Source organism: Centropristis striata, chromosome 12 (genome assembly GCF_030273125.1).
Source record: "Centropristis striata isolate RG_2023a ecotype Rhode Island chromosome 12, C.striata_1.0, whole genome shotgun sequence".
NCBI lineage: Eukaryota > Metazoa > Chordata > Actinopteri > Perciformes > Serranidae > Centropristis > Centropristis striata.
The window spans coordinates 34506106-34567502 of NC_081528.1; the positions used below are offsets into that span (position 1 = coordinate 34506106).

Consider the following 61397-nt stretch of genomic DNA (forward strand, 5'->3'; position numbering starts at 1 on the left):
TGGTAATGTATATCATTAACAGGAATACGGTGGAAAGTAACTAAACTATTCAGATCTTGTTTAAATGACACGCTGCTGGTAGGAACTACTTTTTCTTCCGCCTGGGTAAGTGCCTAATACGTAAGCGCAGTGGCACGCTGCTGCTCACTCGTCTCTCTATCAGTGTGTGTGTGTGTGTGTAATTCAATGGCGGAGCGGAAAAGAAGCTATATTGTGAATGAGGCTGCTACCTCAGTATACTTCTGAGTTTAAAATAAATAGCTAAGTAAGTGACTCTGATATCTTGTATTCTTAAGCCATTTGAAATACACTCCTTTTTTTTTAGATTTACCAGGCACATTAGGTGTATTTGCACAAAGTATCAGTTCGGTATCGCCGATACCAATCTGAATTTTACTCAGTATCGAATCGGAAAGGAAATCGGTGGTATCGAACATCACTAGAAACCAGAGTGTATGAAAGGCAAAGGGAGATCAAGACCTAACCTGTTCTTTATTGTGAGCTGTAGAAGTGCTGTAGAGCTTTGATCCAGAAAAAAATCAGGCCTGATCCTACATGAAGCTGTAGTTTCTGTTTAAACCCGACCAGAGTGCAAACAATGTGCCAGCTGCCAGCAGTTTTGGCCTAAGCCCAATTAAACACTTTTAATTTCCACAGTTAAAATAAAGAAAGATGATAAATAGATAGTGGTCCTGGTGGTTCACAGCCCAAAAGGTGCTGGCAGTTGGATTACCTTTGGACAGAGCCAGGCTAGCTGTTTCCCATTGTTTCCAGTGTTTATGCTAAGCTAAGCTAAGCTAACTAACTGCTGCCTGAGTGCCTGTAGCTTCATGTTTACCTCCAGCCAGAGTGGTATCTTCTCATCTAACTCTCAGAAAGAAACACAGCCATATTTCTCATAATGTCACTCGACCCTTACTGAGATAGCTCAAGACAAAGACTCTTGTAAATTTGAAACTTAGACAAGCAGTGTTCCCTTTCATGACCTGATTGGCTGGTAACATTGTGCAAATGCCTGGCACTGAGAGGTTTCCATGTCCCACTTCCTCATGTCTCCACAGAGCTCACAGCCTCTGCAGTCTGAAGTCACTAACCCACTCCACTGCTTCAGCAAGCACATGCATTAATAATGACAGGCCCTCGTAGGTTGGGTCGACCACTGACTTAGATGAGATCTGATTAGACAGGAAGAGGTCGGCATGTTTAGGCTGTTTCAAACTACCACAGTTCATGATGAAATATAAAACGAGAAGTCCCTTTTCTGTTTAAAGTTAAAGGGGAAGCGGCAGCAAAGTTACATTACAAGGTTCATTTAAGGTAACAGGTCATGTTGACATCGACTCAGATAACATGGAGAACCAACAAACCCACTTTTCTAATAATATCTATCTAAATATATCAAAATAAAAGCACTAAAATTAAAAATTTGGTTGACTTCAAAGTCATTCAAAATCATTTAAAGAGCAAAAAAATCAATAATTACCTAATAGGATCCTAAAGTTGCTTCAGATGAGCGATGGTCAACATGATCTGAGAAGATATTTGTATGTTCAAGATACAAATAGTGATGACTAATGCAAAATATCACTTTATCACGAAATGGTCATTTCATATCTTGATAACGATATATATCACAATATAGCATGTTTTCCTTTTAATATAAAAATAAACAGTCTACATTAAAAAATCTCATGGTAAATCCAGTAAAACAGTGCCTCTATGGTGTACTGCAGCTTCTTTTATATATATGTATACATATATATATATACATATATATATATATATATATATATATACATATATATACATATATATATATACACACACACACATATATATATATATATATATATATATATATATATATATATATATACATATATATGTCTGTACATATGTATGTCTGTACATATGTGCATACACATAGAGACATATAATATTATCACATTGCCCAGCAATAAAGGGGTTAATTTATGAAACTTATGGAATTAAGTAAAGGAACTGAAGACATATAGAACATTTAACGAGTTTAAACAAATGTTTAAAAACAACTTATTAAATGAATATGTCAAGGATATGTTGGTTGTATTTATTTGGGTTGTTTTGTTGTTGTTTTGTTTCAAACAGCTCGTTTTTTGTTTGATATAAATGATTTGCTCGAAGTGGGTTTGGTGAACTTTGGGGTGGACAGTTAGTGTGCTTAGTTTACCATTAAGGTTATTGATAAAATGTTAAGAAAGGGGGTAAGGCTTGATAAGTATTCACTTCTTCCTAACCCTAACCCTTGTTTTTTTTTTGTTCATTTTAAATCCTGGTACAACTAAAGGTTCATTTGTTTGGACAAATATAATGATAACAACAAAAATAGCTCATAAGAGTTTAAATTAAGAGCTGATATCTAGCCATTTTCCATGGTATTTTTGATAATGATTTTGGTTATTATCACGGAAACCATGGTTACATGTTTAAAATAGCAATCTAATCTAAAACTGAGCATAGTTTTGCAATGCAACCCTGGCTATTCTGCTGCAGATTGTGTCCTTCTCATGCACTTTACAAACAGATAATTCTTGTTTACACAGTTGGACAAATATCAAACTTGTTTTTTTCTGGGTCACAAAATGCTTTTATGAATAGTGAACTAATGAGGTAATGTCCGGCTGAAAAGTGAATGAGAAGATTGAGTGACATTTTAATAGTTGATTCAGTGTGTGGGTGTGTTTGTTGGCAGCACCTGTCTGTGTGGCTGCTCCACTCTCAGGTCAGGAGACAAGGCCAAGTCCTCCCTGCTGCTGCTGGAAACTAAAAATGGAAGCGCAGAGAAACTGATCTTGCTGCCCTCCAGTGCTTCCATTTGGACGGGACAAATAGTGGATGTAATAAAACTACAGCGCACGTTCTCACTGTATCAGTGACGGTAAGTTTGGCAAAGGTTGTCCAGAATGAGTGACATGTAAAAATAAATTATAGTATGCACTGCTGCCATTTTGAAGAGGTTGTGATGAACTTTTTATCATTCATAAATACAATAAATGTATGTATTTAATTTGCCCTGTATATATATATATATATATATATATATATATATATATATATATATATATATATATAAACAATAAGAAAATATACTATATACTATAAACTATACAGGGCAAATTAAATACACAATATGTTGTGTGTGTGTGTGTGTGTGTGTGTGTGTGTGTGTGTGTGTGTGTGTGTGTGTGTATATATAGTCCAGAATGACTTACATGTAAAAATTAAATTATAAAATTATAGTATGCACTTCTGCCATTTTGAAGAGGTTGTGATTAACTTTTTATCATTCATAAATACAATAAATGTATGTATTTAATTTGCCCTGTATATATATATATATATATATATATATATATATATGTATAGTTTAATTATGTGCTGTTTTTTTTGTTTTGCATGAATTCCTTGTGCCACTTTTTTTAGTGGTGTCGTTTGTGTTAAGTTTAATGATCAATTTCAAAGCAGCAGAAAGGCAGGAATTATCTATCACAGCTAATATCGTTATCGCGATATTTACATGACAGCATATCATATTTTCTGAAAAAAAAAGGTCTATTTGCGGTCTTGCAGGCCACACAACACAAGACACGCCCCCTGATGTAATTACCGGTATAAAGTACTGTTTAAAATCCGAAGTACTTCCGGTGCCCAAACCTAACCAAAGTGCAACCCTATACATGGCGGCGTACCATGTGGTAGGCATATTGTGCACCCGAAGACAGACATACTTCACTTTACTGATATCACACAGCCCTAGCTTGGCACCGAAAGGTTTTTCTTGATGAATACATTTTCTCTCATATCGTGTCCGTGCGCTCTTATTTTGAAGGTAGACGCTAGCGTTTCCGGTTTAGCCCTATGTGTTTCCTGCTGACTTGATGCAGCTGTTGCATTGACAGCGCCTCTAAAAGACTGGAAACACGAGCTGCCAGCTACTCCACATTAAGTCTACCGACACGGAGACACCTCGACCTGCTCCAGCCGGCGGGCCGGTGCTCCAGCCGGCGGTAATAGACAATAACAGACCTCACGGTACCGGTGAGCTCCGGTGTTTGGACGGTGAGTTTTGGCTGTGAACGACGCATGACCAGGCTGAAGTTTCCCGATCCTCCTGCACACTGACGCTGCAACAACAGCGTTGATATCACAGCGGGCAGCGAGGTGGTTTCCTCTGGATCCAAACAGGGAGGCAACGCCACGTACGATCACATACGATAACAAAAGGTTTTTGTGGGCGTGCAGCGGAGCGGCGGAGTCCAACACAATGTGAGAGCAGCGATGATCAACTTGGTGGAAAGTTGGGAGAGACGGCGCATCAAATAGAAAAAGTGATGTTTTTATAGAGCGGAGCGGCAGGTTCACTTTGACTTCATCGCCCGGAGCCTCCCTCGCATACTAATCTGACTGTTTCCTGTGCGGAGTGGCCATGGAGGAGCAAGAGAGGGAGATCTCGGACCTGGACCCGCAGGAGTGCTCCACGCTGCCGGAGAACGGCGTCATGCTGGTGGTCAATCACAGCCGGGTCCGCGCGCCCCTCAGCGTGGTGCTGGCCACGGTGCTCTACCTGGCGGAGTTCATCACCGCCGCGGTGCTCTGCAGCATGTACCACAAGACCGAGGACTTCATCTGGATGGGCTTCACCATCGCCTTCATGCTGGTCCCCGCCGTGCTCATCCAGCTGACCCTCACCTTCATACACCGGGACCTGGGCCGGGACCGGCCCCTGGTCCTCTTCCTGCACCTGCTGCTGCTCGGCCCTGTCATCAGGTAGGTGGTGGCTGGGTGGGGGTCTGCTGGGGGTCTACACAGGGGCCTCCAGGGGCCACTGCCCCTGTGAAGAAGCCAATATCTCATTGTACACAAAAGCCAAGTCAATTTTATTTATATAGCCCAAAATCACAAATCACAGATTTGCCTCAAAGGGCTTTACAGACTGTACTTACTTTGAGTAAATTCAGCAATTCAGACTGTAATTGCTTTCCTTATCTTATTATCTTTTTTTCTGATGCTTGCTTTGGCAATATATACATTGTTGCGTCATGCCAATAAAGCCAATTGAATTGAATTGAATTGAATTGAACTGTACATGGTACAACATCCTCTGTCCTTAGACCCTCACATCGGCCAGGGAAAAACTGCTTTAAAAACCCTTTTAGCAGGGGAAAAAGAAGAAGAAACCTCAGAGGAGGGATCCATCTCCATAAAAGGAACCCATAATGTGTACATTGTATAATAGTTTAATTGTGCAATAAAAGCTAAATATAAAGATTATTCTCACTGTACTGCACTTCCAAAATTTAAAAAAAAGTAATTGTGCACAAAAATGAGAAATGTCATTGTCATACAAAAATAATTGATAATGTTGGTAAATCTCATTGCTTCAATCAATGTAGTTATTCCAAATATGAGACTTTTAGCTAAAATAAAGGTTTTGGATGCTTAAATATAATTGTTGACGATTTTCAATGTGCCCCTCTGATTAAACTCTGGCCCCTCCTTGGCCCCCACAGTAAAATTAGTCTAGAACCGCCACTGTGGGGGTTTGATGTATAAATGGACAAATCGTGATATTTTGTATTACTCCTGGACTTTTTTTTTAAGGGCACAGCGTTTTCATAAACTTGAAGGTGTTTTCAACCTTCTAGCTGGCATGTTGTAGATGTGATTTGTACTATATCACTGAAAACTTACACACACACACAAATTGTCTTTAAATGCAATCAGACTGTGATGAAACAGATATTGTGATACTTAATTTAGTTGTCTAAATTGATATCAAGCACATTCAAACTCTTTGCAATGAAGTTCTCAATAAATGAGAAAATACTAATAAAAACATTAAAAATAATTCACACAGGAGTGTACAAAATAGGATTTACTCTGTGGATATCTCATAGAGACTATTTATTTTTAATTAAATTACCAGCAAACATGAGATATATATATATATAGATACATATGAAATTAAATATGAAATTAACTTAATCTAATATTTTGTTCATCTCACCCAGCCCTTCAGAAAAATCATATTTTCCCAAACTGGCAATTTTATTGGAGGAAAGTTTGGACTTTTTCCCTCTAAATAGTCAATTAATATATTTTAGAGTCTATGGTCAATACTCATATCTCTACAGTAAGTGACTAAGGGATTTGTATTCACTGTATATAATAATTTGATAATCAAAACACAACATTTGAAAACAATATGAAGAACATTACCTAAATACAGCCAAAACTGGCAGATAAATTCTATTAAAAATAATTGTTCCTTGCAGTTAAGCATTTGATTGTTCTGTAAAGGTTTCCATCTTACTGGACATGTAACTTCCATTTTCCGCTTGCAGCGCAGTACAGTTAATGAGATACAAACTGACAATCTGTTGAGTGTATGGAAGCACTGCAGGAAACTATGAGAGCCAACATGATGCTGCAGTTATTAACTTACTTAATGTAGGGTGCTGACTTCCGCAAAAAAATGAATAACTGATAAGTAGAACAGCAGAAAACAAAATCTGCAACTACTTTGATAATCAAATAACATTCTTTTTGACTTTTCAAGCAGAAATAGTGAAGAAAATAACAAATATTATCAGATTCCAGCCTCTCAAAGTAGAAAAGGTGTGGCTTCTCTTCGTCATATGTCATCATGAATAGAATATTTGGGGGTTTCGGATATTTGTGCAAACAAAACAAGACACCACCTGTACCTCTGCAAAGTTGATGGGGAATTTTGTTTTTGTTTTCATGACAAAATAATCAATCAGTAAAGAAAATAAGTGTGCCCGTCCTCTCCGCTCTGCATCAGCCAAACAGCTGGCGACTCCCACCCTCCGTGGGTCAACTCGCCTCAAAACCTCTTCCAGACTTTTCTCTATCTTGGCTCCCAAATGGTGGAACGAGCTCCCCACCGACATCAGGACCTCAGACAGCCTGTACATCTTCCGCCGCAGGCTGAAGACCTATCTCTTCCACCAATACCTCGGTTAAGCCATGGTCACCTAACACATATATATATTTAAAAAAAAAAAAAAAATTTGCTCTTCTTCTTCTTCTTCTTCTTTTCTATTCTTTTCTTCTTTAACATATAGCACTCCTGTAGCAATGACAGTTAGCTCTTAAAGTTATGTACTTACTTGATTCCTATGGCCTATGTCTAGTACCATCAGGTTGAATGCACTTATTGTAAGTCGCTTTGGACAAAAGCGTCTGCTAAATGACATGTAAAGTAATGTAAATGTAAAGTGTTATTTGCAACACTAATTCTGACCAGAACAGCCAATAGTGACCTCTCTGAAAAGACCTGTGATGAGTCAAAGTCAAATGCTAAATTTTCTAGAGCCTAAGGCCCCGTTTACACGAGGACGCTTGCGGGTAAAAACGACAAAATATTTTATCGGAAGTGCCTTTCGTTTAGACGGTGACGGCGTTTTTGGGACTTAAAAATGCAAAAATCTGAAACCACCCTCCAAAGTGGAAAAGTTGAATCCGCTCCACCGTAGCGTGTCGTCTACACTGACAAGACACAAAACTCTGATCTGATCTGCTCACGTCACGTATGTGTTTACGTCACATACATGCTCCAGTACAGGAAAATAATCAAACATGTGGGATTATTTCCATGCGTCGGACCTTCAAGCTGCTCTGGCAGCTCTAATAAACTTACAGGAGTCTTTCCACCAAATGTACAGGATATGTACAGATAGTATTAGTGAACAGAGAAGGATCTGGAATTACCTCCATCACATTCTGGATGCACCGATTGGTCTGAGGCGAGCCAGACGGCTTTGGAGGAGACCTGGGAGATCTAGTGATGGTGGAGAACTTTGTGGAAGGAGAAGCTGATGAAAATACGTGGTGTGAAAACTTCCACATGCCCAAAGATGCTCTTATCGCTTTAAGTGATGCCGCCTGGCTGCATACAATCCAATTCCACACACTTTTGCGTCACCGTGTGCAGCAGATTTCCTCCCGAAAACGCTTGTCTAAACGCGGAATAAAAAGTGAAGACGTGACGCCACTTTTGCGTCTTCTGTTCAGACTGTCATCATGTAAACGTAGCCAAAAAAACGAGCCAAGAGGAGAAGCAGAAGTCTAGTTGTCTTTCAGGCCGCCTCAATTGTAATTAACTGAAAGGTTTTTAATGTTGCTGCAGCGTCATGATTTTTGCACTGAATGAGAATCACTCATTAACAGAATCACACTCCAGATGAAAAGTCTGAGAAGCCAGAGAAACATCTCAACATAACAACCTCCCACTGGTAAAACTGTTGAATAAAGATGGCTCCACCTGTCTTCAGCTTTTCCTCTCTGTGCTTCTTTTAATTCGAAGTTTTCCTCGATGTGTGTGGGCCACAGTTGAACCCCCTGAAGTCTAGACTCTAAAAGCAGTGGAATGACTCTGCAGAGCTGGCACCCGCCTTAGTTACACATCCTTCACATTTATAGGTTTGTACGCCACTCAGTTGTATGACCTCATCTCAGGGTAACGGCCTTGAATTTCTGCAGAACGGACAGACCTCTGATCAGGTCTGGCTGTAGACAAGGAGAGAGGAGTTGTACATGTTGCTGGAAAGTCTTCTTTAAAATGTAGCATGCTTCATTCTTGGAAATCAAAGCAGTGTAAATGTAACATTTTGAAAGAGTTTGCCTATTGTTGAGCGAGGTGTTTGCATACAGCCAGTTTGCACTTCAGCGTCAGTTGATCTCGGCTGAGAGACCTGTTTGGCGAACCGTGACTCATGCAGGAAGATGTAGGCGTGGACTTATGTTTTCTGAAATTCAAATCTACACTTGATGCTGATCTTTGATAAGTCAACAGTGAGCCCTGCGGTGCTTTGAATTCACACTACATTAAGAGTTAATTAAAGGGTGTGTTCTGTTTACAAGAAACTCAACCTGGGCTTCAACTTTAGGTATCACAGGAAGTGTACTTTGCAGGAGAAAGTGTCGCTGAAATTTGTGGCTCAAGAGTACCATGCAGATAATATAACGATTCAAATATGTTTCAACAAACTGTGAAGATACACTGCAAAAAAAGCCACTTTGTATTTTTTGCCTAAAACAGTGATTTAAGTTGGTAAAGCTGGGAAATATAAATTATTGACATTTAGGGCAATAATGTAAGTTAGCACAACAAAGGAAGCCAGTTGTCTGCTCAAAAACAAGTTTGTGAGTTGTTGTTGCTTATATCTTTAAGTTGGGGTTCAAAACAAGGGACAATAGTTCTGATAACTCTTATTTCTTTGTTGTGAAATGCGGGAAAGCTGTGAAATTCGGGCATTAGCGAAAGCTAGCAGCTAACTGATGCTAACGGCTAACTGATGCTAGAGGCTAACTGATGCTAGCGGCGCTGCTTGTTACAGCTACAAGAGTAGCCATTAGCGTATCAATGCTAACTCAAAATTGTGGTCGCAACATTAGCTGACATTTCAGGAGGATTAAAGGTTAAGGATTAAAAGTTATTACAATGTAAAATTATAATTTAAAAAATCTGAATTCAGAGTTGAGCAAACTCAAAAACAAAACTTAAAATATTTAGTTTAATTGTCCAACTTAAAATTTTATCGAAGTTTGCTGCCTTGAAATTTTGAGTTCACCCAACTTTTCTTTTTTTGCAGTGTATAAGACAATAGGTGGAAATAAAAAGATGCATGAATAAAGATCTGGGAGAGATGCAGCTCTTTGAAGACAGGAAATGCTCTTATCTTATATGCTGAGTTTACAGTTTTGATTTGAGCGCAGCAATAGTTAAATGAAGCACATCAAAACGGATAAAAGAATATAGCACAGAGTTCACATGCCTCCTGACATGACATGAGTGCCTCACAAATCAGGACAGTGTAATCAGAGTATTTACCAACAGGCTAGACTTTTTCTTTTAATGCAACTCTGCCCCATGCAGATTTACAGTTCCCACAAATAACTTGATCAAGGTCAAAGACAAGTCTATAATTATTAACACACTGGAGATAAAGCAACTCATGACAGACAGACCTGCAGCTCCAGAGTCTATTTCGATCTGGAGTTAGTGTGTTAGCAGCTTTCAGTCAGTCAGCAGTGCTGCGGCCTGCAGCTCAGACCTGTTGTTTGAAGAATGAATTAGTTGCTTCACATTCCAGCTCTGAGGAACTTGCAGAGCAACAGAGCTGCTGGATTTATTGATGACAGTCTGAATAAATGGACGATGTGTGACTTGACTTTCAAGGAGTTCAGGCAGAGAAGACTTTTATTTTGGAGGGTGGGAAGAGGCCTGGTGTTTGGCAAGTGACATACAAGGACTGCACGTTTGAAAATGGAAAAAATGATCTAGGGCTGGAGAAATCTACCAGACTGTATCCCGCTCCTCATTTCAGCTTGAGGCTGAGTTACATTATTGGTTATGTAGGTACAAGGTCATGACAAGAAAGAAAGAATAGGTAGAATAAAAAAAAAGATATCTTTCTTTAGGCTGCATCTATTTTCATCATTTCTTTCCATGTTTCCAAACAGTGACATTTGTTGGGGGGAAATATTTGATACGTTAAAAGGGATGAGTAAACTTTTGCTGAATACGTTCTGACGTAGCAAACATTTTACTCACATGACTTATAACTTATTTCTGCCGTCTGGATCTTCACAGATAATACAGTCAGACTGCATGAAAACAGCTGACATTCAAGAACAGCTAATTCTTGCCAATTCCTGAAGACCTCTCTCAATTTTCCCCTCACTGATGGGTTAGATGGCCCAAATGACTTGTTTTTTCACTGGTTTGCAACCTCTACTTCTTCTACTCTGTTTACTTGATTACAGCAGTGTGTGTTGAGTGTAGCCTATAACGGCAAGTTCAGACTAAACCACCCTTTGCATAGCCTGCTTAAGTCACTCTAAACCAGTTGATGGAAACATGGCTAATTTGCATTTCTTTTGAGCAACATTTCAAAAGTTCACAAAAAAATTGCTTCACAGTTGAATGGAAAGTAGATTAATGCTATCGGCAGCAATGCTAAACCAGCGGAGTTCTCTTTTAACAGCTTCAAAATCAATTTGATACACGGGAAAAAAACTCCAAAAAGAAAAAAAACTAAGAGTTTAGTGGCACAGAACATTTTGAACTAAATGCTAAGGTAAGCACACTAACATGCTATGATATTGTAGCTAAAATGCATGCAAAGGTATATGGGAAGGTCATTAGTTGGGGGGATCACCACACTGCAAAAAAACTAAAGTTGGGTGAACTCAAAATTTCAAGGCAACAAACTTTGATAAAATTTTAAGTTGGACAATTAAACAAAATATTTGTTTTTATTATTATTATTTGTATTTGTTTGCTCAACTCTGAATTCAGATTTTTGTCAACTCAACTGTATATTGTACTAACTTATAATTTTACATTGTAATAACTTTTAATCCTTACTTCTGCTAACTTCTGCAATGTGCTGAATTGGCACGATTGTAACGCTGCTATGAAACGCTGCTATGAAATGAAGCCGCTAGCATCAGTTAGCTGCTAGCACCAGTTAGCCGCTAGCTTTCGCTAATGACTGAATTTCACAACAAAGAAATAAGAGTTAGCAGAACTATTGTCCCTTGTTGTGAACCCCAACTTAAAGATATAAGTAACAACAACTCACCAACTTGTTTTTGAGCAGACAACTGGCTTCCTTTGTTGTGCTAACTTACATTATTGCCCTAAATGTCAATAATTTATATTTCCAAGTTTTACCAACTTAAATCACTGTTTCAGGCCAAAAAATACAAGTTGGCTTTTTTGCAGTGCTGCATAGTCTGCAAGAATTATCCTCTGAATGGCATCAATGTTTTTATGTAATTTTAATGACAATCCATCCAGTAGTTGTTCTGATATTTCAGTCTGATGGAGTTACCCACCAGACCAACGCTGCATCCACATCTGTGAGTATAGCTTCTGTAAAATTTTCCAGGATTGTCCGGCTGAAGAGAATAAGCTGCTAAAACATAAAGCAGCTGTTATCTGTCAGCTACTCCCTTATTTAAGACCCTGTGCACGTCTTCGATCCACCTGAGAATGCTCTGCTCATGCCAGTGATTTTCAAACCGCTGTGACCATGAAACCTCTTTCAGTATCAAAGTGAGCCTTCATCTCTAATGTGAGCTTTACAAACACTATTTCTCAGTTATCATTACACTGAACTGTGACGTCTCCGATGCTTCTAATGCTGCAGTGAAGCCAGAAAACAAACGCTGGGCTTGTTATTAGAGAACATTTCAGTAACACTTTACAATAACAACTAAGTAATGTTTATAGATGGTTTATAAACCAATTATTAACCATTTACAAAGTGCTATACATATTTAATCTTTAAATGTTTTCAACCAATTTCTTAAAGGTATATGAATCATTTCAAAATCATTAACATACTTAATATGGTGTTAAAAATGCAATAACGAGTGCAACTAAAACTATTAACTATAATTTAATTGTGTGTTAATGGTAAAGTAACTATAAACTTACATTAATATTCCATATTTTTGCCATTTATAAATGATTTAGTTAGTTAAACATAAATAAATTATGTATTTACCATTCTAAATGGCCTATATATGGTTTATAAATGATTTTTTTGTAGAATTTTATTTTATTAATTTCTGTGGGTCATCATATTAGGTACCAGGAAGGACATAAGAACAAAAATAAGTAAATAAAAACAAATATCAGTTTCATAATTTCATCAATATCAGTTTCATAGTATTTCATCAAAATCAAAGTTACTTCAGAATTTATCTGTCTTATAATGTTCAATGCTTCCCTCAGTACTAATGATTGGTTGTACCGACCCTCCTTTACCAACCCACCACCCCCTCCCCACACCCACCCGCACCGGATAGAGCTGACAACACCTAGACTTCTCTATCTCAGTGCTGCATACACTAAGCTACACATATAGATACACATACATACACATGCATACACATATAAAAAGGTATATACACATACATAAAATTTAAATTAAAAAAAAAAAAAAGGGGGGGGTTCTGAGGACATGGTTTATAAATTATGGTTTATAAATGATGATTAAACATTAATAAACTATATGTTTACCATTTATAAATGATGGTTATTGTAAAGTGTTACCAACATTTTTACATTACATTATTACATGTCATTTAGCAGACGCTTTTGTCCAAAGCGACTTACAATAAGCGACAACATTTCATTCTGTTCAGTATTCTGTTTCATTTCAAGCTCTTCTTGTTAAGCGCTTTGCTGCTGTAAACAAATCACCTCTGCACCGCCTTAGCTTAGATGGGAGGCTTCCTGTGTGACTCACTGATGGTGTCATTTGCTGATCTTGTGGCTGCTCAGTCAAACATACTGTCTGCTATCAAAAGAGGAATTTCAGGTCACAGTTTGTACACATTAACAGCGTATAAACTTTTTAAAGAGCCATGTTTTAATTGCTTTGGAGTTTGCCAGAAGATAATGATACTAGTAGTATCCACACAGTCAGTATGGCAAGTTTAAGCTGGGGGGTCGGGCTATTTACAACTTGTCTTGACTTGTATCCTTAAAGGTTCAGCCAGATATTCCAATCCAGTGCAATGCTGTTTCCCAAACTTTATTTTCTGTGGACCCACTTCTTAAAGACGACAAGATATCACCCAGTTCACGAAATGCCTTATCTATAAATTGTCAGAAATGCAAATTTGTCCATAAATGAACATTCCTGACCATTTTTCATGCTATAAAATAGGTAAAGCAGAGATAAACATTTGATAAATCACAACTTTGTTTTATGCAAGTTATTGAAAGTATACACACGTTTTAAGAACTTGAGAAATGAGACCAAATAGATACATTTAGGCAGAGTTAACTGGCTCTAGTTTTACTTCTGTGATCAGTAAAATAAACCCTTTCATATCACAATACTAACATTCAGTGCTATAAAGACATGTTTGTTGTTTGAAGTCATTTAAAAAGCTCATGTATTTCATCAGAACAAGTAGGCTTGTGTAAGTGCAGCTGTGGTTATCAAAACGCAATTAATTATTCAACCACATTTGGTCTATTGTATGTCAGATCACATTAGATCTCCTTCAGATAAAACACAAACCACAAAAGAACTTTGGCTGCTGTAATAAAGCCTTTATTGTTTCATGTCACACTTTCATTATTAGCCGTTTGAATGCAGAGTATCTTATTTCACATTACTCAAAATGTTAGGTGACTTAAATGGCAACCACATTTTCTGTTTCGGCAACCAAAAGCTGATATTACAAGCCTGCCAGCCACTTTTAACTCAAAGTTAGTGTCGAGTTCAAATACCAACAATGTTTCCAGTATATCGCTGACTCCACCCATTATTTATATGATCCTTCCTCTGAAGCAGCAAGAGAAACGACATAATTACTGTTGTCAGCTCGGACCAGTCTCAGCACGCAGCACTTCTTGTTTGTCTGTTTGTGTTTCACAATCTCCGCATTCTGATGAGGCCCTGTTAGTGTGAGCGTGATGAGCCTGATGAGGTAATCCCAAGCGACCAAAACAGGAGGATTTTGCTAAAGAGCTGTCGAAAGAATTTCCTGAATGCTCTGCCGCCCTTTAGTCAGAGAACATCTATATTTCAGTTGCCTCAGGATCCTGTTGAATTCCTTTTTAAAAGCCAGTTTCTCTCGGTTTGTGTGGTATTTGTAACACCATGCTGCTGTATTCACACGCTGAGGGAACAGATTGCATGTTTAGACTGCAAATACAGAGCGGCAGGCTGTGTGTTTCTTTTTATAAATCCATAAGTCTCTGCCTCGGAAGTCAGCATATTGATTCTCTTGGCTAATGCATTCATCAGTGCTGCTGTTTCTTTCCCCTAAGTGAAATTTAGTCTGCCGCTGAATCCTAAGTGCACGCTGGCTCCGGTTCAGTACCCTCTCACGCTGCGTCCTCAGCCCCATTGTGCTGTCAGATTCCCAGAGAAAAGATGTCAATAAATCATGTTTTTTTTTTGCTTCTCTGTTTCTGTATTATAGACCTTGAGCACTAGAGCTGAATTACACTCATCTGCCTGAAGCTATCAGTCTGGAAGTCAATATACTCAAAGTGTGTGTGCAGCTTTTGAGATAAGAGCTTCCAAATGACGGGCTGGTTTCCCCCCCAAGCTTCTCATTTGGGTCAAACACAGTTCAGGGACGAGTGCGGGAGCTAGCTGGCACTGTTTTCACTGGAAGTGAAGAGTAGTTTCCCAGCTAGCAGCAGCTGAAGCAACATGTCCGACTGCTGACTCGGGAGTGTCTGGACAGCACATAGTTGAACCATGAAGAAATAGATTCCTCAGGGGTTTCAAGCCTTATGGCCCAAGTTGGAGATTTTTTGAGAAAAAGATAACATTCCTGCACAGTGATGTGAGATTTAGTGCTGCAGTGGGAATCCTTCGGAGGGCGAGGTGAGGAGCAGATGTGTTTCACTGGGAGGATCATTTTACAAGTGTTATTCAGGGATTATAATGCTGACATTTTGTTGTTGACGGGTGGAAATCTTGCACTTCCAGTTAAGGTAGTTTTGTTGTCGCAACCTCAACATTTGAGTCAGAAATGTTTTGAAGAAGTTTTATATCTTCGGGCCTCCTGAAACCAGCCTGGCAGCATTAAAAAAATGTTTTAATGTACGGTAGAAACAATTATATTGCCCCGAAACCCAAATATTTGTCGAAGATTCAAATACTTTCTGGCACTCTGCACAGAAACCTCTCACAGTGAAAAACATGTTTCCCTCCCAGTGAATACTGTTGATTTCTCCTCTGTGGCTGAACACATAGAGCATTTACCTTCAAACATTAAGAGGACCACACCCAGAGGTTTTCAGTTGATCCATTCATACCTCAACACAGAAACAGTGTTTCCTTTCCTCTGCCTGCCCTCTGCTGGATCCTCACTGTGGTGCTCCTGTTTGCTTAGCTGTGATTTAGAAAGATATGTGCGTTTGTGATCAGTGAGGACTAGTCCTTGCCTTCGCAGCTGTTTGTTTGATTCTGACTGTCATGTCATCCTCTCTCTTTCAAATTCAAATTCTCTCTCTCTCTCTCCTCTTTCCTATCTATCTCCTGTCCTGTCCAATGAAAGCAAAATAAAATTAAATATATATCTACAGTACAGGCCAAAAGTTTGGACACACCTTCTCATTCAATGCGTTTCCTTTATTTTCATGACTATTTACATTGTAAATTCATCAAAACTATTAATGAACACATGTGGAATTATGTACTTAACAAAAAAGTGTGAAATAACTGAAAACATGTCTTATATTCTAGTAAGCAAAGGGTGGTTACTTTGAAGAATCTAAAATACAAGACATGTTTTCAGTTATTTCACACTTTTTTTGTTAAGTACATAATTCCATATGTGTTCATTCATAGTTTTGATGCCTTCAGTGAGAATCTACAATGTAAATAGTCATGAAAATAAAGAAAAACGCATTGAATGAGAAGGTGTGTGTCCAAACTTTTGGCCTGTACTGTAGTTTTAAGCTTCTAGACTGAAAACAAGCTGAAACAACAAATTCCAGACACATATACACACACACACACACACACACACACCCCATTGCAAACACATGCACACTCTTAAAAGGCCAAACAAGTGGAAGCACACACACCTTTATGGCATTTTTCTATCTTTGTTTTTCCGACTCAATTTAAAAAAAGAAAAAGAAAAACCACTCAGGGATTTCAACTAGAGGGTTGGGGGGAAAAGTGTGTGCATGCAATGTATAAAGGTACATGTGTTTCTGAATTTCGAATTGATGTCTTAACATATAATCACGGACAACAGATGAAATATCAAATTTTAGGCTCATTTAAATTGTTTTTCTGTTGATCAATGAAAAAATGTTACCCTAACCCTAACTACTAAGACATAAATACATATAATGTTAATAATAAAGACACAAAAAAAACAGGTGGAAACACATTTGACAAGTCAAGTTTATATAATAAAGACATTTCATACACAAAGAAATTAATTGTGCGTGTGTATGTGCGTATGTGTGTGTATATATACATATATAACTCAAATTGAAAATTTGCTTTGTTCTCCTGATAATTTTGCTTCACGGCTTTTCTTGTATGTTCACACTGATGATGATGAATATGATAAATGTATAAACGATACACTGTACGGTTAAAACACAAGACATAAAGTCATAAAGGCCTGTTGTTGTAGCTTATCTGTAACGTTGCACTGCCCTCTGTTGGTGTGAACATATCCCTCCACCCCCAATCACTCTCTGATTGTATCCTCAGGTGTCTGGAGGCTCTGGTGGTTTATTTCAAGGCTGGTAAGAAGGAGGAGTCGTACGTCACCATCTCCAGGAAGATCAGTCTGAAGAAGGGCCAGGGGACGCCCATGGAGTGGGAGATCGGCCGATCGGAGCGAACGCTGGCCGCTCACAGAAACGCCTTCAAACGCACAGCGGTCATCCAGGCTTTTCTGGGCTCTGCGCCTCAACTGACTCTCCAGCTTTATGCCACCATCCAGGAGAAATACTACATGTCTGCACGATGTGAGAGGGATTGAGGGCTCTGGGTTCATGCTACTGTTTCACTCCATGAGCATCTTAAAGAAAATAACTAGCTAAAAGTGTTACATCCTAATTTTTTATTCTAAGCAAGATTGAAATGCCTTTTGAAAATTACAACTTTACTATAAATAATACTGTGCACATAAAATGAAACGTCACTGCTGTTTTAGTTCATGTGAATGCAATTAAGTAAGTATAGAAGATTTTTAATAACCTCATATAACCTAGCAAGTCTTCTTTTCCTGCATTTATCTCTACAGTTATTTAGAAGCCAGTGTGTGAGGAGTTAAGGTTTTTTTTAGAAAATATATTGGATTTAAAAAAAAGATTGATAAAGGAATAAGAGAGCACAGATTTTCTATAGCCAGATTTTTTATTAAAACAGTCAATCATTAATTTATTTTTAAATCTGCATCTTGCCAAAAGTTTGCACCATCACACATGGGATGACACGTCACTTCTATTTCACGACCTCTTATGGTCTTGCATATACAAAACCTGGAAAAAGAAAATAAATACCAACAGCCTTTGATTTTTAGCTGTGACTTTGAAACAAGTATCACAGTTTTCTGTGAAGATATCAGGATGACGCTGAAATGATGGATGTGTGCCATTAGTTTTGCAGGTTGTGGGTGTAATTCAAAGTATTGGATGCATTCAAAATTTGACCTGATGATGGCACTAGTAGAAAAAATAAATATCTGTTATTCCAGTTCGATGGAAATAGATTCTAGATGTCTTCTTTCAGGCTGGTGGAATGAAAACATCCAAATTCACATCCAAGTGTAAATACACATCTATTTCTGTTTGTATGTGTCTCCTAAATTCACCAACAGTTGGCATCAGATAATGCCTTATTTGCATATTTAAACATAAACATTTCAAAATAAATCTTAAAAGAATCAACTGAGGGAATTTTTAACATACACTACTGGTCAAAAGTTTTAGAACACACCAACTTTTCCAGAATTTAATTGAAAATGATGCAGTTTAATGTCTCAGTGTACTCTGAAATTAATGCACATTTGCAACATTTAAAATTCTTTATTGAGCATGATAGTGTTTTGGAAGTTAAAAAAAAGATTCAAAATCACATTTTATGTTGAGTAAAGGACTAAAAAAAGACACAAAATGACCAAAAAAGACACAAAATGACTAAAAAAAAGACACAAAATGACTTCCAAAGACATGAAAAGAATTAAAAAATGTACAAAATAGCCCAAGACTCCATAGAGTGAAGTTGTTAACCCACTTCTTGTTCCCTGAAAAAGGCCTACTTGTATAATTCTGAAATGTACATTATCTTTCAGTTTTGGTTAAGCTTACCTTTTTTTATTTACCTCTGGCAGTTCACCACTTACCTTTGTACCCTTTCAAGCTGTTCATTGGACTTGAACTGCTTGAATTTCAATAAAAAAATGGGAAAATTGGGGTGTTCTAAAACTTTTGACCGGTAGTGTATATTAATTTGTTTTTTCACCCTGTTCACCTGTAGGGTCTCCCCATAAAGACAAGATGTTTGTGAATGGTGCAGCGATGTGATGTTGCTGATTAAAGTGTAACAGACGACTTGTGTTTGTTCCCACAGGGGCTCTGATGATCATCACCCTCATCTCCATCACATACGGGGCTCTGGTGTGCAGCGTGCTGGCCATCCAGATCAGATACGACGACTACAAGTTGCGCCTGCGCCCTATTGCCTACCTGTGCATGATCGTGTGGAGGATGTTGGAGATCGCCACCCGGATCACAGCTCTGGTCCTCTTCAGCACGGCGCTCACACACTGGGTGATCCTGGTCGGCGTGGGTAACCTGCTCTTCTTCTTCTTCCTCCCCTGGATCGAGTTCTGGGCCCGGAAAGGCTCGCTGACCGAGAACGTGGAGAAAAACTTCTCTAAGCTGGACACTGTGATCGTGCTGAGCATGTTCACGCTGCTCTACGCCTGCATCAACATCTTCTGCTGGTCGGCGGTGCAGCTGGATCTCTCACATCGAGACCTCATAGAGAAGAAGCAGCGCTGGGACCGCATCGCCATGTACTACTGCGGACGCTTTGTGGAGAACTTCCTCCTCATCACGCTCTGGTACTTCTTCAAGTCGGACTTCTACGAGTACGTGTGTGCTCCGCTGCTGGCCGTGCAGCTGCTGATCTGCTACAGCCTGGCCGTGCTCTTCATGCTGCTCTTCTACCAGTTCTGCCACCCCTGCAGGCGCCTCTTCAAGTACAACGTGCACGACTGCCTGCACTGCGTCTGCTGCAGCAGCAGAAGAAGAGAGGAGAGAAGTCGACGGAGGAAACCGCAGCACTCGTACTCTACCGCCGCCACCATGGTGCTGGTGCCGGAGGAGCCGCTGCAGCTGCTGGACCCCCAAAACTCCCAACCCCTAGACCTCACCAGTCAGCTGGGGGAGCGGGAGACAGCTATAGTTGAAGACATGATGGAAGCAGCTTAAGAATTTAACTGTGTAATGTTCATGCATCTGAGCTGGAGGTGCAGGTTGCAACACCTTGAGTACTTTAACACAAAAAACAGAATGATTGTTTTTGTACGGAAGCCCTGAACCGCAAGTGAAGAAAAAATTTTTTTTTGAGATGTTATCTTGTTATTTCGAGATCATATCTCGTTATTTCAAGATAATATCTCATTATTTCGAGATAATACACATATGTAAAAAAAATAATAATTTAAAAAAAAAAAGAAAAAAATTTTTTTTTACATAGGTGTGTTATCTCGAAATAACGAGATATTATCTCGAAATAACGAGATATTATCTTTACACCTATGTAAAAAAAAAAATAATAAAAAAAAAAATTAAAAAAAATTTTTTTTTACATAGGTGTGTTATCTCGAAATAACGAGATATTATCTCGTAATTACGAGATATTATCTCGAAATAATGAGATAATATCTGAAGAAAAAAAAAATTTTGGAAGATTTTTTTTTTATATATTCTTTTTTTTTTTTTTTTACATATGTGTATTATCTCGAAATAATGAGATATTATCTTGAAATAACGAGATATGATCTCGAAATAACAAGATAACATCTCAAAAAAAAATTTCTTCACTTGCGGTTCAGGGCTTCCGTATTTTTGAGTTAGCAGGGTGGTGTATTTTTTTTTCTTAAGTGCACAAATGTTACTTATTCATAGTTATGAGAGGGATTAAGGTTAACTCCTAATGTCTTTATAGAGGGTGATTTCACACACATGGGGCACAGCGAGGCCCCGGTACACCAAAGAATGTAGCATGTCCAGGTATGCACAAAGGCCGCCTCAGAGAGCAGCAGTGGGTCGTGTACAGGACTGAGCCAGGTGTGCAGGAAACGTGCCAAGAGTGTCCGAAAGACTGACCGGGACACCCCCCTCACCCTCACCCCCGTTTACTTGCTCTCAGGGTTTTCCCACCATGAGCGCCCCTTTTGCACATGTTTGCATCTGCACTAAACACTAAAAAAAGGGCAAGAAAGGTCAGAATTTATCTTATTCATCCCCAGCTATTAACCTACTGATATGAATGCCTTTTTTGTTGTTCACTATTCAGTCTGGTTGCCTTGGAAAACTGGTTGTAGTTTCACAAAAATACACAAATATTAAAAAAAAGTTGGTGAAAATATTCCGTTAGAAAAAGATGGGAGAATATCAGGTGTGTGTATTTCGAAGATAAGCTTCCAGTTGATGCATTAATTAGACTCGCACTGAATGAGTTTCTACTACTAACACTGAAAGTGCTTACACAGTCTGCTTACTTTTTATGTTTTGTCTTGTTCGTTAAGTGCCTTGACTACTATTGTTTTACTTGAAACCTAAATAAAATAATCTGATGTCAACACATTAATTCTGTCCTTTTTTTGTGACCTGTCCATGACTTCTAACTCATCCTTGTCACACACACAATAAAGCTTTTATTCTACCAATAATAGAAATTGCCTCACAGTTCTGCAGAAAAACAGATACTTCCTCATTCCTGCAGTCATCCATAACTTGTTTTTCCAACCTGAGTTTCCAGTGGGTAGGAATGTGGTCACTCGGCTCCAGAAAAGGAAACCTCTCCTCCAAACTTCCTCAATAACGCAATCTCAGTCGGTGCACGGTTTGTTTCCTTTGTGTCTCATCACCTTTGCACCTGCAGCCGAGGTGGGAGGAGTCAGGACAGCAGGGAAGATAAAAGAGCAGGTAAGGGTGAAGATGCAGGTAGGCTGCTGCTGCTGAGTCGAGATAAAGAGCTCAACATGGGAAACTGGATTATAAACAATGGACTTACATCCTTCATACTGGTGAGTTGATATTACTTACACAGAAGAACCTTCATTTTCCAAGTCGCAAAGATGACTTGGGGGTGATAAAAGGGAGAATTTACGCAAAGCTTTTGTGCGCAAAATGCAGATGTCGGTGTCAGAAATACCACGTTTTCAACAACAGTGCAAATATAAAAAATTAACTTTAATGAAGGACTGTGCTTATTCTGTGACGTACATGTGTCTGTGTCCGCAGGTGGTCTGGATGGGCATCAACATCTTCCTTTTCGTCTGGTATTACTTCTACTACGACTTGAGGGATGATTTTTTCTACACGCGTCATCTTTTAGGGGTGAGTAATTACTGACGTACAGCTAAAATTTAACAATTAAACAGTGGTTAAAGGAGTACGCAGTCATTTTACTGAAGTAAAAATAGAAATACTTGTTTCAATTGAAAGAACTGCATTCAAACTCTAAAGTAATATCGCCAAAGTAACACGTTAAAGTACTCATCATATAATTTATAACGTACATGTGCATTTCAGGTGCTTTATACTGCAAGGTAGCTTAAAATACAGGGATTCGCAACCAGGTGCTCTTTTCCCCGAGGGTCCGAGAGCAGCTCAGATCATTTGAAAAATAAATAAATTGGGTTTTGATTAAAATACTATAATAGGTCGTCACCCTGTTAAAATTATTTTGTCAAAATTGAGGTCCAGCCTCATGTCAAGTGTGTGACTTAAGCGGATTTATTATGCCGAAGTCAAAATAAAATGTGACTTAGGCAATTTTTTGAACATGCCTTTGTGACTTAAGCAAGATATGGCAACACTTTATTTTGAAGGTGTCTACATAAGAGTGACATGAGCTTGTCGTAAACATGACATGGCATGTGTCATGAACATGAATGACACTTTGAAGTAACATTAGTGCTCATGATACTTGTCATGCCATGTTTCTGACACCTTCAAAATAAAGTGTTAAGTCACAAAGTCATGTTCAAAAAATTGCCTAAGTCATTTATTTCTCTTAAGTTACATTATTTACACACAGTGTTATTACTATGCCAATAGCCATTCTTTGTTACATCCTTTGTGAGTGAAATGATCGATAAATGTCATATGTTACACTTTTGGTGAAGTTTTTTGTGTTTCCTGCAAAACTTGAAAAAATGAGTTAGGCGATTATTTTAACAGGGTGACGATATTTAGCTATAGTTAAAGGCAATGGGTCCAATACTGTAATTGACTATAGCTGAAAGTAACGGATAATAAACGATGTAAATTGTCAATTAAGAGCATTATTTAAAGGATACACGGTAGAAATAACGCTAGTCGGCTAAATAAGTGGATAAACGGTAGAAAACGTAATGGATACGCGGTTAAAAGTGTAAGGTTAAGCAGGTTCAGAAGTTAATATAATTTATATTTGAGTTAATTTATTAAAAGATGCTTTTACAATGTTATAATGTTCATCAGTTGGCTGTTTGTGTATTTATGTTGCACATTTATTATTTACATGTTGAATGTTTGCAGCTGCGTCTTTAAGACAGTTTAGGACTGGCTTCTGATTGGTTAATTCAGTCTGGGGGGATGTGAGAAACCAGGAAGTGAAGTTGTTATGAAGTTTGGTGACTGAAACAATTTGCTGAAAGTAAATGATAAACAATGGTAAGTGAAATGTGACTTAAGGATAAACGTTTAAAGTAATGTTAGGTAATATAGATCAGGGCCGATAACAACAAAAATAGCACATAATAGTTTAATTTAAGAGCTGATATCTAGCCATTTTCCTTGATAATAACCAAAATCATTATCAAGAAAACCATGGAAAATGGCTAGATATCAGCTCTTAAATTAAACACCTATGAGCTATTTTTGTTGCTATCATTTATATTTGTCCAAACAAATGTAGTTTTATTATATACTATATACTTTAGTTGTCCCATTAAAATGAACAAGAAATTGAAGAAAACAATGGTCTAATAATTTTCTCCATGACTGTAGATTGTGAATCAATGACATCTGACAGGGTTGTGATGATAAATTACCTCAGACCAAAAGGTGCTGGAACCACCGGCATAATCATAATATAATAATTATAAAACATAATCATTTATTAGTTGATTCTATTTTTTATTACTTATCTACATATACAAATTAACTAATCTAATAATGTAGTGCAGTGCAATATTGTCTTTCAAAATGTAGTGGTGTAAAAATATAAAATAGCACAAAATTGTAAATTATTTAAGTACAATTACTGCAAAATAAGTACAGTACTTGAGTAAATGTACTCTGGTGTTTTTCCATCATTGTTTTTTTAAATTACAGGCAGATTTATTTGGATATATTTGTGTTTTTATTTAAGTCTGCCTTGGCCTGGGCCAGAGCTCCTGCAGCTGTCCTCAACTTTAACTGCCTGCTGATCCTCCTTCCTGTGTGCAGGAACCTGCTGTCTCTGCTCCGAGGCTCCTTTGTGGTAAGGTCATGTTTAAATGTCAAAGCAGGGCGAGGTGCACTCACTCAACTAATACTTTTACCTTTTAGTGCCGGAGCATTTAATGCTCTCCTACAAACTAGTTTGACAGCTGTATGCATGTCAAGGAAACTTATCCCCGACGTTTCTTTTCAACTTAATTCCATATAATTCTATGGTATACAGTTGAAACCAGAAGTTTACATACACTATATAAAAAGACACATATGCTTTTTTCTCACTGTCTGACATGAAATCAGACAATCACCTTTCCTGTTTTAGGTCCGTTAGGATTACCAAAATTATTTCTATTTGCTAAATGCCAGAATAATGAGAGAAGGGTTTTTTTTAAGACAATTTTTTATTACTTTCTTCAAAGTCAGAAGTTTACATACACTAACATTATTATGCCTTGAAACTATTTGGGAAAGCTCAGATGATGCTGTCATGTCTTTGGAAGCTTCTGATAGGTTCATTGACAACATTAGAGTTAATTGGAGACACACCTGTGGATGTATTTTAAGGCTCACCTGAAACACACTGCTTCTTTGTGTAACATCCTGGGAAAGTAAAAAGAAATCAACCAAGATGTCAGGAAGAGAATTGTGGACTTGCACTAGTCTGGTTCATCCTTGGGTGATATTTCCAGATGCCTGAAGGTGCCACATTCATCTGTTCAAATAATTATACCCAAGTATAAACACCATGGGAATGTCCAGCCATCATAGCGCTCAGGAAGGAGACGGGCTCTGTGTCCCAGAGATGAACGTGCTTTGGTCCAAAATGTGCATATCAACCCAAGAACAAAAGCTAAAGACCTTGTGAAGATGCTGGCTGAAGCTGGTAAGAGTGTGTCACTATCCAGAGTGAAACGAGTCCTGAGACATGGGCTGAAAGGCCACTCTGCCAGGAAGAAGCCATTACTCCAAAAGAAATAAACCATATAAACCAATAAACTTCCAAAGACATGACAGCATCATTTGGGCTTTCCCAAATTGTTTCAAGGCATAATAATGTAACTGTATGTAAACTTCTGACTTTGAAGAAAGTAATAAAAAATTGTCTAAAAAAAACCCTTCTCTCATTATTCTGGCATTTAGCAAATAGAAATAATTTTGGTAATCCTAACGGACCTAAAACAGGAAAAGTGATTGTCTGATTTCATGTCAGACAGTGAGAAAAAAAGCATATGTGTCTTTTTATATAGTGTATGTAAACTTCTGGTTTCAACTGTATATACTTTTCAAAACATATTTTATTATTATTTTGTGAATAGTTTGAGCTTAATTTTATGTGTGCACTTATCTAAATGCATTTTAATAATATTGTGTGAAGGACTTTGGGCTGCATCTTGGTACAACAGCTGTTATCCAGATTGTTGTTCTTGTTTTATTATCAGTAATTTAACTCCAACTATAATGTTTCTCTGGGTGATATTGTGCTGTTCATGTTTCCTTTAACACCCGACATCTCCCCCCTTGAACAGACACATTTCTGGAAAGTTTCACTATCAGCTTTAGAAAGATGTCCTTTGTCTTATTTTTTGTCTGACTTTCCTCTTCTCTTCTTTTCTTTTTCTTTATCTTCTCAGTGTTGCGGCAGAACAATGAGGAAACAACTGGACCATAATCTGAGTTTCCACAAGCTTGTTGCGTACATGATCGCCCTGATGACAGGTAAACTTATGCAACTTGCAAGTTTTCTCTTTCATCTTTAAACAAAGGTTGTTGACAAAGGAAAGAAAAGACCGAAAGTCAGTAACTGGTTCATTTATAGCAATAGAAACAGTTTTCAAAATCTTATATGAACATTTAAGCTTGGATTAAAGTTAATGTGTATGCAGTTTATTCATTGTCGTGAACATAGATTGTGTAACTATTTTTAAAAAAGAATAAAACAAAGGGAACAATATAAATCTAACACATCTATGCAGATGATTAAGTTATGTATGTATCTATCTATCTAGAGATGTTTTTTAATGTTTGCTTTTTGCCCAGACCAAAGACAATATACTGTTTGTGCACAAACACTGGTGCATTTATTGTGTCCTATTTTGCAGATTGTGCAAACCTGTCTAGACTGAAACTTATCAGTGTTTATCAGATCGGTGACAGACAAAAATTAAGGAAAAAAAGTTTTTACTCCTTCCTGGTGGTAATGTGAAACTCTAATGGGTACAAGTTAAAGTTAACATTACTTTATGCGACTTTTTCTCCCACAATACTTCCTCCTTAACCACACAGTAAGACAGACAAATAGTTACAGAGGTCAAAAGTGTTAAAAGGGAGCATGGTTGAGTGGGAAGGGGAATAGGAGGCAAACAAAGTCGAGAATAAACATTGACTTAAGGTGTGTTTAAAAGAGTTTTGCCCATATTTCTGTCTTATTGAACCTGAGTGCAGCGACTCCAAACATTTTAAATAAAGCAAATTTAAAACATACTTAAAGTACCAGGGTGCTGGTTGTTTTAAATGTATTTATTAAATATTTTATCCTTCACTAAAACAGGTAGTTTTGTTGAACTTGTGATCACTTTTGTAAGACAAACTTGTGTACAAAACAATACATAAATACGATATACAAGTATAGAAAGATGCACAGATTATTCACAATCACACATAAAAAAATATTTACAAGTGTGATTGTAAATGCATAACTACAACCTTTTGGATTTTCCAGTTAACCCTTTATCAGACAAAGAACTATATTTGGTAACTTCAGGTAATATTTCGAGAAAAAAGTTGCAAATTTACTAGATTAAAGTGGCAAATCTACAAGAAAAAAAGTCGCAGATTTAAGAGATTTAAAGTGGCAAATCTGTGCGAAAAAAGTCACAGATTTATGAAAAAATAGTGGGGAAAAAAGCAACTTTTTTCTCGCAGATTCACCACTTTAAATCTCATAAATCTACGCATTTTTTTCTTGTGGATTTGCCACTTTAATCTCGTAAACTTTTCTCAAAATATATATTTTTTGTATGTTTTTTTTTTTTACACATTCTGGCTGTATGTAATATCCTCCAATATTCTCTAGGGTTAAAATTTGGAATTTGCAAGTATTTCAATGAGTGCCCTATTAAGGGTTAAAGTGGTGAATCTGGGAGAAAAAAGTTGCTTTTTTCTTAAATCTGGTACTTTTTTCGCACAGATTTGCCACTTTAATCTAGTAAATTTGCAACTTTTTTTTCAAAATATTACCTGAATTTACCAAATATAGTTCTTTGCCTGATAAAGGGTTAAATAAGAGAATGCAACTTCATATTTGGAGCTTGTTTTATATGTATACAGCAAAGTATCTGAATTGTATTTGCCTCGTCACAAAAAAATAAGCTTTTAGAAATTAACTACTTTTTTATAATTCTGTTTCCAATCACAGCCACATGTTGGAGAAGTGTCAAAGTCACATGACCACCACACCACACCTTAGGGATTTAATGAGTTAAGGTGAAGCATAAAGCTGAATGTGGGAGATTATAGAAGATTTGAAGTGTTTGTTACACAGGTGTCACCATGGTTTCTTATGGGTTAAAGTTCAAGACAGCAGAAGTGTATCTCAATCAGGAAGCAGATCGCCTCGTTAGTATGAATAATGAAAGTGCAGCAGCAGTAACGTGTCTCTCCTCTGTGTTCTGACAGCCGTTCACATGATCGCCCATCTGTTGAACGTGGAGTGGTACAACAACAGCAGACGAGGAGTTTATGATAAACTCAGCGATGCTCTGTCAAACCTGGAGGACACAGACAACACCACCTACCTGAACCCAATCCGCACAACACACATTGTAAGTTATCATAACTTATTATAATGAATTAAGACACAATTTCCTCCGGCAAGTTCTAGGGAATAGTGTTCCCTAGTAATCCCACAGTGCTTTTAAAAGTATCCCATCTTCTTTTAATTTATTTAAAATTTATTTTATTTATTTTTTCTTTTTTACCTTTGTCAATTCTGTATTTTATTGCACTTTTTGCACTTTTATGTGAAGCACTTAGGTGCGGCTCAGCCGTCTGTAAATGCGCTATATGAATACATTTGACTTTGACTTGACTTGACACACACACACACAGATACAAAACACCCTTCATGTTTTCAATGGTTTAATTTTTAGAGCAAAAATGGCAGAAAATGCTGTTTTCATCCTCTGAAATATGAAGATTTACATCTCATCTTCTGTTTTATATCATATTAAACTGACTATATTTTGGTTTTGGATGGACAAAACAAGATATTTAAAGAAATCAGCTTGAAATTTTAATAAATCGGATGGATTTTTTTCCATAATGTTCTGTCTTAAAAGTGTCATCAAGCTGAAACAATGCAGTATCTCATTTTATAGACTGAAATATTTGAGAAAAAAACAAAATAATCATTAGTTGCAGCCCTCGTTCTCATGTAAATTGAAAGATTATATGCTCATCTACAAACTGATTAAATTTGCCAAAACCTTTAGGACAATGTGTTTCTGTTTTTTGATAGCAATTGAACATTTTCACAGTTTAAAGAGGATATTTAACATGGCAACATTCATTTATTTATTATATATATATATATATATATATATATTTACACTTGCAAAAATAGCTGTCACCACAAACGAGAGGTTAGATCAGGGGTGTCAAACTCTGGCCCGCGGGCCAAATTTGGCCCGCAGTGTAATTTTATTTGGCCCGCGAGGCAATACCAAATTATTATATTATTATTGTACTATAAAAGCTGACCCGCCAGTATTATACGGCGCATTTACCGCTAATACTAGATTTATTATTGTTATTTTATTTTTAAATGTATTAACCTGTTGAAAAACTATATTTTGATATTTAAATCAGAAAGATGCAAATAGAAAAGAGGCATACGATTTTTATTTGATTTTTATTTAATACATTAATGACACTGATGTGTTTTTATTTGAAATTTGATTTTGCATGTCTGCACTATTTAGTTATATATTGTATGTTTATAAGCGTTGCTGGTTCCATATTTAATGTTAAAGCAAAACATGTTTGGTATATATTAAAGGGTTTATTTGTTCAATGTTGGCCCGCGATTTTATTCAAGTTTTAAATTTTGGCCCATTGTGTATTTGAGTTTGACACCCCTGGGTTAGATAAATGTTGTGGAATAATAAAAAGTATTTTTTCCCTCTAAAATAAAGTGTAGTGGAAGTAGAAAGTCTAAGTCCAATCGATCTTCACCACCATCCTGAAAGCTTGTGTGTCCATCGTGTCACTCTTCTTCTTCTTCTTCTTCTTCTTCTTCTTCTTCTTCTTCCGTCTCAGGATGCGCAGCAGACTCCGACCTACTTCGTCTTCACCACCATCGCTGGCCTCACAGGCGTCATCATCACTCTGGCGCTCATCCTCATCATCACTTCCTCCATGGAGGTCATCAGACGCAGCTACTTCGAGGTCTTCTGGTACACCCACCACCTCTTCATCATCTTCTTCGCCGGTCTTGTGTTTCATGGAGCCGGGTAAGGGAAAAGCCTCAGCTGTATGTTTGTAAGGCTTTGAAGCTTTGTTGTTGTTGTTGCAAGCTGGTTTCACTCATCTGTCCCGTCTGCAGGTTCATTGTGAGGAGGCAACAAACAACAACTCCACCTCACAACATCACCTTGTGTAAAGACCGCAGTGACGACTGGGGAAAGATTCCTGAGTGTCCCCTCCCTCAGTTTTCAGGAGGACCCGCAGCGGTTCGTTTTTTTTAATGTTTCGAAACACTAAGTTTTTACAGCTATTAACCCATTGAAGCCTGGAAAGGGGATACGTCGTTTTGTAGTATTTGTATAAGCTCTCAAATACTTTTTGAATTTCATTTCTATCTGCTACAGAGGCTGAAAAATCTATTATAATAATCTATTATTTAGTAGAAGTGTTGAATTTCCAGAAAAACTTAAGGTTTTCGGGGTTATTTTAAAATCACCCAGAGGTTTTACAGGCGTTTAGGCCTCAATGGGTTAATAATATTTACTAGTACAAATAAAATAATCGTTTCTGAATTGTAAACCATTGTATTTACTTTGCTTGTTTTAGACCTGGTGGTGGGTGATCGGTCCAATGATCCTCTACGTCTGTGAACGTCTGCTGCGTTTCATTCGCTACATGCAGTCAGTCGGCTACAGAAAGGTACGTTTCATTCTTGATTTGTTGTTTCCAGTGGCGGTTCTAGACCAGTTTTACTGTGGGGGCCAAGGAGGGGCCAGTGTTTAATCAGAGGGGCACATTAAAAAACGTCAAAATTATATTTAACCCTTTATCGGGCGAAGAACTATATTTGGTAACTTCGGGTAATATTTTGAGAAAAAAGTTGCAAATTTACTAGATTAAAGTGGCAAATCTGAGCGAAAAAAGTCGCAGATTTATGAGAAAAAAGTGGGGAAAAAGGCAATTTTTTTCTCACAGATTCACCACTTTAAATCTCATAAATCTGCACCTTTTTTTCTCGTAGATTTGCCACTTTAATCTCGTAAACTTTTTTCTCAAAATATTATTTCCGTATGTTTTTTTTTACACATTCTGGCTGTATGTAATATCCTCCAATGTTCTCTAGGGTTGAAATCTGGGATTTGCAAGTATTTCAATGAGTGCTCTATTAAGGGTTAAAGTGGTGAATCTGGGAGAAAAAAGTGGCTTTTTTCCCACTTTTTTCACGCAGATTTGCCACTTTAAATCTCTTAAATCTGCAACTTTTTTTCTTGTAGATTTGCCACTTTAATCTAGTAAATTTGCAACTTTTTTCTCGAAATATTACCTGAAGTTACCAAATATAGTTCTTTGCCTGATAAATGAGACTTTTAGCTAAAATAAAGGTTTTGAATGCTTAACCCTTTAAGTATATTTGGAAGAACTACATTAATTGAAGCAATGAGACTTACCAACATTAACAATTGTTGTTGTACGACAATGACATTTCTCATTTTTGTGCACAATTACTTTTTTATAATTTTGAAAGTGCAGTACAGTGAGAATAATCTTTATATTTAGCTTTTATTGCACAATTAAACTATGATACAATGTACACATTTTTGGTTCCTTTTGTGTACAATGAGATATTATTTGAACAAAAAATATGTAAGAATTGTTCCGTCGTTCATCTTTATAAATTGATAATTTTATTGTTAATTTGACACAGGGGCCACAGCAGGGGCCAAGGGCTTCTTCACGGGGGCAGTGGCCCCTGGAGGCCCCTGTGTAGAACCGCCACTGGTTGTTTCCTTCTGGTTTGTTTGCTAGATGATGTGATGGTGGCTTCACCTGTTTCTTCTTTTATTTTCAGATCGTGATGCATCCGTCCAAGGTGCTGGAGCTGCAGCTGGTGAAGGACGGTTTCAAAATGGAGGTGGGTCAGTACGTCTTTCTCAACTGCCCGGCCATCTCCCAGCTGGAGTGGCATCCGTTCACCATGACCTCCGCCCCCGAGGAGGACTTCTTCAGCGTCCACATCCGCTCGGCCGGGGACTGGACGGACAAACTGATCGACATCATGCAGTCGCTGCCGGAGGGAGCACAGGGACCCAAGTAAGAGCTTATCCACACCAGTTTTACCTTCTTTACACGGGCTCTCCGTTTCTGTTTTAGGGTTGATTTTCACATTTTACTCATACAGATTATATTTTTGACCTTTTAATCCCTTATGAGTTTGAGTCTGGGCTTTTGCAATCAGACCTCCTGGTACAGAGGTTGGTATTTTGTCCACCAATTGGTGCCTCTTCTGCATTAATTTATGGCAGAGAGCAAAGGACTTTTCTTGGGTTCATTGTGTGTTAACAAAAATATGTATATGCAGTAGTGTTCAAAATAATAGCAGTCCAATGTGGCTAACTAGATTAATCCAGGTTTTTAGTATATTTTTTATTGCTACATGGCTAACAAGTTACCAGTAGGTGCAGTAGATTCTCAGAAAACCAACAAGACCCAGCATTCATGATATGCAGCTCTTAAGGCTGTGCAACTGGGCAATTAGTTGAAAGGGGTGTGTTCAAAAAATAGCAGTGTCTGCCGTTGACTTTACAAACTCAAAACTATTTTGTACAAAGTTTTTTGTTTCTGGGATTTAGCAATCCTGTGATCACTAAACTAATATTTAGTACAGTTTTTTATAACTGCTTCACATCTGTGTGGATGGAGTCAACCAACTTGAGGCTCCTTTCAGCTTTTATTCCACTCCAAGATTCTCTAACAACATTCATCAATTCAAAAAAAAAAAACTGCACCTACTGGTACCTTGTTTGACATGTAACAATAAAAAATATACTAAAAACCTGGATTAATCTGGTTAGTCACATTGGACTGCTATTATTTTGAACACTACTGCATATATATATAGACTACCCATATTACTCTTTTTACTTTATCAATAAGTTCCATGTCCTCTCAAGGTTGAGAGTTATTTTGATCTTGATATTTTGTTGCTTGGCTGCATAAAGGCAACTACTTCTTATGAAAACCTGAATCAGTTTTCTCACACATTAAAGCCAACATTATGTCATATAAAACTCTTTTTAGATCTTTTGGCACCTTGTGTTTATTTAAGATGACACTTTTGTTATTGTTGTTCTCCAGAATGGGTGTGGACGGCCCCTTTGGCACAGCCAGTGAGGACGTATTCGACTATGAGGTCGCCATGCTGGTTGGCGCCGGCATCGGAGTCACTCCCTTCGCCTCCATCCTCAAATCCATCTGGTACAAGTTCAAGATCTCCAACCCTAAACTGCGCACCAGAAAGGTAATAACCGAAACAGCCAAAACGTTTACCAATCCACCTGAAACCTGTAAATCCTGTTATTGTCTGGCAAATAAAGAACGCTGTGTGTTCCACACAATCCACCCGTGTTATAGTCATCAGCAGCTCTTTTGTAAGAGGATCATTGTTTCACGTGCCCTTTGTATCTGCTTCCTGATTTCAGATCTACTTTTATTGGCTCTGCCGGGAAACACACGCCTTCGAGTGGTTTGCTGACCTCCTGCAGGGCCTGGAGAGTGAGATGGAAGAGAGAGGAATGGCGGATTTCCTCACCTACAAACTCTATCTGACTGGATGGGATGATAATCTGGTAAGTGTCTGAATCAGCCACAGAAAAATACAGAAGTCAGATTTGAATAAGGATAACAAGGTCATACTTTACGACAGAACTATGTAATTTACACCAAACCGCCACACCTGTACAACATTCCCGACATCCAGGCGCTACCTCATTGGAGCTGGGCAGATTTCAGTTTGTTGTAATGATGGGCCAATTAATTTGTTCGGTAACGCTTTATATTAAGGTCCTTGTAATAACCATTAATTAACAAGTAATAAGGCCCTTGTAAGTCCTTACAAGATGCTTCTTAACATTATTGTGTGTTTATAAGCTTATATAAGTGTTAATAATGGCATTACAAACACCCATGACCCACCCATTATGTCTTTGCCATGCCTTTATTAATCTTATTTTGTTTGCTTATTGATATTAAAATATACTTTATTGCTCATCTATTATAAGTTAACTATGCTTTTTGCAACTACCGGATCTAAAGCAAGAACAATGCCTTATTACTTGTTAATTAATGGTTATTAAGGACCTTATTATAAAGCGTTACCATTTGTTCTTGTAATGCCACTTAGAGATAATCTGCATCAAACAATGCCTGCACTGATAAGGCCAATAGAGAAAAAATGTCTATGGACACTTCTGCTGACAGCCTTATCAGTGTTTTAATCACAAGTTGTTGTTTTTTTTGTTTTGTTTTTAATTTTATTGATTGTGGACATTGAGTATATACATTTTTCAAATTCCAAGTGCATTGCAGACAGAGATGCAATACAGATATAAATGATCATTTAAGCTTAACATTTTTGTTACATATATTAAAAAAAAAGATAATTGCCATTATATATATATATGGGCCATCTGTCACACTGCTCTCTAAATATCAGCATCAGCCATTGAAAAACCTGTTTCAGTCAAATACTAGTTTATTGTGTCACTGCTGTCCCTGAAACAAAATTATAATATTAGTAGTAGCACTAAATATATTTGGCAACTACACTGAAAAAAAGCCAACTCGTATATTTTGACCTGAAACATTGATTTAAGTTGGTAAAACTTGGAAATATAAATTACTGACATTTAGGGCAAAAATGTAAGTTAGCACAACAAAGGAAGCCAGTTGTCTGCTCAAAAACAAGTTGGTGAGTTGTTGTTACTTATATCTTTAAGTTGGGGTTCACAACAAGGGACAATAGTTCTGTTAACTCTTATTTCTTTGTTGGGAAATTCGGTCATTAGCGAAAGCTAGCGGCTAACTGATGCTAGCGGCGCTGCTTGCTACAGCTACAAGAGAAGCCATTAGCGTATCAATGCTAACTCAAAATTGTGATCGCAACATTAGCTGACATTTCATAGCGGCGTTACAATCGTGCCAATTCAGCACATTGCAGAAGTTAGCTAGCCTGGGTATACCCAGACTGCCTTGCGCGCTCGAATTTGATTTCGAACCTCCAGACGGTCTGGAAACGAGGCGATTATCTTAGCCCTGTTTTAGGGATCCAATCACAGAGCGGGGAGGGACGGTGAGACGATGACGCGTACTACTCGGCACTTGGAAGCTTTCCGGATCCAACATGGCTGCTGCGGACGCGAAACTCTCTTTAGCTGTAGATGGTGTTTTAAATAGTTTAGAGCAAAAGTTGAAAGGCGAAAGGTCTCTCGGCAGCTCCGCTGTCCCCCGGCTCGTAGCGAGATCACCGGTAGCGGGGCTATTAGCGCCGCACGGGCGGTTTCTGCGGCTCGTTGCGCCGAGCCGGTGAGACCGCCGGTCACCGCCGGTGATCTCGCTCCGAATCGGGGGACAGCGGAGCCCCCAGAGACCCCCAGCAGCTTGTTTATTGCCCATAAAATCAGTGGATGTGTGTGGCAGAATGACATGAGGGGGAATAAAGCGTGAAAATAAATAATCTTGCAGAAAGCGAGAACTGGAGAAGCAAAGCAGCAGCAACACTCTCTCACAGACACACACACAACAAACATCCATCTCTGTTGCTCTACTACGTCATCTGGTATAACTGATCTGATTGGCTAAGAGCTACCTACAGACGCTTTGATAGACATTCTAAGCGTCCAATAAACGGCTCTGGAGGATCGTAAACCACACCTCCTCTACGGAGAAATGCATTGTAGGTGTCCAGACCTAATCTCCAATGAGATTTGGTCTGGTGTTAGCCAGGCTAGAAGTTAGCAGAAGTAAGGATTAAAAGTTATTACAATGTAAAATTATAAGTTAGTACAACTTACAGTTGAGTTGACAAAAATCTGAATTCAGAGTTGAGCAAACTCAAAAACAAAACTTAAAATATTTAGTTTAATTGTCCAACTTAAAATTTTATCGAAGTTTGTTGCCTTGAAATTTTGAGTTCACCCAACTTTTTTTTGCAGTGTATATGAAGTATAAAGCTTAAGATTGGCACCAGCAGGGAGGTGGGCTTTAAGAGGTTAAACTCAGCTGTGTTATCTTTGTTTGTTCAGGTAAATACTGAGAGGATTCGCAGCGATGAGGACACAGACGTCATCACTGGGCTCAAACAGAAAACTCACTACGGCCGACCCGTCTGGGACAAGGAGTTCGAACAAGTTCGCAAAGAGAACCCCACGTAAGATCAAATCCTGTTTAGAAAATATTTTCTTTTCCTTTACCAATTTAATGCATAAGTCATGTACTTTGTCTCCTACTTTATAGTAGGGATGCACTGATCTGACTTTTTCGGTCCAGATCCTAATACCTGGGTTTTGGGTATCGGCTCATACAGAGAACAGATTTATTACCAGCTGTTTAATTAATAAGCTGCATGCCTTACAGTGTGGACGTCACTGGGATCAGGGGCCTCCAGGGGCCACTGCCCCTGTGAAGAAGCCCATGGCCCTTGCTGTGGCCCCTGTGTCAAATTAATAATAAAATGATCAATTTTAAACGATGAATGATGGAACAATTCTTACCTATTTTTTCTTCAAACAATATCGCATTGTACACAAAAGGAACCCAAAATGTTTACATTGTGTAGTTAAAAGCAGTAAAAGCGTGTGTATATTAAAAAAAAGATCATTCTGACTGTACTGCACTTAAAAAAAAAAAAAAAAAGTAATTGTGCACAAAGATGAGAAATATTATTGTCGTACAAAAATAACTGTTCTTGTTGGTAAGTCTCATTGTTTCAATCAATGTACTTGTATCTTCCAAATATACTTAAATGAGATTTTTAAATAAGCTAAAATAAAGGGTTTGAATGCTTAAATATAATCTTTGCAGTTTTTAAATATGCCCCTCTGATTAAACACTGGCCCCTCCTTGGCCCCCACAGTAAAACTGGTCTAGAACCGCCACTGACTGGGATCAATCTTTCATGAGTAATCAAGTAATCAACATCAGGTTTGACTTAAACTTAAGCTTTCTATCTAACATTTGTAAAAACAAAATGTAACAAATAAAGACATTAATGTACATTTACTTAATTATTTATTATTAAAACAATATGTGCTCCAGCAGCTTGGTAAAGACTCTAAACCCTCAGTGTCAGGTTTGGATCGGTGCCTCCCTCTTTTATAACACAGAGATGGTGGAAAATCCCCAAGAAAGTCCTGCATTAAAATGCCTAAAAATGATTAAACCTTACATTACAAGTCGCAGATTTTAAACACTGTATGATTTACCTACAATATTGACTTGCATATTTCCATTTTTTTCAACTTTGTAATTTTAAGCAATTATTACAGGTGTTAGTACAGCACTTGCATGGATTGTGCACTGTAACTTTTCTACTCTTTGTTTTGCACTTCTCACATTAAAACTTTTTTTAAAAATGAAACTCTCCTCCATGTTTTCAGATCTGTGGTTGGAACTTTCCTGTGTGGCCCCGCAGTTCTTGCTAAAGTCCTGGAGAAGAAATGTGCCAAATACTCAGACGTGGATCCTCGAAAGACCAAGTTTTACTTCAACAAGGAAAATTTCTGAGTCATAAAAAACAACAGGGAAACGTTGTCTGGGCCTTTTGAAAGTGAACAGTGGGCGGAGAGCTTCTTTCACCGTGGATTACAGTAAGACAATTAATGATGACAGAGCTGTGGGACAACCTGTTGCTGGGTGTGTCGTGACTCTCTACGCTGCAGTGATAAAGAGGCGGGGCTCGTTGTTTTATCAGCACGACTCAGGGACTTTCTTTACATCTTTCATCCATGACGAAACCATGAGTCATGGTCTCATTATCCACTATGACTCATGGTTTATACGGTCAGTTACACTCGCTCACTGCATCATTAACTTTAGGATACAGGTGAAGGCCCTCGTAGTTCCTGAGACCTCTATGAAGGTTTTGACTCCATAGTGCACTTGTTGTTAGGGCTGTACCGAATGCTTTATTCTGTTTAGATTTGAAGCTTCTATTGGATTAAACAACAGTGGCGGTTCTAGACCAGTTTTACTGTGGGGGCCCAAGGAGGGGCCAGTGTTTAATCAGAGGGGCACATTGAAAATCGTCAAAAATTATATTTTAGCTATAATAAAAGGTTTTGAATGCTTAAAGTCTCATATTTGGAAGAACTACATTGATTGAAGCAATGAGACTTACCAACATTAACAGTTATTTTTGTATGACAATGACATTTCTCATTTTTGTGCACAATTACTTTCTTTTATTTTGAAAGTGCAGTACAGTGAGAATTATCTTTATATTTAGCTTTTATTGCACAATTAAACTATGTTACAATGTACACATTCTGGGTTCCTTTTGTGTACAATGAGATATTGTTTGAACAAAAAATAGGTCAGAATTGGTCCATTGTTCATCATTATAAATTGATCATTTTATTATTAATTTGACACAGGGGCCACAACAGGGGCCAAGGGCTTCTTCACAGGGGCAGTGGCCCCTGGAGGCCCCTGTGTAGAACCGCCACTGTTAAACAACTTAGAATTTTTTTTCTATCCATCAACTTTCTAAAAATAAATACATATGCAAAAAAGCTGCAGAGCATTTAAATGTCAATGTTATGAATGAAGCTTCAAACTATTCGGTACGAACCTACTTGTTGTTTGCACATCATGTGGAAAAACTACCTTTTTTTGCACTAAGATTAACTTTTGAATGAAGGCACTACACAATTTAATGCTACGGGTTCATTTCATACTTTATAATCCACCACTGCAGCAGCTCTGCTTCAGGCTGCAACCAACCATTACTTCCAAAATCCCAAGTTTTCCCAGTTCTCCCAGTTCAGATCCCAGTGTTCTCATTTTCCATTTAATCTAATAAGAAATCAGGAGACTGAGTCAAAAAACTCAAATCTTCATTTAAATAAAATATTTAATTAATTGTATTTTATTTGTTGGGGCCAGTGATTTTTGAGCATTTTTCTTGAATGACTGACTAAATTATCAAAATTGTTGATTTCCAATTTTTCTGTGAATTGATTAATAATTTTAGCATAATCTTTATTTTTTTCCACTCAAGACAGAGCCAATGATCATGTTCACTGTAAATACTGTAATTATCATGTTGACCTTTTGTTCAACCATTTTTTTCTCTAAAGCTTCACCAGTTGAGGAAACAGGTTTCTTGGAAACAGTCAGTGGTTTTATTATAACCCGTCAAATTAGCTGGTAGTTCCTTATCAGTGATAAGATGACAGGAGGAAGACTTCCCGTCACGTAGCCTCCTGTGAGTTAATCATCCTCAAAACCACGTGACAGACTTTTTATTGTCGTTATTTTCCTGTTTGCTGTTTTCAGTCTCCTTGTTTGTATACAGTTTCAAACTCGTGTTGAAATTTTAAATAAATGAATATAAACAGTCTTTTCTTTCTTTGTTTTATTGACAAAACAACATCCAGACAAACAGTTTCCAGAGCCGATAACATGAAAACAGAAAAAGATGAAACTTCATGACATTCCAGCCCTGACCTTTTTTATCTGTTCTATCATCCACTCAAATGTCTCACTTATTTTTCGATCAACAACCTGACTCTTTCATACAGAAAACAGACAATATGATTTTAAAAAAACCTATACAATATTCCAAACTTAGATGAGACGTCTTCAGAGCTGACGGTGACGGGTCACAAGTCCTGAAATCAAAATGAAGTGTTTAAAAAAGAAGAGAAAATACAGAATAAAGTGTCAAAAACTGCAGTTAAGGGTCATAAACACCAAAAAAATAACTAAAAGAAGTAATTAGACATTTTAATTGTTATAAGTTAAGTGGATGGCAGAGTCCACACTACAACTCTAAGCACTTACAGAGCGACTTGATGAATACTGACAGCAAATTAGTTCAAATTAACATTGTGTGACAGACAAATAAATAAAGTGTATTTATTGAAATCAACATCTCTCTCACAAAGGGACACAAAGAACGGCTATGTGACACATCAGCAGCTACTTTTAACTGTTTTCTTATTCATATTATTATAAAAGCTCAATCAAAAGCTTTATGAATGTCGTATCTCGTTTCTGACTACCTCCTTCATGTAATCTAATCACATCCTTATAGTTATAGTTAATCTTTTCCTGTGTGATGATACAAGAATTATTAACCCTTTATCAGGCGAAGAACCGTATTTGGTAACTTCAGCGGATATCCAAAATAAAAAATAACATTTCGAGAAAAAAGTTGCAAATTTACTAGATTAAAGTGGCAGATCTACAAGAAAAAAAAGTCACAGATTTAAGAGAAAGAAGTGGGAAAAAAGCAAATTTTTTTCTCGCAGATTCACCACTTTAAATCTCGTATATCTGCGACTTTTTTCGTGCAGATTCACCACTTTAAATCTCGTAAATCTGCAACTTTGTTCTCGTAGATTCACCACTTTAAATCTAGTAAATGTGCAACTTTTTTCTCGACCCCATTTTGATATCCACTGAAGTTACCAAATATAGTTAATCGCCTGATAAAGGGTTAAAAAGAAGTGAATTTTCGGGAGGGAAACTGTAGTGAAGGAAATAAAGACAGCTCACCTGAAGGTTTTCCTCAGTGTGGCTGTTAGGGTGCTCCTCCTGCAGTCTTCTGAATCTGCTCCTTGAGGATGAGGATGCTCTGCCGCTGCTCCGGGGGCAGCATGGCGATCTGTTCTGGGGTCAGCTGCAGCACCTGCATGATCAGAGCAGCCTGGAGAGGGACGACAACGTGTCAGACATGAGCCGATAACACATTTAACACGTGCAACACGAAGGTTCTTAGGTAACAGGAAAATCAGAATTCCTCAATGAAAAGGCTTTATTGTGTTAAATCATCACCAGCTATTGTTGAAGCCAAACAATCACATTCCAGCCTCAGGTGATGCGTACTCAGGATGATTGGCAGTCAGTAGGGGACTGAAAGCATTAGTGTTTGGTTTAGGTGCACTTCAACAAACTGCTATTGTTCAGCATGACTGTGTTGTATAACAGCTGGTTATTGATCTAGGCCTGTTCTATTTGTGTTATCACAACTTTCTCTCCAACCTGCCTATGTGTGCACTTCTAAAGAAAAAATGCTAACCCTTTATATTAAGGTCCTGTAATAACCATTAATTAACAAGTAATAAAGGCATTGTTCTCGCTTTAGATCCCTTTAGCTGCAAAAAGCATAGTTAACTGTTAACAAGCGCATAGTTAACTTATAATAGATGAGCAATAAAGTATATTTTAATATTAGATTAGATTAGATTTGACTTTATCAATTCCACAGCGGGGAAATTTCTTTGTTACAGCCGCAGAAAAATCACACAATATTAAGATAAGATAAAAAACAATCTAAGAAAAGACATTTAACAATATACAAAATATACAAAATAATAATAATAATAATAAGCAAACAAAAGATTAATAAAGGAATGGCAAAGACATAATGGGTGGGTTATGGGTGTTTGTAATGCTATTATGAAGAATTATAAGATACTCATGAGGCTTTTATTAATGTTCTTATTATAAATGTCTTATAGCCTGCTATTAGCTGTATTATAATGCCATTATTAACACTTATATAAGCTTATAAACACACAGTAATGTTAATAAGCATCTTGTAAGGACTTACAAGGGCCTTATTACTTGTTAATTAATGGTTATTACAAGGACCTTAATATAAAGCGTTACTGAAAAAACTTCAAAGACGACACAGTGTAGCTTAAAGGCAGCAAAGGATGGACAAAAAGAACTGGAAAATCTTCAGTTTGCAGACTATTCTACACGCCAACTCAGGCATCACATGATGTAAACAAACAAACACATGGTTCATCCAGGTTTACAAGAGGGAAAGCTCTTTTCAAGCACTTGAAGGTACCAAAAGTTTCAAGTCTCTCAAAGCTGTTATCACATCTACATTGTTAATATAAATGAGACTGTGAAAAAATAAAGAATTTGTGATACCCACAGCAGTGAAGTATTGTTGCTATAAACGTTAAAATGCAATCAACTTGAAACTGCTGTGTTGAGTGTTTGTGGTTTATTTAGTTGATTTAATTTGTTTGTGTGAAGTATGTGAATTGTCTTGTTGTGACTGTTTATTTTATGGATGTTATTGTTTTGATCGTTTTCTATCTGTGTAAGTGAAATATATATAAAAGTTCAATAAAAATATTGCTGATATCAATATTTTACCAGCTGTTTATAATAACTACATGTTTCGATCATGATTATTTAATGCTGGGTTCGGGTTTGTTTTGGTGTGAGATGGCAGGAGAACAACACTGAATATGACAACGGGGCGGAAAGCCTGATCATGTGTATATTGTTTTTCTGGCAGCAGACATCAAATATGTAGATATTATTATGAAGGAGATAAAGAATAAATACCATGCCCACTGGAGTGACTTTACTGGGATTTACTGACCTGAATAAATGGTGCCATTTATTCTTTATCTTCACCAAAGTTGTTCCTGCGAGCTACCAGGACCTGATCACTTATACTGGCTGTGCAAAGTGGAGCTTTTCTCTTTTATAAATTATTGGTCCAGTTTGAGAACATTCTTCCCTCCACAATAAGGGAATGTCCCACTTACTCTTCTTTTAAAGGAAATCTGAAACAACGGCTCAAATCACATCAAAGGTGTGACCACTAACTAGACTTGAGACGACTTGAACATTACTTTTTATTGCATAGTTATATCCTGTCTGGGTCTGCTATGTGTTGTGTGTGTGTGTGTGTTGTCTCCTCTATTTGTATCTTACCTATGTACTTGCTGTCTTTTATATTTGTATTTATTTTTTATTTTTAAGGACTACGGATGCAAACTAGCAGCCTTGCTATAATCCGGCATATTTACAAAGATGTTTATCGATGTTCATTAATGTGCACTGTCCCTATCCAAAAATAAAGTATTCGTATTCGTAAAGTATTCGTGTGCTATATGACAGAGATGACAGATCTTAGACACCCACCTTCTCTTGGTCCTGTGTGGAGACCTGGCTCTGCCCCGGACTGAAGCCTCCTCCTGATGCAGGAACACCAGAGATACCAGGACCCTGCAGGACAAACATACCGTTTATCATAGGGAGTAATGATTTAAGCAGAAAGTAGATTTATTTATCATCTAATAATGAGGATATTCAAATTTGTTGTGACGTATCAAATTTATCGACTGTAATCTACAAAAAATCCAGTAAAAAGAAGTCGTAACGCTTTATAATAAGGTCCTTAATAACCATTAATTAACAAGTAATAAGGCATTGTTGTCGCTTTAGATCCGGTAGTTGCAAAAAGCATAGTTAACTTATAGTTAACTTATAAAAGATGAGCAATAAAGTATATTTTAATATCAATAAGCAAACAAAATAAGATTAATAAAGGCATGGCAAAGACATAATGGGTGGGTCATGGGTGTTTGTAATGCCATTATTAACACTTATATAAGCTTATAAACACACAATAATGTTAATAAGCATCTTGTAAGGACTTACAAGGGCCTTATTACTTGCTGATTAATGGTTATTACAAGGACCTTAATATAAAGCGTTACCAAGAAGTCTTGATAGTCATTTTAGTAATAATAGTCCACGCATGTCCTCACCAGATCAGGAAAATAAAAATTATCTGCATAGTAGCATTTGTTTTGAAATTGCATGTAACCAGTTTCAGAAAAAGAAAAACAGAAGCAAACAGCCGACAAAGACGAAGACTTTAGGTGCAGCAGGTACCGGTCTTGCAGGTGGAGGAGCGCTGGGAGCCATGCTGTGAGGGACGGGGCCTTGCATTCCTGCCGCCATCGGAACTCTTTGAGCCGCCACTGGACCGCGAGCGTCCATCGCCCTCGGGTCACGACCTGCAAACGGAAACAAAACCATTAAAAAACGGTCACACCTCGCTGGATACTGAGTGAATTACTGGTGTGCATGTTTCGTGATGTGTTTGTGGTTAAGAACAGCTTCTAAAAAAATGTTGTGATATGGATTATGGTAACAGAATACATTAAATAAAAGGAAACAGAAGTGTAACCACAGTTTGTCATATCAACTCTTGTAAAAACTTCCTGCTTGGTTGGTTTACTGTCAAACTCTAAAGCAGGGGTGGTCAACCTGTGGCTCCAGAGCCTCATGTGGCTCTTTAGGCCGCCTGCAGGGGCTCCCCGTGGCTCAGACAAAAAAAATTATATACATATTTTTACATTAAAATGTTCATTTATCAATGGTGTTGACCAAAAGCTATTTGTATTCCTCAATTGTAAAATTGTATAGCCTTTTTACAGCATTAAGTCAACTAAAATGTGCTTCATAGCTTACGAAAGTCTCCGGCCCGCGCCTTTAAGTTTTGCCAACTTTGAGTTTAGTTTTGAGTTCCCCGAGATAGACGTGTTTTCAAAATCATATTAATAAATGCTCAATATGACTATTAATAATGTTGGTAGGCTAATTTAGACTTATTAGGCTGTTTAATTTTCATTTTAGGCTCAATATAAGGTTTGCGGCTCCAAAAACAAACAAAATGACCACAAAATGACTAAAAAGACAGAAAATGACCAAAAAAGACAGAAAATGACGCAGAAAAGAAACAAAATGACTAAAAAAAGACAGAAAATGACTGAGAAAAGACAGAAAATGACCTAAAAAGGAAACAAAATGACCAAAAAAGACACAAATTGACCACAAAATGATCAAAAAAAGACACAAAATGACCAAAAAAAGTCATATAATGGCCAAAAAAAGACACAAAATTACCTAAAAAAATCCCAGAAATGACCAAAAAAAGACATGAAATGACCAAAAAGACTAAAACACATTAACACATGAACACTTTAACACAGTGGAGACAGAGTTGACTTCCAAATATCATCTCGCGACCCCAATTGGGGTCCCGACCCCAAGGTTGAGAATAGCTGCTCTAAAGCATCGGAGCAGCTACCTCTGGTTTCCATCGGGGGTCCACGTGGCTCCATCATCGGGGGCCCTCTGGGGTCACCCATCATGCTTCGTGGTTCACCCATGGGTGGGCCTCTCATGTCCATCGGGGGGCCTCTCATATCCGGAGGGGGTCCGGCTGCCATCGGGGCCATGTGTACCGGCGGGGCTTGGTGGGGGGGTGGAGCGGCCATGTAGCCCCGACTGAATCCAGACACAAACACAAAATAAAGAACAAATTTATTAACTTCAACTTACTTATAAAAAGTTTATAGGAGACAGAAGGTTTTAACTGGTGTGACGTGGTGAATGTAAACTTAAATTAAAAAGCAAAAAGTCACACAGTTAAACTAATTTTGTATTTTTATCAATGGAGTCTGCTGGCTTTGAAGAGAGTAAAGATTCTGTTCCCTATGACAACAAGGGGTGGTGCTGAAAATATTCTAAATATAGCGTACACTAAAACTGATGATAATCTGTTTAGGGGCTAAAATAGATTTTGCTGCTGCCCTCATCCACAGCAAAGCAGCGTTTAGCCGACATATATCTACTGAAGGTAATACAGACTATGGATAAGTACCTCATGCAACCTCACTTAAAAAAACGGTCTAAATCAGTTTAAGATAATGTCTTACTTGGGGTCTATGACTTCTCCAGTGACGGACAGCAGAGTTCCTCCTCTGGGATCGTTAGGACCGTCTCCCAGCAGGCCTCTGGGGGGGATACCGCCTGGTCCTGGGAGGAGAAAACGATACATAAAAACAATACAACCAAACAAGTTGTTGTATTGACTGACCAGTAAGGGTTTAATGACTAATCCATTCCAAATTCCAGGTAAGGGAAACGACACACGACTATAAAGGTGAGTGTTTACTCAGGGAACAAGTAGAGCTGTTTGGAAGTTGATAATCACACAATCAAGTACAGAGTGATCAGAGCAAGATGTCACACCACACAGGGAGATATCAGAAGAGTGATTAGGAACACAAAACAATTCATCAACAACAAAGAGGGAGATTACAGGTTTAAAACATAGGGAAATCTGCAAAATACACAAAATGTATATTCCCACACAGAAGTCCTCATGTGAAAATATTTTCCTACTTGTGTCTTGTAAGTCTGGTTATATGAGGCCATGAGAACATCATGCCAGGAAGAAGCATGTAGAGAGAGAATTAAACACAATGGGAGTGTTCAGTTATGTTGATGCTTGTCAAACAGCATGAATGCCTGCAGTGATACGATCCAGAGGAGAGAATATTTTGATCAAGTTCAATAAAGCAGGTGTGGATCCTGACTGGAACAGATTCATTTCATTTCCTGTCAGAACATAATAGTGACAGCAGAGACTTCCTGATGGAGTTTTTCCATTGTATTCTAACATTGTGTAAAAGTGGCTGACCTAACATGTTAGTAGGCCTGGGTGGCATCCTTTCACTCATTTCACTGGAGTATATAGCAGTAGTTCTCAACCTTTTTGAGTCGCGACCCCCAATTTAACATGCATGTTGTCCACGACCCCCGCTCACTGAACACAATCTCTCCCAAAAAAAGAATCAAATTGACCACAAAAAGACACAAAATGACCACAAAAAGACACAAAATGACCAAAAAAGACACAAATTGACCAAAAAAGGAAACAAATTGACCAAAAGAAACACAAAATTACCAAAAAAAGACACAAAATTACCAAAAAAAGACACAAAATTACCAAAAAGACACAAAATTACCAAAAAGGACACAAAATGACAAAAAAAAGACACAAAAGTATCAAAAAAAAAAACCCACATGAAATGACCAAAAAGACTAAAACACCCCAATTGGGGTCAGGACCCCAAGGTTGAGAATAGCTGGTATATAGTATATGACGTTTTGGGTTATTTGTGAGTTTTACCTAAAATATTTTTGGTTTACTTTTATGATTGTGTAGCTAAACCCTAGATAGATTATGCTGAAATTCAAGGATATTTAAGCTTTTCCCCCTTCAAATTCAAGTACATTGCCAACCTTAAAACACAATGGGTAAATTAAGCATTTTCCAAACTTTCAAGACTTTGTATGAACCCTGTTTTGATCATTTCTCATAATTTGCACAGGAATGCTTGAGTCATGGCTGTGTTATGTTTGAGGTTACAGTAACTTTGAACTCAGACCTGCTGGCAAATTCTAGGGAATAGTGTCCCTTAGTAATCCCACAGTACTTCTAAAATTATCCCATCTTCTTTTATTTATTTTTAAAAAAAATTTTTGTAGTTGTTTGTTTCTTTTTTTTTTTTTACCTTTGTCAATTCTGTATTTTATTGCACTTTTTGCACTTTTATGTGAAGCACTTTGGTGCGGCTCAGCCGTCTGTAAATGCGCTGTATAAATAAATTTGACTTGATTTGACCTGCAAATCCTAAACAGAACATCCTTAGTCGAGTTGAGATTTCGTGCCAAATTTGAAAAAAAATCCTTTCAGCAGCGCAGACGGAACAGATAGATGTATGGACGGACGGACAGAAACATATTGCCTCCAGCCACGGCTGTCAGCGGCAGACACAAAAAAGAAAAAAGGAACATCTAAAAGAAATTGATGGGGTAAAGAGCGTGTGAGCTGCTGTTGTCAGTGGAACTGTAGTGTGGATAAACGGCAAGAAATTGGACAGATTGACAACTGATGCTGACAAATACCAACAAGAGGAAGCAGGAAACTAACATGCTGCTTGAAAACACAACGCAATTTCATGCCATTATGTACGGTCCCACTGACTCTTAGATCCTTTAAATCTATTAACAAGAACAACGAATGTCACTGATTTGCTACTGATGACAAACACTGACAAAGCAAAGACATAACGACTACTTCTCTTTAATTCCAAATCAATTTTCATCTTTATCCTGGAAACACAGTCAAAGAAATTATCATTGCACAAACTGTGCTGTTGTTTTTGAGAAATTCTTTGCCATTAAAATCTGCTTGTTGAACTACAAAACGCATCCAAGGACTGAACTCACTCTGTAAATGTTAATAATGACATTTTCAGAATTCTAAATCGTGCATCTCATTTTAATGAGTTACTCAACAAACGGCCTGATTCACTTTGAACAGGTGCAATAAAGCACACAGGTATGGAGGAGAAGCAGCACACCTGTGGATTAAAGGCAGACATTCATTCAGGAATCCTGTAGCATTGGACGCTAATCATAATAACAATTTTGTACACAGACACACCAAGGTTATTATAATTAACGAAAACTAATGAAATAACGAAAACTAGAATTGAAAAAACATTTTCATTAACTGAAATAAAAACAAAAACTAGAGTTTTTTAAAAAACGATAACTAACTGAAACTGTATTGTGTGGTTACAAAACTAACTAAAACTAACTAAAATTATAGTGAAAATGTCCTTCGTTTTCGTTTTTGTCATATTTTTTCATTCATAATTCAGTGTTTCTATTTGAAGATGCAACACATGGTGAATATGTTTACTGAGACTGGGATGTCTACACTCCAACCAAAATTCAAAACACCCTGAACTGTAAGAGTTAATAACCTTATTGGGGCTGAGATGGATAAACCAAAGGAAATAAAGGCAAAATTAATTATGAACTCTTTGAATCTGGCACCTAACATATAGCCCATTACAAAAAAAACTAAAACTAACACTAAAACTAATAAAAACTAAACTAAAACTAAACATTTTCAAAAAATAAAAAATAAACTTAAACTAGAAAACTCACTCTAAAAACAAACTAAAACTAACTGAATTTGAAGACAAAAATTCACAACAAAATTAAAACTAAAACTAATGAAAAATCCAAAACTATTATAACTTTGAGACACACACACACACACACACACACACAGACACACAGAGACACACAGAGACACACACACACACACACACACACACACACACACACACACACACACACACACACACACACAATGAATAAATGCTAATTTCTGTATTTTGAAGGGGATGGAGCAGCAGTCATACTCCAGGGATAGGGAGTGAAAAGCCACTTCTGTCTCACACATTACCGAAAAATAACATGAAGACGCTTTTTGGTGCAAAAAATCAACATGTAACATGTGGCCTCAACAACTGGATCTCTCCTGTGGTCCACATCAGTCTGGATCTGGATCAATGATAGCTCACGTCCCACACATGAACTTCCCTGCACTATGAACAGCAGTACTGTGAAATAACCCACAGTGGTAAAGTAATCCAACAGGCACGGTGAGGTTTTAATGCCAGTTCTCTTCTGTTAAATGTCAAAGATGAGACCATGTACAAAACAACCAGACTACTATCCATCTGTCAGCCTGAAAAATGTTTGTTGGTTCCCACAGTTCAAATACTTCAGAACCTCAAGGTTTGTGGTTCACTGAGAGGACCAGGCTGCACTGCTGAGTCCGGCTCAGAGTCACACCTGCACATTTACTGCAGAAGACAATCAGCCAGCCAATCAGAGTGGACAACCTGGCGTGCTGAGCTGATGAGATCTGTAAAGAATTTTCTCTCTCCCTCACAGCTTCTCAAGTGCTCTTTTTGTATTAACAGCCATCGAGCTGCACAATGCAGTCCAACTAGAAGAGTGCAGGAGGCAGAAAGTCTGCACTTTCTGCACAAACTGGCTCATATGCATTTTTGTTATCTGGTGTTGATCAGTGTGCTTTTGCACATGTGACCTGTGTATTTAGGCTACTTACTTTCACAAATGCAAAAATGTTCTGAGAATTATGCCAAAATAAGTTTTAAAAAATTAAACAAATCACACTATACAGTAAAGGCCAAAAGTTTGGACACACCCATCTCATTCAATGCGTTTTTCTTTATTTTCATGACTATTTACATTGTAGATTCTCACTGAAGGCATCAAAACTATGAATGAACACATATGGAATTATGTACTTAACAAAAAAAGTGTGAAATAACTGAAAACATGTCTTGTATTTTAGATTCCTCAAAGTAGCCACCCTTTGCTTACTAGAATATAAGACATGTTTTCAGTTATTTCACACTTTTTTGTTAAGTACATAATTCCACATGTGTTCATTAATAGTTTTGATGAATTTACAATGTCAATAGTCATGAAAATAAAGGAAAAACATTGAATGAGAAGGTGTGTCCAAACTTTTGGCCTGTACTGTATGTGAATTTGGCACATTAAACATTCCTTAATATGTTGCACTTCTCTCATTATTTAGTTCTGAGTTACTTTCAACCACTGGTAACAGAGTTTAAAAATACCACAGTTAGATAATCCAAGCTAGTTTGGCTAACATTACATGAGGGAGTCGGCTTTAAACAGCCTGCAACATTTACATTTCATCTACTTTACACTGTATGGAATCAAACTTCACACAGAGCAAACTTTCTAGATAAGTATTCTTGTCTACTTCAGCCTGAGAAATAAAGTGCTGCACTCTGGCCTCCAAAAATGACAAGTCTAAACAGAACAAGAGTAACAATGTACATTAATGTTAATGCAACAAAAAAAAAAAAAATCTCAATGTGGAGGGTGTCTTCAAACAGACATCATGTAGCAGACGGGATCGGGTCATTCTCCCCCCACTCACTGCATCCATTTAAAAAAACAAAAATAATAATTTGGCTTGCATTTAAAAACGACAAATTAATCATGCAAAAACATTTGCATCCTGGCAAATGTTTCACTCCTGGCAGACCTGTATCTGTTGACATGCAGTGGCACCACCGGCCTCCCACCCTCATGACACAGCACATTTAGTAGATACAGCTCAGAGATCATAACCTTTACACAAACAGGCTTAATAATGACTTTAGAGGCTGAATAAAGGGTTCATATTTGATTATAATGAGCATGCAGTCTACAAACTGCAGGAAGTAGACACTAAACCCCAGAGGTGCTGTGCATTCGGACATATTTGGCCTCTCCATAACAGTCCTGTGGCCTGAGTGGAGAACTGAGGGAGTACAGTGATACCTTGAGGCCGCTCGATAGCAGCTTGCCCAGAAGATCCTGTGGGAGAATGCTGCAGGTTTCCTGAGTCAGCATTAAAGTGAAAAGAACAGGAGACACAAGACTCAAGAGAGCAAAGCGGCACTTGTAAGAGCATTTTGAAGCGTGCTCATCACAATATTATATGCACAAACACATAGACAAAGGTGAGGGGGGATTTTTTTTAGCAAATTAACATTAATAATTCCCTCTTATGTTGTCCCTTTCTGTCTGTCTGTGTCTTATCCTCCTTTTATTCAATTTTTATTATTATTATGTATTTTTATATATTTTTTTTATTTTATAATTTCCTCTTATATGTTTATCTTCATTCATTTATTTGTTTTTGTATTTTTTGACTATAACTTTGGTGTTTTCATTTATTTTGTACTTGCCTAATCTATGGATGTATTGGATAAACTGATGTGTGCTCTGACAGCTGATATAATTATGCATCCAAGGAAAATCCAATAAAAATAATTTTGAAAGAAATTAACATTAATAAATATGTTGTACGAAAGCTCAACAGAGAGAATGAGACAATTAATATCAAATGCCACGGAGAATAAAGAGATTGTCAAGATTCAAGACGATTACAAGCTTCTAAAGCAGCTGGACTACTACCAAGGCTCTGCTGACACCTAGTGAGTGTAGTGAGCCATGACACGTGTGTAGCATAACTTAAAATAAAGGTAATGGGGACACTGCAGTCATAGTTTAAAAAAAAAAAAAAATAGTGCAATTTTTCACATGTGACTGCTAAAATAAGCAGCATTACATTGTACTGATAAAAATGCACGACTGTAGCTTTGTTTGCGCTGCTGCATGACTGTTTAAGGTCACTTTTGAATGGAATGGATAATAAATAAAAGCAAATACATTTTTTGGGTTCAGCCAAATCTATTTTGGTGATGCACTTCAATGAAAACACTGCACTGTGGCTGTTTATTGAAAAAATTGCAAAGCAAATGAATGAGAGAAATAAAGAAAACAAAAATAAGAATGACCCTGTTTTGGAGCAACTCACAGACAAATCATTGCACTCGTTTCATGAGTATAAACTGCACATTAATACTCACTAATTATTAAATATTGTTAACTGCTGCTGGAAAATGTCCTAAATTTGTTTAAACTGGCCAAAACACAAGGTTTTGCTTTTCAATTATCATGAAAAAAACTCTTTGTCAAATATAACACAACATTAAACCTTTAATCCCTAAAATCTTCTCACATCTAATCAGTGTTAGATCACATATTAACCATCAACGACCTCAGTCATCTATATCTGGACCAGTTCAGTTGGTGATGCAAACATGCATGCAATTTGATGATGATTACCTGGAGGTCCAACTGGGACTGTTCCCGGTCCTGGTACCGGTCCGGGTCCTGGTACAGGCATTGGTCCAGGGACGACACCCATGTTGGGGGGCTGCATCATTTGAGGGGCTCCATTGACGTGCATTCCAGGCTGATCATGTGACAAAACAGAAAAAAAATAAACCATAAATATTTCAACCTAAATGTTAATCTTGACAGCCATTTTTACATAATAAATCTAACATGTTATTATTCTGAGACATACAATCACCGGCCACTTCGTTATGTGCACCTGTTTAACTGCTTGTTAATGCAGATATCTAATCAGCCAATCACACGGCAGCAACTCAATGCATTAAGGCGTGTAGACATGGTGAAGACCACCTGCTGAAGTTTAAACTGAGCATCAGAATGGAGAAGAAAGGTGATTTAACCCTTCATCAGGCGAAGAACCATATTTGGTAACTTCAGCGGATATCCTAAATAAAAAATAAAAATATTTTGAGAAAAAAGATTCAAATTTACAAGATTAAAGTGGCAGATCTACAAGAAAAAAAGTCGCAGATTTCAGAGATTTAAAGTAGCAAATCTGCGTGGAGAAAAGGTCAGATTTATGAGAAAGAAGTGGGTAAAAAAGCAACTTTTCTCGCAGATTCACCACTTTAAATCTCTTAAATCTGCGACTTTTTTTCCTGTAGATTTGCCACTTCAATCTAGTAAATTTGCAACTTTTTTCTCGACCCCATTTTGATATCCACGGAAGTTACCAAATATAGATCTTCGCCTGAAAAAGGGGTTAAGTGACTTTGAACGTGGCATGGTTGTTGGTGGTAGACTGGCTGGTCTGAGTATTTCAGAAACTGCTGATCTAACAACCACCTCTAGGGTTTACAGAAAACTCTCAGGGCCAAAATACCTTGTTGATGCCAGAGGTCAGAGGAGAATGACTAGACTGGTTCAAGATGATAAAAAAGGCAACAGTAACTCAAATAACCAGTCGTTACAACCAAGGCATGCAGAAGAGCATCTCTGAACACACAACACGTCCAGCCTTGAAGCAGATGAGCTACAGCAGCAGAAGACCACACCAGCCACTTTATTAGGTACAAAGTGGTTTTTAACTTTAACCCTTTATTGGGCGAAGAACTATATTTGGTAACTTCAGTGGATATAAAATGGGGTCCCCATGTATCTCTGTTTGGTCGTAGAACCTCGTGGACAAGGAGAGCTTGACTATGACAGCATATTAAGGCCAAATATGAATAAAAAAATCTGCAAATTTAGTAGATTAAAGTCCCAAATCTATAAGAAAAAAAATGTGCAGATTTAAGAGATTTAAAGTGGCAAATCTGCCCGAAAAAAGTCGCAGATTTACGAGACAAAAGTGGGGAAAAAAACAACTTTTTTCTCGCAGACTCACCACTTTCAATCTCATAAATCTGCACATTTTTTCCTTAATCCTTCCTTAATCTCGTAAACCTTTTTTCTCAAAATATTACCCCCCTCCCCCAGGACCGTATGTTTTGTTTTTTTTACACATTCTGTAAATATGTAATATCCTCCAATATTCTCTAGGGTTGAAATTTGGAATTTGCAAGTATTTTAATGAGTGTCCTATTAAGGGTTAACTTTTCAGCCCAAGTCACAGAGACAAAGACAAAAAATTCTAAAGAAGTTTAAGGGCCAACTACAACCTTAGAGCTGTGACATCACGTCCTTTTTCAGGGTCGGGTGCAGGACCATTAACAGAAGTGTAATATGAACCATAACTTTGAATACTCACCACCGGCTGTGGCTGAGACACCGGCACGCTGGGCTGAGCAGGAGGAGGGTTGACTGGTGGAGCTCCTGCAGGCTGCCCGCTGGGAATCAGCGGCTGGACCGGTGTTTGACGATGGAGCATTTTCTGTATGTGGAGTACATGGAAGAGCATCTCTAAAAATTGTGTACAGGTTCAGAAGTGCAGACTAGATTTCATCTCCTCTGACTAACGGTCAAGGTCAACATCAGATGAAAAATCTGACTGATGTGTTTAGTCTCAGGCTCACCAAGGCTATCTCAGGGTCAACGATCCGCATCACCACTTGGGCCTGAAGCAGAGCATAGGCCAGCTGAGGGTTCTGCAGCAGCATGTTCCTCGCCTCCTGAGGACTGTTCTGCACACACAGCTGGAGAGAGAAATCACATTTTCATCCTCACAGAATCCTGAAATGTGATATTACACACAGTGAAAAATCACAACTAGGCAGAGCAAAACAAACAAAACTTTGGTCCCTTTCACATAAAAAAGCTTCTTCTTTTTTCCCTTTTTTCTACGTGCTGACAGGTTATACATACCCCACCCACTTACGATTCAGATACATGGCCATAACCAACCAAAGTGGCTGCATCAGCACAAAACATTAAACAAAGACGTGCAACAATATCTGTGGTATCAGGATCGGAATCCAAACACTCTGATCAGCATATGGAGCCGTCCTACTGACACAAGCTTTGGTGCAACAAAACACTTTTCCAGTCGGAGGGAAATGTCTGCAGTGTGGTGTTTCTTTGAGCCTAATGAAGCAGACTGCCAGATGTGCAAAGATAAGGCTTCTGTGGCAGAGCTGAGAGAGACAGACTGTACAGCAGAGCCTCCGTTAATGAAAGGGAAGGAAGAGCATCTGCATATAGTCGTCATCCTGCTGGTGATTTAAAATGACACAATACGCTGGTCACCTTCTTTTTGGGGACTAAAGCAGCACTGAAACAGTTAAAGAACATGACTTTTTTACTGACAACTAGATTAGACTAGTTTGTTTCTTTAAATTCATTTTGGTACTTAATATTTGAAAACCTCTGCATTATTCAGAATGCTCAATCACATTTTGGTTTTATTACTTTTAAGTTTTATTTTAGAAGGTGCCGACTAGTATCATCTTGGTTATAAGATGCAACTTTTGAAAAACGTTGACACTTTATCTTCTGGCCTTTTTTGGAGAGACTGTACTGTTCCATAAATATCAGAGCATTAAAAGATCGGAGCATACATTCATCAGAATGATAAATTAATGCCAATGATGCACCAGTCCCAGAGATCCAATTTATAATACCAGATACATACTTGATAATCATATTAACCCTTTCAGTCCCTGGCCAAAAACTGTTTTGTCAGTCTCTCATTATTTTAAAAATATTGATATTTTTAGACTGCACAGTCTCTTTAACAAAACTGGAAAAACATCATCACTGCAGGCCGTGTGGTGGTTGTTTAGATGGAAACAATGGTTTGCTTGTCACAAATTATATTGTCCCACTACTAGTTTAGCCAACATCTTCTTAGATAGCCCGAGAAACACAGTTGAAATTGAGAGACTTGCGATGTTGTTGCTGTTATCCGACGTACAAATGTGTGCAGGACTAGGGATGGGTACCTTTCACATTTGAACCGATACGGTACCGGGTATCGGTACCGTATCGGTTCAAATGTGAAAGGTACCAATTTTCGGTACTTTTGCATTTGTTTATGTGGTAATAAATGTTAATTTGTTTAATTATAAAATCTAAATTTTTCAATTCAACATATTTATTTCTCAAAATATAAACTTTTGAAAAATATATTAAAACAATATAACATCATGAAGGTTGCAGTGTTATCAGAGGATGCCGGAACAGAGGTTGGGAGGTGGATGATGCTGTCAACACAGAGGAGCGGCCTCAGGTGGCAAGTGCACGGAAAAAATAAGGTTGCAAGTGGGCACGGCATGGTTGGAGTAAACAGTCGGGTTGCTCTGTGCACATATCGAGGATGACGCAGGAGTCCGAGGGATTTAATTTCAGCGAGGCAGTTTGGAGTAAATTGACAGGTAATATTCGAAGGCCAAGCCCGGGTAGAGACATTGGAGAGATAGCAGCTGGCAGCTCGCAGGCCTAGAGCCGGCTGTTCGTCTCTGCGCCGGGGTGGACGAGGGCAGCAGCTAGTGGCCGCGGTGAGCAGACAGGACCAGACGAGGAGGTAAATAAAATAATAAAAAATAGATCGTCAGCACGCTTGTTAATCAAAGACATCAAATGGAAACAAGTTAACGCCGTTTAGGTACCGAAACATGGTACCGTTTGATTTTACATGAATCGGTACTCGGTAGTACCGACGGAATTCGGTCGGTACCTATAAAAGTACCGAATTCAGTACCCATCCCTATGCAGGACAATTTGACTTAGCGGCATAGATAGTAAAGAAATCTGAACTCAAGTGGTCAGCTGGAGACGCAGGATATACACAGATGTAAAAGGCCATGTGTCTTATCTGTCCACCAAGACACGTTTCAAAACCAAGTGGAAACAGGATCAGTGAAGTGAAGGTTGGCCTCCTGTTGGGACTGATGAGGTTCAGTGGTATTCTGGTGAACACAAACCAGCCTACCTTCATCTGCTTCATGAGTTCAAACATCTGCTCAGGTGGCAGACTGGCCACGGCTCTGCTGATGGACTCTGGGGCTTCCTGTGGCTGGATGGTGTCTCCATACGGAGACTCGATAATGGGGGCTCCTGTTCCCAAACCTGTGCAAGACAGAAACATCAGAGAGTTTAGCTTTGCATTCAATCAGACCCAACAGAACACCTTAGTTTGAAATAATTCCAAGAGGAAATGCTTACTTTTGAGCTCTTCCTTGTTTTTCTCGCTGGCTGCGTTGTCGACACGGAGAGCCCGACCACTGAACTCTCTCCCGTTCAGGTTCCTCATGGCGCTGAGGGCCGTCTCCTGGTCCTGATACTCACAGAAGCCATATCCCTTTGGCTTCCCTGTCTCCCTGTCATACACCAACCTGAGTGAAAAAAGACACACGTCATCATGTCTGATAGTCCACATGGTTAGTTAAAGGTTAAGCACTTTCATATTTTTAAAAATAAAATTTAGTTTAAAACAATACAAGCTCCGTCGACAACATTGAAAGTACCAAAGCTTAGAGCGAAATAAAAGGTCTAAAGTTACAATCAGATTTTCAACCCGAGGCTGGACAGATGACATAAGGACAAAAATCAACTGGTTCTCAACCTGTGGCTGTTACAGCATAATAAAAGAATTCTAAAAAATATAAAATATTAGATTTTGTCAGCCTATGCCTTCTTTTTTGGTACTTTTTTGGTTTCGAACAACAAATATTAAAAACAATAACATACACAACCATACAGGTGCAACCATGCAGGTTTGTTGATTTGATCATACAGTGTTAAATAGTAAAAAACCTTGACTCTTTATTTAGGATTCGGGGTCACATATTCATGGCTACCAGAAATATATATATATATATATATTTTCACTCACCTGAAACTGACAACAAGTCCCACTTCAGAAAAAATGTCTTTCAGTTGTTCCTCTGTGGCTTCATATGGGATGTTCCCCACTGAAATAATAATCAGATATAAAAAAAACCTATTAATATGACGATAAATATGTAATAGGTCATTGCAGGGCCAGATTAACACTTTGATGTACCCTGGGCAACAATATTCAAGGGCCCCATCATCACTACCCCAGAATCACCATAATCTGGCAAGATATAGAATATATTACAGTAATATACAGTTAGTATACTCATTACATCAATAACTAACTGTCATCAAGTGCATTTTCATGTATAGATGTGCAAACGCTCATAGAACTACAAATGCACCACTATGTCCTCTTGTCAAGGCCACTCACTCACATGTGATGTTATGAAAACAAAACACATCAGCATCAGTATAATCTGGCAAAATTGACCCACTACATAAATAATAATAATAATAATAATAATAATACTTTTTATTTGGAAGGGGCCTTTCTTGGCACTCAAGGACACCGTACAAAAAGATAGAGGAAGGAAGTGTCCTCAATTTTCACCAAAAAATAAGTAAGCAACCACTTTCAAAGCATCCAATATTTATTTAACAACACCTATTCCCAGCAGCACAAATGTATTGAATTGATAGAGCCATCACAGAGGAAGACAAGACACAAACAAGAATCTAGAATCAAGTAGCATTTTGGTCATCAGCTCATTTAACACTCTGAAATCTTGGGCTTTTATGTCGGTTAAACAAAACCTGTTAAAAATCTTTACCATGCCATGTTAGGATCCGTTTTTTCAGCATTACCTCACCTATATGTCCTGACAATTAATGTTTAACTTTGACTTACTTGATCAAAATTTTGAACCCAAAAGACACAAAGAAAAACAAAATCTAAACTTGAAAATTATGTTTCACACACACAGAAATGTACATGTTGCAAATATAACATATAAGAAGTAAAATGAGTGTAATATCTAGTTCTATATCTTATACTAAATATATTTGACATTATTTTACTTGGCCGAATATCATCAAAAAAAAAAATCTGGCATGGAGTTTCAAGCCAGAACTTTAGAGGGAAGCTGATGGCAAGACATTTATATTTATATTTACATTTACAAGACTCAATGTTGCTTCATTTTTATGTCTTCACGCCATGAAGAAGTTAATGTGCAGCTTTGTTTCATGGACTCTAGAGCAGCTATTCTCAACCTTGGGGTCGGGACCCCAATTGGGGTCGCGAGATGATTTCTGGGGGTCGCCAAATCATTTTGGAAGTCAGCTCTGTCTCCACTGTGTTAAAGTGTTCATGTGTTTTAGTCTTTTTGGTCACTTAATGTATTTTTTTGTTCACTTTGTGTCTTTTTAGGTCATTTTATGTCTTTTTTTGATCATTTTGTGGTCAATTTGTGTCTTTTTTGGTCATTTTGTTTCCTTTTTTTGGTCATTCTGTGTCTTTTTTTGGTCCTTTTGTGTCTTTTTTGGTCAATTTGTGTCTTTTTTTGGTCATTTTGTGTCTTTTTTTGGTCATTTTGTGTCTTTTTTGATCATTTTGTGGTCAATTTGTGTCTTTTTTGGTCATTTTGTTTCCTTTTTTTGGTCCTTGTGTGTCTTTTTTTGGTCCTTTTGTGTCTTTTTTGGTCAATTTGTGTCTTTTTTGGTCATTTTGTGTATTTTTTTGGTCATTTTGTGTCTTTTTTGATCATTTTGTGTCTTTTTTTGATCATTTTGTGGTCAATTTGTGTCTTTTTTGGTCATTTTGTTTCCTTTTTTTGGTCCTTGTGTGTCTTTTTTTGGTCCTTTTGTGTCTTTTTTGGTCAATTTGTGTCTTTTTTGGTCATTTTGTTTCTTTTTTTGGTCATTTTGTTTCATTTTAGGGTGATCTGAACTGTGCATGTGAGATTGTGTTCAGTGAGTGGGGGTCACGGACAACATGCATGTTAAATTGGGGGTCTCGACTCAAAAAGGTTGAGAACTACTGGGCTAGAGGGTTAAATATTGTTGTCTTGTTCTTCAGGTAGCTAACGGTAAGTTTAGTTCCCTCGTTGCCAAGCTAACAGCAACACTAGCCGGCTATCTGTGATAGCTCTCATTCATTAACCGTTAGTGTATCAACGTATCATATCTAACGGATATAACTGCCATAAAAGGGCATGTAACGGCAACGAACTTACCGAACACTGATCGTAACGAGCGGTCAACGGCCGGGTCTCTGTTGGCGGCAGCAGCAGCGGCGGCAGCAGCCGCAGCAGCAGCAGCAACGTTCGCCATTTTGGGGACACAAATCGATGTGACGCCGGAATCAGGTCGAGACCATCATATCCGGTGGTGGAGAGAGGAAAGGCCACATTCAAACACCGACACCGTCACCTCTCCTAACCCCTTGAAAGTTTACTACCCACTAGCCTTTCTCTCTTTTATTTGACTTTAATAATAAAATCAAATAACTTTAAAGTCATCAGAATACATACAAATAGAAAAAGGTTTTGCATTTCATTCAGCGGAGTAAAAATATGGAATGGGATGTGTAAAGAATTAAAACAATGTTCAAACAAACACTTCAAAATCCTATAATATATATATATATATATATATATATATATATATATATATATATATATATATATATATATATATATATATATATACATATATATATATATAAACGGCATGTCTTCACACGATAAAGGGACGAAAACGGCTGTGTGAAATGACAGTAGGTGGTTATTGATGACGTTTTATTTTTTTAAATGTATTATTATTTTTTATTTTAGTGTGTGTTGTTGTTGTTTTGTTTGTTTGTTCATTGTTGTCTCATTGTGACTACATGGGTGTATGTGTACTTATGTGTATGTAAGTTAATAACAAGTTATGTATGTTAAAAATGGTAATAATACGTTTATATACGACATTACTATGTGTTATACATACATATAGCCTATATAAATATTATTGTTGTTATAAAACTGAATATAGTAAATTAACATAGGGAGAAGGATTTAATAAGCATTGGCTCCTTTTGTGCACAAATAAGTGTTGAGTCTTGTTGTTGTTTCATTTTGTGTTGTTGTCTTGTATTTATTGTTGTTCGTTTGTTTTTAATTGTTGATCTTTTATTTTGTATTCAAATAAATTATCAATCAAATTCACAATCAATCAAATCCTCAATCAATCAATCAATCAATCAATCAATCAATCATTTAATAATTAAAAAAAAAAGTAGCAATGAATAATAGTTATTTAATGCCGGTTTCACTGGAGAGAAATAACAGTCAAAGAAGTTCGCACATTGTGTGTTTTTAACGGAAATAGATGGCGCTGTTGTCCCGGACTTCCGTTATGTTACAAAAATAAGAGAAACTGATATTTTTTTAGTTGAAATTACAACAAACGACTTCAACATGCTCCCGGACATCCAGACTTCTACAACAGAAGATTTGGTGAGTAATTATTTCGCTAAGTCATCTTTAAATTGTTTATAAGCTCATGTTAGCGAGCGTTAAGTTCATCATAACTCAAACTGTAACGTGAGCCGTTGGGTATGACAGTTAACAGTACAGATGTTAACAACATCTGTAAAGTTTGATTAAATAACCTGCACAATGTGAATTTTGTAGGTGTAAATCAGTTATAGAACAACCTAAATTAAACTGGTTTATTATTTATTATTATTTATATACAGTCTATGGTTTATCCATACATTGTCCATACTGGAATGTGATGTTTGGCTACATTGCTAATGGCTAATGCACCTGGAAAAATCACACAGCTGTTTCCATGGTTACTTTTGATGATTGCTTGATTGATACGTTAATAATATGGTTTGTATGATCACAAAATGCTTTTTTTTAATTTTTTACTTTTAAACTTTAATTTGGCTACATGACATAAATACAGTTCTGTTTTATTCACAATAACATTTACAGGAACCTTTGTTAAATATAAAGAAATATCTTCTTCATTTAAAGTGAAAAAATTGGCATTATAAAAAGAATCAAGGTGTATCTCACAGAAAAATAACAGCAGCTTGTTTTAATGGTTAGCTGATGTGAGAGGTTGTTTTTTTCTCACACTAACCCAAGGGCAATGTATGTTATATCTTTAAAATAAATAAATGTGATAGAAAATTTGACCATTAAGGCAGAATTTATGTATTGTGAGATGTATATATTGATTT

At 37.5% G+C, this 61397-nt stretch overlaps 3 protein-coding genes across 4 annotated transcripts; 2 read left to right on the forward strand and 1 right to left on the reverse strand.

The window, feature by feature from the left end:
- Positions 1-3825: 3825 nt before the first annotated feature.
- On the forward strand, positions 3826-20275 carry xkrx (XK related X-linked). The gene is made up of 3 exons (XM_059345775.1): positions 3826-4806; positions 17289-17548; positions 19155-20275. The coding sequence occupies exons 1-3, from the start codon at positions 4466-4468 to the stop codon at positions 20018-20020; spliced, it is 1467 nt and encodes a 488-aa protein (XP_059201758.1). The 5' UTR covers positions 3826-4465; the 3' UTR covers positions 20021-20275.
- A 1491-nt stretch (positions 20276-21766) lies between these two features.
- On the forward strand, positions 21767-38513 carry nox1 (NADPH oxidase 1). Its single transcript, XM_059345772.1, has 13 exons — positions 21767-21843; positions 22061-22156; positions 24177-24287; positions 25876-25960; positions 27920-28065; positions 29561-29754; positions 29847-29973; positions 30314-30406; positions 31557-31798; positions 32843-33005; positions 33187-33333; positions 35788-35912; positions 37141-38513. Exons 1-13 carry the CDS (start codon positions 21799-21801, stop codon positions 37265-37267), a joined length of 1701 nt encoding a protein of 566 aa, XP_059201755.1. The 5' UTR covers positions 21767-21798; the 3' UTR covers positions 37268-38513.
- A 591-nt stretch (positions 38514-39104) lies between these two features.
- Positions 39105-59504, reverse strand: cstf2 (cleavage stimulation factor, 3' pre-RNA, subunit 2). 2 transcript variants are annotated; one of them, XM_059345773.1, is made up of 14 exons: positions 59395-59504; positions 57213-57291; positions 56543-56712; positions 56310-56446; positions 53956-54075; positions 53691-53813; positions 51929-52058; positions 50576-50635; positions 45253-45352; positions 44622-44821; positions 43421-43545; positions 42665-42748; positions 40265-40415; positions 39105-39375 (listed from the first exon to the last, which is right to left on the reverse strand). In XM_059345773.1, the coding sequence occupies exons 1-13, from the start codon at positions 59489-59491 to the stop codon at positions 40290-40292; spliced, it is 1551 nt and encodes a 516-aa protein (XP_059201756.1). In that variant the 5' UTR covers positions 59492-59504; the 3' UTR covers positions 39105-39375; positions 40265-40289. The 2 variants fall into 2 exon arrangements, with proteins under 2 accessions (XP_059201756.1, XP_059201757.1); XM_059345774.1 differs by lacking the exon at positions 50576-50635.
- Positions 59505-61397: the final 1893 nt, after the last annotated feature.

Coding starts and splice junctions, on each gene's coding strand:
- cstf2 (XM_059345773.1), bottom strand. CDS start 59,491: ATGGCGAACGTTGCTGCTGCTGCTGCGGCTGCTGCCGCCGCTGCTGCT. Junction 56,447..56,542: donor AAACAAGGAAGAGCTCAAAA/GTAAGCATTTCC, acceptor TGTCTTGCACAG/GTTTGGGAACAGGAGCCCCC. Junction 44,822..45,252: donor GGAGAAGTCATAGACCCCAA/GTAAGACATTAT, acceptor GTCTGGATTCAG/TCGGGGCTACATGGCCGCTC.
- nox1 (XM_059345772.1), top strand. CDS start 21,799: ATGGGAAACTGGATTATAAACAATGGACTTACATCCTTCATACTG. Junction 28,066..29,560: donor CAATCCGCACAACACACATT/GTAAGTTATCAT, acceptor CTTCCGTCTCAG/GATGCGCAGCAGACTCCGAC. Junction 33,334..35,787: donor CTGGATGGGATGATAATCTG/GTAAGTGTCTGA, acceptor TTGTTTGTTCAG/GTAAATACTGAGAGGATTCG.
- xkrx (XM_059345775.1), top strand. CDS start 4,466: ATGGAGGAGCAAGAGAGGGAGATCTCGGACCTGGACCCGCAGGAGTGC. Junction 4,807..17,288: donor CTGCTCGGCCCTGTCATCAG/GTAGGTGGTGGC, acceptor TTGTATCCTCAG/GTGTCTGGAGGCTCTGGTGG. Junction 17,549..19,154: donor ATACTACATGTCTGCACGAT/GTGAGAGGGATT, acceptor TTGTTCCCACAG/GGGCTCTGATGATCATCACC.